General features: G+C 46.5%; 2 long non-coding RNA genes across 3 annotated transcripts; both read left to right on the top strand.

Moving 5' to 3' along the window:
- The first annotated feature begins 20,051 nt into the window (after positions 1 to 20,051).
- LOC129050802 (uncharacterized) lies at positions 20,052 to 29,504 on the top strand. The gene is made up of 4 exons (XR_008514605.1): positions 20,052 to 20,876; positions 21,744 to 21,906; positions 23,211 to 24,388; positions 28,061 to 29,504. It is a non-coding gene; the product is annotated as an uncharacterized LOC129050802 (long non-coding RNA).
- A 2,080-nt stretch (positions 29,505 to 31,584) lies between these two features.
- LOC129050803 (uncharacterized) lies at positions 31,585 to 45,920 on the top strand. 2 transcript variants are annotated; one of them, XR_008514607.1, is made up of 4 exons: positions 31,585 to 31,653; positions 35,828 to 36,026; positions 43,134 to 43,223; positions 44,403 to 45,920. It is a non-coding gene; the product is annotated as an uncharacterized LOC129050803 (long non-coding RNA). The 2 variants fall into 2 exon arrangements; XR_008514606.1 differs by having other exon boundaries at positions 43,134 to 43,377.
- Positions 45,921 to 72,089: the final 26,169 nt, after the last annotated feature.

The following is a 72,089-nucleotide window of genomic DNA, read 5'->3' as shown; positions in this document are numbered from 1 at the left end:
CCCAGCTGACAACTTGACTGCAACTTCACAAGAGACCTTGAGCCACAACCACCCAACTAAGCTGCTCCTGCATTCCTGATCCACAAAATGATGCAAAATAATAAATGCTCAAGATTATTTTAAGCTGCTAAGTTTTGGGTTAATTTGTTATTCAGCAATACATAACTAACACATTTGTTGAATGGCATCAATTTTACAAATATTTGTTGCAGACCTACCATGAGTCAGGTGCTGCTATTATAACGCTGACCAAGGCAGATATAGGTAAATGCTAATGTAATTACAGCTGTACTATGTGTTGTGAAGAAGAGGAATCTGGTGCTCTGGAGAGTGCAGTGAAAGGAACTGGCCTTGTCCAGCAGGTTAGGGAAGGCTTTCCCAAGGAAGTAACTGTGACCCTAAGAACTGTAGAATGAGTAGGGGTTGATCAGGTGACAAGGGGTGAGGGAGCTGTAAGAACGTTGTGTGTATTCCCCCTTGGCACTTTTGCTCAGACTAGTTTTTCCTACCTGGAATTCCTTTTTCCCAATGTCTACTTAACTCCATTCTACCTGTACTCAAGTTTCAACTCTTATTCAGCCTTCTCTGGAAAAACTTTCCTATTTCCCATAGTGCAATTAGTTCCTCACCTGGTGCACAGAGGTGTACCAGGTGTGCACCCCTATGCGTGCACATAGCACGTGACAAACCTCTCAACATATTTTTCTCACTCTCTTTTAGTGTCATGGTTTGTAGAAGGGGCTCTAAAATCAGATTACATAAATTCAAATCTCTACTTAACAATTATTCACTATCTCACCTCCCTGGGTTTATTTATAAAATAAGAGTAACTACCTCATAAAGGTTTTGCAAGGATTAAATGGTTAACATATGTATCAATAACATATGGATATCACTACCATAATGTTACATAAAAAACCACCCCAAAACTCAGTGGCTGAAACAATAATGTCTTCTCGTTTGTGTATATGATGGTTGGCTCGGAATTGGCTGATCTTGGCTGGACTCTGCTGAGCTTGGCTCCAAGCTGCAGCACACATGAGTTTGTTCCATGGTTCTGTCTTCTTCCTTGAACCATTGCGTTGTTCAGGACACACTCTTCTCATGATGATAACAGCAACATGAGGGAACAAGCCCAATTATACAAGCACTTTCAAGCCCTTGCTTGTGTCACATCTGTGAGCATCCCTTTAGCTAAAGCTAGTAACATGGCTGAGCTCAAAATCAAGGCAGGGGAGTACATTTCACCTGTGATGGAAAGACAGCCAAGTCACGTAACAAGAGACCTGGATACAGGAAGTGTAAAGAATTGGGACAAGCAATTCAACCTATCATAAGACAGGCAGAACATTTTGAACATGCCAGGCACATTGCAGGTGCTCAAATAATTTGTGAGCTATGATATTATTTTCATATGTGTCTTATGTGTCCATCCTATAACTGCAACCCCCAACTAGACTTTGAATTCCTTGGAGAGGGAAGGAGATTAACTGAAATGTGCAGGCCCTTTGTGCTGGGCATTGCGCTGCACTTTACCAGCTTTCTCCCACTGAAACTTAACAACTGTCCAGTAAGGAGGATTCTAATTCAATCTATTTAATGAAGAAACTGAGGTTCAGAGAGGTTAAGTGACTTGCTCAAGAACACACAGCTAATGAGTAATGCAGGTATCCATATGGTTGATTTTCTTACTCTATTCAGGTCTCTGTTCAAAAGGCACCTCTCAAGGAGGCTTTCACTGACAACTCTATTTAAAAGGGTACCCCATTTCTCTCTACATACTGTTATTCCACTTTATCTTTCATTTTTCTGCATACCATATACCAACACCTGACATATTATACACTTGATTGCTGAATCCCCTGGTCTCCTCTGAGATCAGGGATCTTGTCTGTCTTGTTCACTGCTATAACACTGGCATCCAGAGCAGTGTCTGGCCTGAAAGAGCTCAATACATTTATTGAATAAAGGATTGTGTTGTGAGCTGCAATCTGTCTGACAACCCAACAAAAAGTAAGATAGACTTTTCATTTTATTGTTAATAAAACTGAGGTTCAGAGAGGTAAAGTGACTTGCCCAGGGCAGCACAGTTAATAAGCATTCCTGTTGGGTTTTGAAAGTGTGTCTCTGCATGATCCCAAAGATGTTGTCATTTCCCCTAGACCATGTTGTCTCACTGGCAACTCTCAACATGGAATAGCCCTGAGGCTGACAGCATCCTTGCACTCAACTCAGTCCTCGACCCAGCCCCAGGCAGGTCCCTGGGACATGGCTTGAGAACACTCCTTTTCTCCCCTCCAGTGGTGACATGGTGCTCAGGAAAGGACAAGTCACTGGTATCAGACAGAGGGCTGGGCCTTGCCCACTGTTCCCTCTTGTTGAGCTGTGTGACCTTGGGCAATGCTCCTCCCCTCCCTGGCCTTAGTTCTGGGTTCCAAAGAGATACTCAGGAACTGCCACTGTAGTAAGGGAGGGTCTCAGTGTACAGGGCTCAGAACCCCTACTCTGGCTCCTGGCTCTACCCAGGGTAGCTTAACATACCTGTTCTGTAGATTTGCGTTTCTAGTAAATTGTCCCTTGATACACACCTATTACAATAGTGGGAAAAGGTAACAGTATCAATTGCCAGTGAAGAGATAGAACAGCCAGAACTCTCATTCATTGCTGATGGGAATGCAACATGGTGCAATCACTTTGGAAAACAATTTGGTGGTTTCTTAGAAAGTTGAACATATACTTATAACATGACCCAGAACCCACTTGTATTTTCCAAAAAGATATAATATATATGTTGTGTGTGTTTATACAAAAGCCTATACTCAAATGTTCATAGAGTCTTCGTAATAGCCGAAAAGTAGAAATAAACTCAATATCCCTCCTGTGGGGAATGGCTAAACAAACTGTGGTTTATCCATACAGTGAATTCCACGCAGCAACCAAGAGCAATGAGCTACCGACACACAGAGCAACCGAATGGGTCTCCAGGGCATTGTGTTAAATGAAATGGCCGCATTATGTGTGATTCCATTTACAGAACATTCTGAAAAAGGCAACACTCCAGGGACAGAAAATAGATCCATGGTTGCCAGGGGTGGGGGAAGGGGCTGACCACAAGGGACATGGGGATTTTAGGGGGACGATGGAACTCTTCTATATCTTGATTGTGGTAGTAGTTACACAACTGTATGTTTTTGTTAAAGCAGCAGAATTGTACGCTATGAGGGTGAATTTTGCTGAATGCAAATTATACCCTAATTTAATACTTAAAAAAAATCATCTGAAGAAAAGATTCTGTGGCTGCAAAACAAAAGCTGGAAAATCCCCAAACTGGAGCAGACTAGAGGTCTTTCCCATTACACCAGTGTGGGTTCCTGGGAAGACCCAGCTTCTGCCCTTGGCTGCTCTGAGCTGAGGCCAGGGGTTCGGTTTGTGGGTCTGACACCATGTGTCTGAATATCTGCTGGGTGCCCTGCCTAGAAGACGTTTGGTCCTCTCATGCCTGCTCCTGTGTGGCCTCCACTGAACAAACACTGACCCCTGCTGTCTTCATCTATTCCTTCTTCACTCCAGCTTGATCTCAGGACCAGAAAACCATGGTCCATCCCTAGGTCTGGGGAAGTCACAGGGGTAGCAGAGATGGGGAGCTGATCTGAGGCTAGGAAAAGACCTGGCAGCCAATGCTTCAGGGGTTGGACGCGATGATGAACTGGGCTTTTTTCCTGGATCCTTAAGCTGCCTCCTGGCCCTGGGGCAGGGTAGGACAGACGGGTCAAGGGCCAGGCAGACACCAGGTGGATAGCCCAGAGGCTCCCAGGACACATTACTATCTCTTTTCCTTGTCCAGGTTTTACTGTCCTGGCCCTAGCATCAGAAGCCGACACCAGGGCTTCCACAGATGGGGGCAGCACTGGGGTGGGGTAGGAGGCAGACAGATAGGACTTTGGTGAAGTCCTGCTCAGCCTCTCTGGACCTCAGTCTTTTTAGCTGTTAAGTAGGGATGCCAATCAGTGCTCTTCTATTTCGTTTATTCATGTACTGAGACCAGTTACTGTAGAGGTCTTTGGGAGTAAGGGGATGATCGTCACTGCCGGGATCCCCGGCTCCACAGAGCTCAGAGATTCACAGTGATAGCAGTACCATCAAGCTGTGGCTATGCCCAGGCCCAGTCTACCGGGAGGCCTTGGAATTGGTCTACTGTTTACAACTGCCTGGAGACCACTCAGGAGAAATGAGGGGAAGAGAGACTGGCTAGAAGCAGATGGTGGGATAGATCCTTGGCTCTCTTGGCAGCTTCTCCTTGACCCTCCTGTCCCAGAGCCCCCTTAAACCTATTCTCAGATGCTTGTTCAGATGAGAGAACACCAACCTCTGGGGTGAACATGCCCAGGGTGAGGGAGGCCCAGGGGGCCAGGAACAACATGCCTGGGCCCATATGCTGATGTGCATGCACTCACATGTGTGGATATTTGCATGTGTAGTGACATATATATAAGTGTGTGTGCATATGACTGCTTATGGATACATGCTAGGGCTTGCATGTATCTGTGCTTGCATGTGGATACATGCTAGGGCTTGCGTGTATCTGTGCTTGCATGTGTGTACATCTCTAAGGATAAGAACACACAGTCATGTGGATCTCTGCATATGTGCACTGCCACATGTGTGTGGGGGTGTGAGTACGGTGTGCATCTGCGTGCATGAGCAATGTGGCCAGTGTGTGCCTCTGTGTTCTCATGTGGGTACATGTGTCTGAAGCAGTGTACATTGATACATGAGCTTACATATGTATTTCTGGCTCTGCAGGTACACAATGTACATAATGTGTGTGTTGGTGAGTCTGAGTGTGTGTGTGCATTTTTCTGTGTGCATTTGTGTGTGTGTGTGTGTGCAGAGCTACCAGGATTCATGTCCCATCTCAAGTCCCAAGAACCCTTGTCTAAGAAAGGGGCTGCTGCCCCAGCTGCCCAAGGTTGAGGGTCCAGGCAAACACACAGCTGCCTTCCTCCTGGGGCAAAGCTGGAGCCTCCCCAGGTGTCAGCAGCTACCCCAGCAGGGCAGGGCCAGGCCAAGCACAGCCAGCCAAGCACCGATGCGCTCCCTTCATGTGGTGGCGTGGGCCTATTTCTGTCCTGTTTGGTTCATCCTGGCCGGGTGTTCCCGTCCAATAATGCCCTGTTTCTCCACCCGGCTATTTCAGCTGAGGAATGTGCTGTTTGTGTCTCAAGCAGAAAACCAAAAACCCCCATTATGGTTAGCTGTCCTGTGGCTTCGAGCAGCCACTCATTTATTTAGGTTTCTCCTGGTCTATATTTGTCGATGGATGACAAGATGAACTCAGAAGGCAGGGGTTGGAGGGGACCAGGGCCTCTTTGGGGAGGCTGGGACATCATCTCAGGCCTCCCTTCTGCCCAGGGCAGTATTTGACTTCTCCTCCAGGAGGAGTCGGCCTTTCTGCTCTCCTCACCCCACCCTGGGCCCCAGCACCCCCAGGACATACTTCCCTTCAGACCATCAGTGGCTGGTTGTCCCGGCCAGGCCTCTCCTCTCCCTGCTTGCCTTAGTTCCACCGCACATTTTCCCCATGTAGGATTTTTCTAGAGTCTGGCTCCACACAGCCAGAGCAGCATTGGTACAGTTAGGATGCAGAATCCAGAACAAAGCTGTCTGGTTCAAATCTTGGCTCGGCCAACTGCTGTCTGGGTAGCCTCAAAGGAGTTACTCAACTTCTTTGTATAGCCATCCCCTCATCTATGAAATAGAAGCAATAATTTCTTTCCAATTGTAAGGCACACATTTTCACACTCAAATGTTGGTCTTACAATCAGTGGTCTAACATTAAATGACTACATTTATTCTCCCTTTCAATGGTACATCGAATAATGGAGTGGTATCTGATCAATGATCTTAAGGATTCTATGAAATACACCAGCACAACAGTAACAGATGGCACTCTCAAATGAAGATCATTTGAGGAGGTTGTAATAAAGGAGCACACAGGTGTGGACCGGGTGTAGGGAAATCGCAGGTGATAGTAAAGGACCTGGGACTGGGAAGAGAGGCTGCTATGACTCCGGCCTCAGGAGGAGGTGGTTGGCGTGGTTACTAGAACCTTTTTTTTTTTTTTTTAATTCTTTTCAGTCCTGCTCCTTCTGTAACTAGAACCTTGAAGGAGAGAGTTGAGAGAGAGAGGAGCTGCTTGAGAGCAATGTCCTTCAGTGGAAAGACAGAGCCCGTCCAAGGTAGGCTCCACCATCTATCAGCAGCATGGCCTTAGGCAAGTTATTTAACTTACCCGTACCTCAGTTTACTCATCTGCAACGTGGGAATGATAATGATCCCTACCTCATAGGATTGTTGGAGGCTTAAATAGTAAAGACACATCAAGTATTTAGGACACCTCAGCAAACACTGCCCATCATCATCATCATCATCATCATCATCGTAGTACTGATACCTGGAATAGAATTCTCTGCCTGGTGTTCTAAGCCACCTTTGTTCTCATCCTAACTCCAAGAAAAACTGTCCACCCTCCTGTCTGTTCTGTAAACTACTCAGTATCCCTTTAACAAACTGATTTTTTTGCTTGAGTCAACCCAGCTTGATTTCTGTTGCTTGCTACCAGGATGCCCTAAACTTGGGGTGCCACAGTAATGATACAGAATCAGGTTACCTTCCCAGCAGACATCAGTGATGATACATTTGTGGCTTGCTGCCAAATGCCAGCCCTGATTCCACGCTGTCCCACTCAGCCTCACAAGACTAGGTCACAGACGGCAACCTACCATGAAGATTCTCTGATGGAAGTGGGAGTGGAGGGTTGAGAACCCTGTTTCTTCCAGCCTTCCCTCCTTAACCCTCCAGGACCTCAGTCCTAGCCCTGGATCTTCTAGAGAGCACTAATTTCCAACCATTGCATCCACAGCCCACATGGGCCAAACCAAAGTCATCAGACCATCAGTCTCACCCTATCCCCAAGCCAGAAGGAAGGGGTCACATTGAAAAGCCTCGCAGAAGCACTTGGGGAATCTTCATGTACACCTCTGCTATAGAAATAAAGGCATGGATGATTCACAACCAGACTGCAACACCTACATGTTTCAGAGTCTAGTAGTTATTGGAAAATGATAGGCCCCACACTCTGTTGGTGCAAATATGTATCTCTACATGTTGTGGGGTTAACCAACAACCCACCACAAGCTGAGCTGATGAAGAGGGCACCAAACCAACAGCGATTCATAATTAAAATGTAAGAATAGCAGCAACCGAAAACCAAGACCAGCCCAAGGCAGCCCCAATGGTGCCCTGGTCTGAAACGATCCTGCCTGAGCATCTCGCCTCTGACGTCTCTGCCTGTGGGAACATGTGGCAGCACTTTGTGATGTTGCCAGGGGTTGCATGGCCTTCTGACTTCTTAGCCAGATGCTGAATCGGGCCTTCAGGAAACTCTCTTAGCGTGCTGATTTTCGTTTATAAATACCAAGTCTTAGTAGCCCTCGGTGACTCACTGGTTTTACCCATGAGTGGCTTTTTGTCTATAGAGTTGTGTGTTTTTGCTGAAGAAAGGCCCGTCCCTTGGAAAAATCACTTTCTAGAGACTTGTATTGCAGGGAGAATAGCCATAAAGTGGGAGTGAAAAGACTGGGGCTGAACCATGATAATATACAGTATGAGCCTCAAAGTCTCACGAAAGATTGCAATGGTATACTGTATCAGCTGTAACAGGCTGATTTCGCTTCCATGGACAGAGAACTAACTCTTCCTGGTTCATAGGAGCTTCTCATGCCACCACTGTGGGGATTTCGTAGGAAGGGCTGTGGGGCCAGTTGATTCAACAGTGCAGTGATATTTTCAAGCACCCGATTCTCTCTCTGTCTTTTTGGCCTTCCTTGGCCTGCTTCCTCTTCACTGTGTTGGTCTGAGAAGCAAATGCACAGGGAAGTTTTTAGAAAACCATCTTGGAGAGGAGATGGGAGAGAGCTAGAGAAGAGTGCAACGCAAGTCCAACATCCATGGAGGGAGAGAGGGAAGGGAGGTTGGATAAGGACAGCCTGGACTGCAGTGCAGTTCAACAGAAGGCTCAGAAAGGCTATCAGATAGTCTTCTAGCCAAAGTCACCGCCGTTTGATGCATCCTGGGTCTCTCCGGAACCAGCCTTCCTCAGTATCCCTGCCACACTCATTCACTGATGGGAAGAGTGGCCTGAGTACAAAGGTGGCCATGGATTTCCAGGCACAGCAGCTGCAATCTTGGTCAGTCCCTGTCTCATGGTTAAAGGTCTGCAGGGGAGAACCTCTGCTGAGCTTAGGAAGGCTGCTTGTCCTCGCATTGGTGCCTTCCTCATGGCCTTGGTTGAGGGTGTACCTGCTGAGCCCTGTCATGGAGCTAAATCCCCTGGTGGGTCTTCAGACCTGCCATAATATATCCACGTCAGCAAGCCCACTTCCCTCTGCCTCCCCACTTCCCTTTCTCATCTGCCAGGGCAACTGGGGCATTACCACATTGCTGAGCATCAGACTTGCCTTTCCCTAGGCTTCTAACAACCTAGAATGCTCCCTCGGTAGCATTTGCCCTATCCTTTGAGGTCCTTGCCAGGGTGTTACATTCCTGTGCCCCAAGAAAGTGCCCTCAATTCAATGAATTCTTGTTGATCTAGTTTCATACTCCAGCTCCCTTGAAAAGGAACCCTTAAAGCCAGTCTCGGGAGCACCGCCAGGCTGCGGCCTGTGCCATGACACACAGCTAATTTTTGCATCTGTTTAGGTGCCCAGTCCCTTCCCTTCCATTCCAGGCTTAGTGGTGATGCTGGAGTTTGCCTCCAGTTATTGGCCTGGCAGCCGGGGTGAGGAGGTAGGGGCAGCTCCCCAGGGAAGCCCTTGTTCCAGTGTTGGGGAGAAGCTTCTGTAGCATGCCAGCTCTTATTAGGGAAGCATAGCCATTCCTGCAAGCCCCCCAGAGCCCATGGGGGTTGCAGAATCCATGTTCTCAGAGGCATCTATTCAGATGTCCTCATTCCGTATTTCAGGACCTAGGTTTTCCCACCAGGGCTTCCTTGGCCTTTGCATAACAGAACCACCTTGTGTAACAGAACCAACATCTCTGCGGTTGTACAGTTCTAACCACAGAGTCCTCCACCTTTCACTCAGCTGTCTGCCCTTTCTGGGTAGGTGATAAGGGTCTCCTGGTGATCTACCTCCAAAGCACTTGGGTTCTTACTCCACGCCATTAACTGCCTGTGAATCGCCCTCTTATTCTCCATCTGCAAGGCTGTAGGGGTGAAACTACTTAGCACTAACCAGCCAACTCCACGTCCTCATAGGCACTGTTTGCCCCACGTTTCTCAAATGTCTGAACCACTCCACGTGGCACACCATTTCCCTCCACCAGGATGTTTCCCCAGGTCGTCCCTGGTGAATTCTTCAGCAATCGAGACACCACTTTGTGTCAGGGGCTATCCATGTCCTCCCACCCACCAACCCAAATGGCGTCCTTTTCTGCCACCAGCTGGGTGAACCAGTCTCAAATCCTCATCTTTCCACTTCTGTTCTCAGACCACTCCTGGCACCACTGGAGATAGCCTCCAAAAAGTGAATGCCAAGGGAACCAGGGGAAGGGTGGGGGAGAAAGGATAGTTGGGTGGAAGTGTCCTAGATGGCTGTGCAGCCTTGGTGGGTTGGAAAACACCATCATACAGTCCTCAGTGGAATGGGCCTGATGGGATATCACTGCCACATGCTGGCCAGGAGCAGCCAGTGGGTAGCGCGACTTTGGCACAAATGTGGCAAAGGATTACTGAGCAGCCAGGGCTCTTGGTCATTAAGCTGACTTTAGTTGGAGGTCTATGAGGCCCATTCTCATGGCCACCACGCTGAGGCTGCATCCCCTTGGCTTCTCAGAATGATAGTAGCATTGGTTGAAGTTCCTCATTTCCTTGCCCAAATTTTCCAGGATACAGAGTAGGTATTTTCCTCTTAGTACAAGGTGTTCCTTGACCTCGGTGGACCAAGTTAGGACATATGTCCACCTCTAGAGCGACACGAATCCCACAGAATGCCACATGCTGATCAGCTCAGATAAGCAGGAGTCCACTTCTGGAGCCGGCAATGGGATGGGTGGATTTCTGAACAAGACGTGAACTGTAGGGAGGAAAACAAGGGCAATGGGATCTGGGAAGACAATCAATGGTGTCTCCTACAGAAGGGAGCTTAGAAAGAATAAAACTCTTTTTTTTCTCAGAGATGGGGGTGCCGAGGCTTAGAGAGAAGATGGAAATGGATGTGGCCGGGACTTTGTTGTGAATTCGGGGAGAGACAGAACTGGGACTCACGTCAGACCCTTCCCAGAGTGGGTTACACACCCATCCAGTCCTGAGAGCCTTGCAGTGCCCAGGGCTGAGCCCAGCCAGGGGATCTCGGCCTTGGCCCTCACTGCGCTGGCCTGGCATGAGCCATCCCTTCTCAGACTTCTCAGCTTGGTTTGTCATTTTGGTTTTCTATGTCCCACCTGAGGTCTGGCCATTTCTCCCTGGAACACTGGATCAGCACCTAGGAGTGAACTCACAGCCAACCCCAGTGAGATATTTTTGGAGCCATTAAATGCAGCAATAATTCCTCACTTTCTCTTCAGGCTCATTTCCTATTTCTCTATTAAAAGAAGTAAAGATTCATCCTGGAAGGCTGCCCGACACCCTTTCTGGGGAAAGAGGTGGGACCAGACACCAGGCAGCCCTGGCCAAGGTCAGATGGAGTTTGCCTGTAATCCTGCATGCGGCTTGTCTGACAGGGCAGCTGCCTGGCCTCAGCCTGCTCAGCAGAAGCCATGCCTGAGACCCTTCCCCAGTGGCCTGAGCAGGAGTTGCTCAGGAAATGGGTGTCATAGGGCCTACCTTCCTGGTGTGGCACAGCAGGCAGCAGCATCTCCATCTTATTGACACTCACAGAGTTACCTCCAAATCACTTCCTATAGCCCTGCCAGAAATTCTCACTTTAAGCTTTTTGTCTTGTTGGTAAGCACAGGGTTAATTCTAGCCTTGTACATAGGTTTTGTATCTGCAACGACCTCCTTTAAAACAGAAATACCCAGCTGGGCATGGTGGTTCATGCCTGTAATCTCAACACTTTTGGATTACAAGGTGGAAGGATTCCTTGAGGCCAGGAGTTTAAGACCAGGCTGGGCAACATAGTGAGACCCTGTCTCCACTAAAAAGTAAAAAATCCCTACCCTCACCTCCTCCATGAAAAAAAAAAAAAAAAACCAGAAAAATCCCTAGGAAAGAAGATCCAATGACTGCCTCTTCACATATCAATGTGCCTTAGCTAGGAATTAGTGTTGAATCTGAGCTGGGAGGCCTAGGTTTGAATCCCACATCTGCCGTTTATAACCGGAGTGATTAAATTTTTTTTTTACTTTTTATTTGAAACCAATTTTATACTTACAGAAAAGTTGCAAGAATGATGCAAAGTACATACTCTTTACCCAGGTTCATTCCTTGTTAATACATTTTTTAAAAAATAAATTGTATTATACATATAAGGCATGCAGCATGATGTTGTAAGATACCTATAGATAGAAAATGATAACTATAGTGAAGCAAATTAACTTGTCCATCTCCTAACATAGCTACTCACTTTTTTTGTGGCCAGCGCAGCTACCATCTACTTATTTAGCAAAAATCTTGAATACAATACACTATTAATTATACTACTCATCTCCTACATTAGATCTCTAGACTTCCTCATCGTAAGTGTCTGCTACTTTATATCCCTTTACCTACATCTTCTACTTCCTCTCCTCACCCTGCCCCTGGTAACCACTGTTTCATTCTCTGTCTTATATATTTAACTTTTTTCTTAGATTCCACATATAAGTGAGATGGCAGTATATGTCTCTCGGTGTCTGGCTTATTTCACTTAACGTAATGTCCTCCAGGTTCGTTTGTGTTGTGGCAAATGTCAGGAACTCTTCTTCTTTTTTTTTTTTTTTTGAGACAGAGTCACTCTGTCGCCCAAGCTGGAGTGCAGTGGCGTGATCTCAGCTCACTGCAACCTCTCTGTCCCAGATTCAAGCGATTCTTCTGCCTCAGCCTCCTGAGTAGGTGGGACTACAGGTGTGCGCCACCAAGTCCAGCTAATTTTTGTATTTTTAGTAGAGACGGGGTTTTGCCGTGTTAGTCAGGCTGGTCTCGAATTCCTGACCTCAGGTGATCCTCCACGTCAGCCTCCCAAAGTGCTGGGATTACAGGCGTGAGTCACTGCACCCGGCCAGGATGTCCTCTCTTTTAAAGGCCGAATTTATATATATATATATAAATATATATCTCACACATATATAATAATGTACATACCACAGTTTCTGTATCCATTCACCCATCGACAGACACCTAGGTAATTTCCCCTGTCTTGGCTATTGTGAACAGTCCTGCAATGAACACAGGAGTGCAGATATCTTTACGAAGTGGTGATTTCATTTCCTTTGGATATATACACAAAAGAGGGATTGCTGGATTTTACAGTAGCTCTGTTTTTAATTTCTTTAGAAACTTCCATACTGTTTCCCATAATGGCTGTACTTATCTACATCCGCACCAATAGCATACAAGAGTACCCTTTTCTGTACACCCTTGCTGACACTGGTTACTGCTTGTCCTAAACACAAGATCCCAAAATCATAAGACTCCTAGAAGAAAACATAGGGGAATGCTTCTTGATATTGGCCTTGGCAATAATTTCTTGGACATCACACCGAGAGCTCAGGCTACAAAAGCAGATATAAAGAAATGGGACTACATCAAACCACAAAGCTTCAACACAGCAAGGGAAATAAGCAACAAAATGAAAAAGCAGCCTATGGGTTGGGAAAAAAATATTTGCAAACCCTAGATCTGATAAGGGGTTATTATCCAAAACTCATAAGGAATACCTGCAACTCAATAGCAAGAAAAGATATAACCCAATTAAAAACTGGGCAAAGGACCTAAGTAGACATTTCTCCAAGAAAGACATAAAAACTGCCAAGAGGTTTATTAAAAGATGCCCACAACATCACTAGTCATCAGGGAAATGCAAAGCAAAACCACTAGGAGATATTTGCCTGTTAGGACAGCCCTGGCGAAAAACACAGACAATAATAAGCTGAGTGATTCTGAGCAAATCATTTGTCTTCTGTGAATCTCAGTTTTCTTACATATCCATTGGGAACACTAGTCTTTGTAGGACCTCCTTCCTGGGGCTCTTGTGAAGATCAGATTAATGGTTTTTTTTTTTAATTTTTATTTTTGAGACAGGGTCTTGCTCTGTTGCCCAGGCTGGAGTGCAGTGGTGTAATCACAGCTCACTGCAGCCTTGACCTCCCAGGCTGATGATCCTCCTGCCTCAGCCTCTCAAGTAGCTGGGACTAAGGCATGCACCACCATGCCTTGATAATTTTTGTATTTTTTTGTAGAGATGGGGGTTTTGCCATGTAGTCCAGGCTAGTCTTGGACTCCTGGGCTCAAACAATCCACCCTCTTCAGCCTCCCACAGTGCTGGGATTACAGGCATGAGCCACTGTGCCCGGCAGGATTAATGATTTTAAAAAGTGTTTTGGAAGCTGTGAAATTGTGTTAATCAGGTTAGGTTGAGCTGAAATACTCTAGAAAGTAGCCTAGTGCATATAAAATAATTTTTAAGATATTCTAAAAAATAATAAAATCTGAAGTAATAATCTGGAAAATAATCCAGAGACTATAAAATGAAATCATTTTTCATGAACTTTGCCAAATAGAATTTTTAAAAAGCATTGGTAGGAAAATGAAATGAAGAACATCCAAGCTTGTCTGAATCCTGTTCAGTGAGAGGAGACCGTTGCTCAGACCCTCGGATACCATGGCAATACCAAATAACTATGGGTTATTGCTAAGTGTTACTCACAGTTTCTGTACTTTATCTTGTGGTGGGCCAGTTACAAAGGTCTGTGGCTCAGCACGGGGTCAGGAATACACTTGAGGGGTGCTGCTCCAGATATAAGCTCTTGGAGGGCAGATCCTGAGTTCCCCTAACAGGGGATAGATACCTGGAAATACCCAGCTCAGCAACCCTCTGTAAGGGAGATACCAGACCCTGGAGAACGCTGGCTAATAAATAATGGAGCCTTCCAGCCTTGGCCAGAAAACATGCAAAGGCGGCAAATCTCTCCAAGCCATTAGTGAAATGTTTACCCCCCAAGTCAGAGACTTGCCCCTAGAGACTTATGTTTTGGGTTTTCTCTTTTTCCAGATTCCATGTGTCTCCCTCTGCCATCCCATTCTCACACGCCACAGCCACTCACTCATGTTTATGGCTTTTGCCTACTCAAGTCTATATTAATTAAAAAGCAGGCTCGAGATAGGAGAGCCAAGTGTCTTATTTCATAAAGCAGATAATGTTCAAGATTTTAATTTACAAGGAGAGGGGAGAGCAGGGCCTGTCTGCTGCAGAAACAGCCACAGAAAGCACCTTTAGTTTCTGAATCTGATATCTCAAGACTCTCTGAGTTGCCATAAATTCTGATAAAATGTCTTCCCAGCGGCAAAAGATAATTTTTATAAGCTTTTGGAAGGGACTAATAAAGCAGTAATCTACCGTCTTCCATTATTTAAAGACCTGGCTCGAGGGATGTGATTTGTAAAGGTTTTTATATATAAATATATAGACATATATTAATTATATGTCTCAATCCATCAGCCTCTGTGGAAAAGAATTGTGGCAGAGCTTTGGTCTGCTCAAGACTGGCCTCTCGCCTTGGCTGGAGCTAGAAAGGTCTATCTCTGAGATTTACCTCTGCAGATGTCCATGCCACTACACAAGCCTTTTCTCCATGCCCTTCCCTTGACACAATTGCAGCTAACCCAAGCGGCCAATGAAGTGATCAAAGGTGTTAGTGCAAACACCGTTCATCTATCCCCTGGCCCTCTGTGATAACCTTAGGGTTACAATCCATGTCTGACAAACATCATTCCACCGTGACAAGGCCTGGTGGCGATGAGGGCGGCTTAGTCATCATCTGACAACAGACACATGTTGGGGATTTTCCCCTCTCCCTCTGGCCTGAGTATTCTAGCTCTTGGGTTATCGTGTAGATACCAGTCTGAGCAGACAATAATAACAAGCTTAAGCTCAGAACCAGAGAAGTCAGCTCTTGCATCTTACTCCTAGAGCCTGGGTTCACCGCCTGGCTGCAGGATTTGTGGAGCTTACTCTGCAAGCGCATTGAAGGCCCACATAAAGCAATTGCAATGCTCCTGGGCAAGCATGTTGTCTAAATCCCAGCCCATGGGCTTCTCTACGTCACTCAAGCCAAGAGGGAAGGAGCTCAAAGATGTTCCCCAAACTAGGGGTCCCGAATCCCCTGGCCATGGACTAGTACCGGTCCCTGGCTTGTTAGGACCAGAAACAGCAGGAGGTGAGCGCAGGTGAGCGAGGGAAACTTCATCTTTACTTTCAGCCACTCCCCATTGCTCTCATTAACTCCTGAGCTCTGCCTCCTTTCAGATCAGGGTAGCACTAGAGTCTCATAGGAGCGTGAACCCTATTGTGAACTGTGCATGCGAGGCACCTGGGTCTCATGCTCCCTGTGAGAATCTAATGCTGAACGTCACTGTCTCCCATCACCCCCAGATGGGACCGTCTAGTTGCAGGAAAGCAAGCTCAGGGCTTCCACTGGTTCTACGTTATGGTGAGTTGTATAATTATTTCAGTATATGTTACAATGTAATAGTAACAGAAATAAAGTGCACAATAAATGTAATGTATTTAAATTATCCCAAAGCCATTTCCCCCCGTCCTGGCCTATGGAAAAACTGTCTTCCATGAAACCCATTCCTGGTGCCAAAAAGGTTAGGGTCTGCTGTCAGAGTCGTCTCTGCATTTGCCACATTTTCCAGTGTCCTGAACCTGGCCTAGGGGACCCAATCCCAGGAAGAGACCAGCGCAAGTGATGGCATTTCATCCATGAGCTCTTCTCCCTCCGATCTCGTGGCTCAGGAACCCAGTGTATAGGTGAAGAAACTGAAGCTTGGATTAGTGAAGTCCAAAGTACACAGCTCCAAAGTTACAGCCAGGATTCCAATCCAGGTCTGGCCAATCCCACAGCTTTCCATGGCTTCTACTATGAATATTGCCTCCTAGATAGAAAAAAATAAAGAAAAGAAAAGAAAGGAGGGGGAAAGGATTGCATCACTTTAGTTAGCCACTTGGTTTAGCTGCAATTGTGTCAAGGGAGGGGCATGGGGAAAAGGCTTGTGTAGGAAAATAACCCATACAAGTAAACAGCAGGGGCAGAAGACCCCTCCCCCTAGAGGCTCTGCAAAGACCCTATGAGAGACCTCGAGTAGTAGGTAGCTGGGGATCCCAGGGCTGAAACCTGAAAAGCAAAATAGGAGAGACTATCTGGCTGCAAATTGCAAAGCAAGAGGGATCCTCAGCTCAGTAGGAGACGATCAACCTCCAGAGACTGCCTGCTGGCTTTGTCCAAGCCCAGATTGAACCAAAAAAGAGTTCAGGTTCAGGGACAGGCAATCTGGCTGGACCTGGAGCCTGAACCACATCTCAGGGCCTGGCACTTTATCTCTGCAGCCGCTGCAGGAGAACACATTTTATAGCTCCAGGACTCAGGTATAAAAAAAGCCCTTGAGGGGCATTATGATCCCCTGAGGAGGGAGGGGAGGGGAAGGAGGAATTACACAGTCGTGAACACCAGCAGGCTGGCTTTCCATGATACCCAAATTCCTCCTCAAGAAGCCCAGGCACTGGGGGCACAGGCAGCTGAGGTCATGGGCAGAGGCTTCCTCACAATTCCTGAATTTCCAGATTTCTTAAAAGTCATCAGTAACCTTCCCGATCTTGGCTTCCATCACTACCCCTACCCACTGGCTTTTAAGAATTGCACATTTTCCCATTTCCTGAGTTAAAATCATGTTTACTGGAAATACCCACAGCAGCTCCTGTTCCCCTGGCTGAACCTTGAGTGAGATGGGGGCAAAATCCAAATACCCTGAGGATAAGTTTCTGCCACTGAAAAGGATGGAAACTTCATTTAGTTTTGAAAGAACAAGATTACCCCCGTTGCACATCTGAGTACATAGATGGATCGTCATACCTGCTGCATGCTATCAGATAGCTGAGGTCCTCACGAGTTGCCCGCTTCTCTTACGTGGTCATGGGTCTCCATACTGACAAGGAACATTCACAACCACCGATCCCATCAGCAAGCCCTGAGAGGTGGCTATGACCCCCAGAAGGCAGATTGGAAATGTGAGTCCCTGGGACATGAGCAACCGGAACCAAGTGCTTGGACCCTGTCTTAGTCAGCTCGAGCTGCCATCCTTAAATACCATGGGTGTGTGGGTGTAAACAACAAAAACGTATTTGTTCCTGGTTCTGGAGGCTGGAAGTTCTAGATCACAGTCCAGCATGGCAGTTTCTGGGGAGGAATCTCTTCACGGCTTGTAGGTGGCCACCTTCTCACTGTGTCTCCACGTGGCCCTTCCTCAGCTTGTGCTTGAGAAGAGAGAGAGAGAGAAAGAGAGCGCTCTCTGTCTGGTGTCTCTTCTTCTAAGGATGCTAATCCTATAAGATCAGGGCCCACCCTTAAGACCTCATTTAACCTTAACTACTTCTTCAGAGGCCCCATCTCCAAATACACAGCTCTAGCCCAGTGCTGGTTTTATCACACTCAGAAACTGGGTGCAGTGGGGAGAGGCATCTGGTAAGGGTAAAAAGAAAGAGAAAGACAGAGGTGAAGGTTGTAGTCTAATTTCAGGCCAAGTCAAAAATGCTGCTACTTTCCCAAGCCTCAAAGTAGAACCCCTCTGACACAGCGAATCAGCAGAGGTCACACATGAGCAACCCGCAGCAGCTTTTGCTGGTTTGCATAATATCTCCTAGAAATCAAAATTTGTCGCCAACATATAAAGATTGGAAGAATTCTCATAAAAACCTGGGCTCCTGGCTGGGCACGGTGGCTCACACCTGTAATACTAACACTTTGGGAGGCTGAGGCGGGCAGATTACCTGCGGTCAGGAGTTCAAGACCAGCCTGGCCAACATGGTGAAACCCCATCTCTACTAAAATACAAAAATTAGCCGGGTATGATGGCGGGTGCCTGTAATCCCAGCTACTCCGGAGGCTGAGACAGGAGAATCGCTTGAACCCAGGAGACAGTGGTTGCAGTGAGCCGAGACCACGCCACTGCACTTCAGCCTGGGCGGCTGAGCGAGACTCCCTGTCAAAAAACAAAACAAAACAAAAGAACCCCGTGCTCCTGGCTTGTCTTGAAAACTCAGAAGGTCTTGTTTCACTGGGGCTACAATGTCAACCTAGCAACCATTGACCTGAATTCTGGAGCAGCCCCTTCTGAAGAGGCATCTAACTTACTCTCTAGCTCACCCCATCCTCACCACTGGCCCTGGACCTCCCTGGCTCCTTCTGGGCACGTTTGCCCCATGGGTGGGAGGAAGACAGGGCGCCACAGGGCAGCCCAACCTCCGTGAGCTTCTTTGCAGAGGCTACAGCACAGCATGGGTCCTCTTTGATTTGAGGGCTGCCCATCCAACATCCAGCTGCTCCTTTCTTCCATGACAATATTGCATAATTCACATGAAAGCGGATTAATATACAGTCAGGAAATTCAGACACTTGATACAACTTCTAAGAGCCTCTTTATTTGTATGAAAGAAGGGATCATCCTAAAATATTCTCTTCCCCTCCCCTTTGGGGTTTGAAGATCATCCCTCAAGACTCTGTCCCACTGACCATTTGGACAATGACCAGAGAATCCGTAGGCTGAGAGTGGGCGGCTTCCTGAGCACCCCATGCTGGCTGCAGGCTCCCCAAGCCTTCCATGTGTAGGCCCAATTTTGGCGTTTATTTATTATTAAAAACCCCATCTCTAGCTCTGAATCCTTTGCTTTTTGCTCTCGCCCGAAGTCTCTCCCACAACCCAGCTCCTCTGATCATCTGTGTCAGAAAGTTTCCTCTCTTGACCCAGGGGGAAATGAGCCCATTACCCCACGGAGCTGCTCAGTCCGGAGAAAATGGAGCGGAGGAAGTGGTAATGGCTTTTGCATCTGCCCACTGGGCTCCCTGCTCCTGAGCTGTATGACCTTGGGAAAGGTTCTCGACCTCTCTGGGTTTTTGATTGTTCTATTGTCAAGTGGGAGTTTGAAGAAACTTGGAGAAAACTTATTGTGATTGTGAGTGGGGAAAAATGCTTGAAAAATATAAAATGCTATAAAGAAGTAAACAATGCTGAATTGGTCGGGGCCCTGAAGGAAACAGACAGCGCAACCAAACTGAGTAATGGGAAGTGAGGTTAAAAAAGGGACTATTTTCAAAGGCATGGACAGGTTTGAGGACCCTGAAAAAGCAAGGGGCGGCACCTAGGGGCTGGAATCCATGGAGGTAGAATTGAAGGAGCAGCTGTTATAGAAGGCAGGATGTGGCTGTACAGAGAAGGCTGCCTTCAATACAGGGTACAGCCAGTGCATGGCGACCCAAGTATGGGGAGCTGGAGGGTTAAATATTCCAACCTGTTTTTCCTTGTACCCTCCACAAGCCCTTTGGGGCCTTGTATTGGCTAAACCCAACCAGAAGCTAGAAGGCGAGGGAGCCGTTGCTGCTGTCCATAGACTCCATTCTCTCAAGCCAGAAAGCAGGTGTAGAGGGTGGAGACTGGGTCTGGTGGGGGCAAATGGAACACAGCTGGGAACATCTGGAGCAAATGCCTGACAGTCACCGTGTTTTTTGAAAGTGCACCAGACACCATGGCAGTGCTTTGTATCATTGTCTCTCTGACTCTTCTTATCAGCCCTATGAGGTAGGAATATCTTATCCCCACTTTACAGATGAGCAGGCTTTGGCTTAGGTACGCTAATTGATATGCCCAGGATCACTCAGTCACTAGGTGGTAGAGGCAGTGGGTGAACTCAGAATCCCAGACTCCTTGAGCACGTTGCCGCATGGCCTCTCAAGGAGAGAGAAAGGGATATATGTTGGATCATCATTCTGGGTCACAGCAGCAGATTGACACTTTCTGCATTGTTCAGTATTCAAGTATCAGTGCCCACACTCAGCACCATGGATGCGTGCTGTGTTGGCCTCAAGATGCTCATAATGCAATTGTGGTCTCCATGGAGGCAGGAAGTACAGCCAGGTTTACAGGCACAGGAGATAGATGAGATGAACAATGCAGTAGAATATCACGCTTGGAGGCTAAGGAGCTCTGGGAAGTGAGGAGACAGCCAGCCCCAGATGACCCAAGGGCTTGGAGACTGGGGCTGACAAAAGCCGACCACCCGGGACTGCCTATGTGGAGTGAGAGAAGTGGGTTGGAGGTGGATGGAGATGAAAATGTCCTTCGAGGTACCTGTGGAACATGCAACTGGGCATGTCTAGCTGTGGGACTCTACAGAGCTTCAAGCAAGTTATTTAACTTCTATTTCCCAGACAACTCAAGAAACAGGCCTGCCTTACCTTATTTTTGCTCATCTGTGGATTAATATAGAGGAGCTAGGGAGGACGAAGCCTAAATATAGAAGGAGCCCTTGTCCCCATCACCATGTGGAAGTCATCTATCGACCAGGATCTCTTGCCTTAGACTAAATAATGGAAGTGAGAAAATAAGTTTTTATCATACGAAGACACTGACATTTTAGTGTGTGTTTTATACAACAGCCAGAATTAACTCACTCATACACAGAGTTTTCACATGTGAATCCTATATATAAAAAGGCTCTGCAAGATGGGAAGCTCAGAGCTTGCTTCAAGAGGAAACTTCTGTCTTCTAAGAGCAACTCGTCTAAGCAATGCAGAAAGAATCCCATCTTCCTCTAAATGAGACTCGGCCGTAGCCAAGCTGAGGCCAGGTGAGGCTAGGCTGGAAAGCCATTTAGACACCAGAGCTGGGGCACCCAGGAGATCAGCTTCTCTGAGCTGTTGGTGCAGCTGGGTTCCCTGTTCTCCAGAGGTGCAGAAGTGGCTGAGGCTTGGGCACTCTATAATTTCATCTGGTTTTAATATCAGGCCTCACGGTGAAATGACAGTCAGCTGGCAGGAAATTTATGTCCAATGCCGTCACTTTCTTACTGCATATTGATTGAAGTAGCTCTTATACAGCTAAGTCTCCAATGGGGAGGGTTTTTTTCCCCTCAAAATGAAGCCATTTTTTGTTAATTAATTGAGACCATCCGGCTTCCTCACCCTCCACTGTTGGCCCTACCACTGCACTCCCAGGATGAAGCCCCAGAAGAACTAGTGGGGCAGCAGCCAGGGTTTCCCAAACCATGGCCTAATTCAGTGCTATTTGATATTCCTGCAAACCCAGGACCCACACGATGTGCTGGGACAATGTTTGTTTGAAAAAGACATTTCCTCCCACTTTGTAATGCAAGCCTGGGACCAAATGAAATGCATGGATTTTCTGCAAATCTGGAGTTTGAAAGGATCCAAGGGAGGATAGCTTGGAAATGCATAGACTCACTAATTTCTCTATCCATGAAATGGGCATGCTGGTATGTTATCTGGCTACCTCAAAGCATAGTTAAGAAATAGGGTGGAAAATGTCTTTGTCAGTAAGGAATGCTCCCAACTTCAAGGAACAGAAAAGCCTACTACTCGTGATCTAAATTAATAGGGAGTTTTCTTCCACAACATATTTAAAGAATGGGATGTTGGGGCATTGGTTCAGCTACTCAATTATGTGATCAAGGTCTAAGATCTGTTTCATCTTCCAGTTCCAGCATCCTTAGCAGGTTGACTTTGGACCACATGTTTTTGCCTCCTGGTCCCAAAATGGCTGCTGGCTCCCCAGTCTTCACATCTGAATCCAATGCAGAAAAAACGAGGATCAAGGCAAAAGCTTTGTCCTAAGGAGATGTCATCTTTGTACTGGTTAAGGTAAGCCTTCCTTAGCAGATTGCGCCTCACATCTCAGGGATTGGGACTGGATCAGCAGGAGGGAAGAGGGCATGAGTGGTGACTTTGAATAGGCAATGGGTAGTTTTTGCCACAAAACCACAGACTAGCAGGCAAGATGAGCTCAATTCTAGCCTTGGTTCTGCATTTTGGGCGACTATGTGTCTTTGGGTCCTATCCCTGCCTTCTCTGGGCCTCAGGTTACTTTTTATACTAGGACTGAATTGAGCTCAGTGATCGTTAAGGGTATTCCCTTGAAGTCGGTGGCTCTGTGCTTATGGTCTGAGTGCAGTGGCTCAATAGTGGCATCCTCAGCAGAGGAAGCACATCAAGCCTCAGTGCAGAAAGCTGGGTGCCCCCCACCTGCCTTCTGTGTATGCCTCCTACTACCCTACAGTGCCAAATTCATCTGCCCCTGGGTCCTCCTTCCAGGATCAAATTCATTGGGGTTGATCTCAAAGAGTTAAACCTGAGAGAGTGCAGAGGCTGCCTGAGACAGAGGAGGCAGCACATGCTTAGGCCCAGCAGTGCTGGATTCTAGTCCTGGGGACGCTTTTGGCTTGCTTGGTCATCTTGGATCATTCTCTGGCCTTCCCTGTGCTGCTGGGTCATCTTGGATCATTCTGTGGCCTTCCCTGTGCCTCAGTTTCCCCATTTGTTCAGGGAGAGGGCTACACAAGATGACCTGTGCTGGGCTTTATAGCTCTAAACTGCATCTAAGAGGGTCAAGGAGGAAAACGAAAAGGAAAGCTGAGGTCTGGATTTTCGGGTCTGTAGAAGCCCTGGAGGTGGGGTGGGGCAGCCAGAGCTGCCATAGACAAACAAGAAGCCCTCCTGAATGAAGAAGCCAGAGTTTCTCTGAGCTAACAGTACCTAGTTCCAGCGAGGATGATACACTGATGGTTCTCAGAGCCCCAGGGAACCAGGGGCAGATCCTCTGGTTATTTTTAATTCTGGCTCAGTTCATGTTTTGCAGACATCGCTAAGCATGGCCTGGAGACAACCCTATTCTCCCAAAGTCAGGGTTTAAGCATTCCTTCTAAGAATACTTGGCAATGACCCATCTCCCTATATTTTTCACATTCCTCCCTTACCCCTCCCCTCCTCCCTTTTTTCCTTTCTCTCTCCCTCCCTTCCCCCCTTTCCTTTTCCCTTCCTTTCTCCCTCCCTCTCTTCTTTCTTTCTTTTTTCTCCTTCTTTCCCCCATTTCTCTCTTCCTTCTTCCCTCCATTCCTTCCTCCATTCATTCATTCCTTCCTTCCTCCCTCCCTCTCTTCCTTCCACAGAAATGTGCTGCTCAACTACTGTGTGCTGGATGCTGAAGATATACTGAAGGACAAAGATACACTGATGGCATTAAAGTTGAAACCTGAGGGGAGTTAGCCAGGAGTACTTGGCCCTGGTGCACCCCCTGCCACTGAGGCGGGGTTGCTAATGGCTCACCACTGCCCCTCTCCAGGAAAGCATCTGCCCAGGCAGGGAGCCACTTCACCCAGATTTCCTGAGAAATTCCGTGTTCCTCCCACTACCACCCTGAAGGGCAGAATTTAGTCAATAACTGATGTGAGGGTTCAAAAGCCCAGCCTCCCTGCCTGAAGGTGGGAAAACTGGTGCCATCCACTCTCCAGAGCTCCCCATGGGGTCAGGCTGAGGCTGGACTCTTCCTGAATGCACAGCAATGCTCAGCCTCTTCTCTCACTCTCTACCAGCTTGCTCCTGGGAACCATTCCTCAGAAAGCCACTTGTACAAGTATCTCCATGTCCATCTATTTTGGGGAACTTAAGACGCCAGGTGACCAAATGCTCCAGCACAAAGAACCGCATACACAAAGCCCCCGAGAGAGAATACAGGAAGTTCAGGAGAGCTGCAAGCAATTCAGGGTGGCTGGATTGAGCAATGAAGGTGCTTCTAGGGTGCTGAGCCTAGAAGCTGCCAACCCATGCTGCAAGGCCCAGAGTTTCCACCCGTGCTGCTCTCCTGACCCAAGCCTGGTGAGCTATCAGTTGGAACCTGCCTCATCCCTCTGTACTGCCTTGGTTTCCACAGATACAAGCAAGCCCAGCCACAAGAGAGGGAGATTTTGAAAAAGAGGGGGCCTCCAAAGGAAGTCAGAGGTGTGCCTTGCTGACAAGATTGCACCAAGCATTTTGCAGGCCCTGTGGATCAATAGCAATGCATGACTGAGAGGCTCAGCCCTGACTGGTTACTTACTTGTGTGCCCAAGGGAAGCAGCCATTGTCAACCTGAGTCCTAAGGCTTGCTCCCTGGCTCTGAGACATATTCCTCGGCTTCTAGCCCTCTCCTCACTCAGGAAGAACAGCATCCATCTAGTGGAGGGCAGGAACACATACAACACGGGCAGATGGAGCAATAGTTAAGAGCCTTTGCTGTGGAATCAGATTGTATCAGTCAGCTATTGCCATAATAATGCTGTGTAACAAATGACCACAAAATCTCATAACAGTAAGTATTATTGATATGGCCCATAACAATATGTATTAATTTAGCTAATGCCTCTGTGGATTGGCTGGAACAGCTCCACTGACCTTTAGCTGAGATTGTTTGTATATTAGTGGCTCAGCTAGGAATCAGCTGATCCAGGCAGTGGAGCTGGGTCTGTCCTACCTGAAGATCTGTACATCTGCTCCTCTTGTCTGTTAACCTCCTTGGTCCAGTGAGCTAATCAGGGTACATTCTCATAGCAATGGCCCATGAACTTGCCAGGGAATATTCTCACAAGCAAAGAAAATAGAAACATGAAACCTCTTAAGGCCTACACTCAAAACTGGCACACTGTCACTTCTGTTTCATGATCTTGGTCAAAGGAAGTCACATACTTGAGCATAAAGTCAAAGATGGGAAATACACTCCACCCCTTTACTGAGTGGTACTGTAGTCACCCAACAAAGGGTAAAAAATCAGGGTGAATAATGCTATCTGTTTCAGACTATGTCTTTGGAATTGTTATTTTATGAGTTGCAAGCTGTGTGACTCTGAGTAAGTTACTTAACTTCTCTGAGCCTTCCTTTCCTTTTTTCTGGGGGGGAGGGGGTGGGGAATACAGGGATTCATTTATTACTTTTGGTTTATGAACAAAGGAACCCAATAAACCTTCTATTTATTTATTTATTTTATTTATTTATTTTTAATTTTTGATTTTTTTTTGAGACAAAGTCTCACTCTATTGCCAGGCTGGAGTGCAGTGGCACGATCTCGGCTCAGTGCAATCTCTGACTCCCTGGTTCAAGCGATTCTATTTATTTCTTATAAAAGATTATCCGTTTACATTTAAAACGAAAACACAAAACAAAAAATCCCAAATCAATTCCCACAGACAACACAAAAAAGGGGAAAAGCAGATTATTTTCCCTGCTTTCAGGCTTTATTACACAGGTTCAAAAATGATTATTTAATGCCATCCTTACATCAAAGAACGTACTGCCGTGCTTCTCTGCACTGAGTCTTAGGATATGTTAATGTGGCCAAGTCAAACTTAAATATAGTCCGAATGACATCACAATTTACAAATGCATATGCCAGGATTCAGAGTGAATAGGAGGAAAAACCTCAAATGCTTTAGAATACAGTTTAATCAAATGAGTTAAATGAAATAAGAAACATTTAATTTGGTAGGCTATCCTGTTAAATAATGAGTTTTCCTTTTCTATAAAAGAGAGATAATGATGGTAGCTTCCTTTGGGGTGGTTGTGAGAACCCAAATAATGCAGAGAAAGTAGGTAAGTCATGGCTCTGTAAAGTTAGTTATCTTAGCACCAAGAAATGCTATAGCCACGAGGAACCATCCTTAGGACACAGCCAGCTCTAGGGTAGCAGAGAGAAACAGAACTCTGATCCTCGATGAAATTATTGAACTGGCTGATGGAATGGAATAACTAGAAACCGCCAAACACTAGACTTCTGTAAACGCAAATATGCCCTTACTGTTTAAGCCAGTGTGGTCACTTTTCCATTACTTACAGCCAAAAATGCCCCTTCTGATAGAGACTCAGACTTTTAATGTTTTCACAATCTTTTTTCTTAAACTCCAATTCTTTTCGGAATGAATATCTCTTGAAATTAAATACTCAGCCATCTTTTTTTTTACTAATAGTTTCACAACAATTTACTTTTCTTTCATTAAATTCAAGCTAAATATATTCAATAGCTTTTATTCAAAGTAACATAAATACATAACAGGAGCCCATTTTTATAACTCACTTCTGTTTGGATCCATCTGCCTGGTTTCCTATTTGTCTGCCCTCCTTTCCATCAGTGCATATGTGGAGAGGAACAGCTGCGGCAACATGCACTAATGTGAACAACGGCTATTTAGAATGATTTTTGTTTTGATTTTTATTTTTTACATGTTAAAGTTTCTTGTGTTGCGTAAATGAACACATAACTTTTTTTTACCAAAAAATAATTTTTGGTAAATTTTTTGGTACAATGTTCTTTCACAAAACCTAAGCCGCTGTCATAATAAAGACAAAAGCTGCCCACTATTTACAATAGCGGAGACTTGGAACCAACCCAAATGTCCATCAATGACAGACTGGATAAAGAAAATGTGGCACATACACACCATGGAATACTATGAAGCCATAAAAAAGAATGAGTTCATGTCCTTTGCAGGGACATAGATAAAGCTGGATGCCATCATTCCCAGCAGACTAACACAGGAACACAAAACCAAACATCGCTTATAAGTGGGATTTGAACTTATAAGTGGGAGTTGAACAATGAGAACATGTTCTCACTTATAAGTGGGAGTTGAACAATGAGAACACATGGACACAGGGAGGGGAACATCACACACCAGGGCCTTTTGGGGGGTGGGGGGTGAGGGGAGGGAAAGCATTAGGACAAATACCTAATGCATGCAGGGCTTAAAGCCTAGATGATGGGTTGATAGGTGCAGCAAACCACCATGGCTCACTTATACCTATGTAACAAACCTGCGTGTTCTGCACATGTATCCCAGAACTTAAAGTAAAATTTAAAAAAAGACAAAAGTTGCCATTAATTGAGTGCCCTCTACATTCTAGATCATTCCATCCTGAAGCATATTAAAGATTGCATAGGCAGAATCCAGACTCCTTCTTCCTCTTTCCTCACTTTGCACCAAGTTTATCTCTTTATCCTCGTTATCTTACAGTCTCAAGAGACACCTGTGACATATTAGGTTGGTGCAAAGGTAATGTGGTTTTTGACATTAAAGTAATAACGAAAGCTGCACATACTTTTGCACCAACCTAATAGCAAGTCAAAATTGTAATTGCTGCCCTATTTGAAAAAGAGTGAGCTGAATCTGTAGAAACTAAAGGGCTTGGCCAAAGTCCGTCAACTGAAACTCAGGTCTCCAGATTCCCACTCTGGAGCCTCTAGGGTTAGGACTATTGGGAGGTTTCAGATTAGATGCCATGAATTGCATCTTCTCAGTCCAAGACTTAGTGTATCCACTCTCCATCTTCTGCTAGCAGCCCATTTGAGGTTAGCCAGATCTCTAAGACAGTCTAATGAGACTCCCATTCTAATGCTCAAAGAGCTTTTTATGAATAACAATTAGCATTGGAGACTTTTTTTAAGTTGCTAATATTAATTTTACAGAAATAAAATCTAATTGAATTCCTTCTGGCTCTCCCCCATTAAGTTAATGTTATCGACCTTTAACGGATGTCTTAATTAGACTTTCCTATTAATGGGAATATGGCTCAATTTTCAAATAAGGGCCTAAGCTGCCAATATTCCCATTTGGTCTTTTAATTAAGGTGAGAAAATATTAACCAATTACACTAGGTTATTGCCTGGGCTCTTTGTAAGATGAGGAGGTCACAATAAACCAGGCATTCAAGGAGAGTAAATGAGGGTAGGAGTCGGGTTTGGGACAGTGGGGAAAGGCAAGTTGGGCCCCCAGCCACCTGGAGGAGGGGATCCAGGGCCCAGGATAGTTATTGCTCCATGTAGAGATGTGGATGTGGAAGCAGGTTTTTAATACTTACCTGTATTCCTCCCTGACATTGCTGGGATTTGTGGAAAACTCAGTTGGCAAGTGTATCACTTTGATGTGCTGTGTAACAAAACCCCCCAAAACTTAGTAGCTTTAAAAACAACCTTTGTTATTTCACAATTCTGCAGGACAGCAATTTGGGCTGAGCTTGGGTGAAACTTCTTCTGGACTAAGCCAGATTTGACGCATCTTGACTGGGTATGTTCACGAGTCTGCAGTCGACAAGTGGATCACTTGGGCCTGGAAGGATAATGTTGGCCTCACCTTGGACTGCTTTGGCTTCTCTCCATGAGTTTGTTCATCCTCTAGCAGTCTAGCCGAGGTTATATGGTTTCAAGAGCTGCAAGAAGGCAAGTGCTTTTTAAGTCTCTGCTTGTGTTACCACAAGTGCTTTTTAAGTCTCTGCTTGTGTTCTATTGGCCAAAGCAAGTCACATAGAGGGCACGGCCCCACTACCAAAGGATGAAGATACAGGAGGCATGAACAAATTGGGCCATTTCTGTAATTAACCCACTGAAGCAGGTTGGGTGAAAAGCAGATGGATATAAGCTGGATGCAGTGGTTTACACCTGTAATCCCAACACTTTGGAAGGCTGAGGTGGGAGGATTGCTTGAGTCTGGGTGGTAGATGATGCAGTAGCTGTGATTGCACCACTGCACTCCAGCCTAAGCAACAGAGCAAGACCCTCTCTTGAAAGAAGAAAAAAAAAGCAGGTGGATATAGAGATAGAGGTGTCTGACACAGCTCAGAGACAATAAATCATAGGTCTAAAATCTAAATGCCTAGACAGCATGGCACATGAATGAATGCAACATCCCTCATTGTAGGCACCCTGGGACCCTGGTGACCCACACCCTAAGGGAATCTCCACTATTCACTCCCATCCAATCACTGCCTTGCAGAGACACCAGCCTGGGGTGGTCAAAGAGTCCCTTTTCTCTATTGAAACCAGACATCTGTATTTTAGTATAGAGTTTCTCACTGTTTAAAGGTTGGAGACAAATTAAAATTTTTAAATCCTAGATAGTCAGTTGAGAAATAGGGAGACAATTTAAACAGGCTTTTCACAAAAGAGAAAAATTCAAATGGCTAATAAATATATAAAGTAATGCCTGACCTCATTAGTCATCAGAGAGATGCAAATTAAACCAGTGATGAGGTACAGTTCACATGACAATCTCAGACACCACTGGTGGCACTGCAAGTTGAGGCAAGACGTTATCTAGAAGAGTTGAAGATATGCAAAGACCATACCCAGAAATTCCACTTCTTGGCACATATTAAGACATGTGAGTCTATATTCTACAGAGTCAAGAACGAGCATAGCAGCATTGTACCAAACAGGCTGACATTGGAAACAACATCAATAATAGAACCAATAAATATGTTGTTGTGTACCCATACAATGGAGTGCTATACAGCAATGAAAATGACCAAAATATTGATATAGGCAACAACATGAATGACTCACACAAACCTGATGCTGAGTAAAAGAAGCAAGACATAAATGAATGCATATTGTATGATTCCATTTATATGAAGTTCAAAAAAGAATAAAACTAACCTACATATTTACGTATCTGTATGTGGATGATAAAATCAACTTTTAGAAGGGAGGAAAACCTTACATAACAGCCTAGATGATGGTTACTTCTGGGGGCAGAGAAGGGGTGGTGATTGTCTAGGGCACTACAGGGGCTTGGGATTTCTGGCAATATTTTCTCCCTTGACTGGGTGGTCGTTACATGAGTTGGGTATTTGAGCAGGCCTTGGCAGGACAATTTGTTTGCTCTGAGTGGAGATGACCGGCATTGCTTGGTGGTATCAGCTGGTGACAGGGCTAGTATGGAGGACCCAAGATGCCTTCACTCACATTATTAGTGCCTTGTCCGGACAAGGTGGAAGACAGGGCTTATCTGGGCCCTTTTTCCTCTCCATGTGGTCTCTCCAGCAGGGTAGTTGAAATTCTTACAAGATGGTGGCTCAGGGCTCCAAGAGGCAGGAAGTGGAAGCTGCTGGTCTCTTAAGGCCTGAGCCTGGAAACTAGCACAATTTACTTCCACCAAATTCTATTCATCAAAGCAGTCACAGAGCATCCAGGTCCAAGAATAGGAAGCATGGAACCCACCTCTCCATGGAAGGATGTCAAAGAATCTCTGGCCATCTTTAATCTGTCACACTACTGTTTTTATTATGACTATGTATGTATTTATTTAGGTTGACTCTTGAACAACACAGGGGGGCTAAAGGTGCCAACCCCTGCACAGTTGAAAATCCGTGTATAACTTTTGATTCCCCCAAAACTTAACTACTGATAACCCGCTGTTGACCAGAAGCCTTACTAATAACATAAACAGTCAGTTAACACATATTTTGTATGTTAGATGTATTATGTGCTGTATTCTTACAACAAAGTCAGCTAGAGAAAAGAAAATGTTACTAAAAATATAAGGAAGAGAAAATGTACTTAATAATCATTAGATGGAAGTGGATCATCATAAACGTCTTCATCCTCCTAATCTTCACGTTGAGTAGGCTGAGAAGGGGGAAGAGGAGGCGTTGGTCTTGCTGTCTCAGGAATGGCAGAGGTGGGAGAAAATCCATATATAAGTGGGCCCACATGGTTCAAACCTGGGTTGTTCAAGGATCAACTGTGTTTATTTATTCTTATCCAATGGTTAGAAATTTGAAGAAGCAGCACTGGACCCAAGATCCTCCCACTGCACCTGCTGAAGAAGCAGGTCCTGAAAATCAGCTTCTTCCTTAGTGTAGGGTGGGGTCCTGGCTCCTGCCCACCCCTCTGTGGCTGGTCAGCTGGTGGGTGATGAAGAGGTTTTCATTAGACCTTAACCTGGAGGACATGCCTTCCCCACCCTCCAAGAGCCCACCATTCCAGAGGCACCTCCTCCTGCTATGCCACGTGCATGGGCAGGTCTCTCTCTGGCCCCACTCCCTGCTCCCAAAGCAACTCTAGCAGGCCCGATATACTCTCATTGCTGAAGGCTTTGGAGCTGAAAGGAAGCTTCTGTGACCATTTGCACATCTGTTCCCTGTTCCTTCCCAGGGCACACCTTTTCATGTGTCAATCTATTTGCCAAGCAGTTTTTATGAAGCAGCAGATGAATACAGAGGTTACATGTCTGCACTTGGGAGCTGGGCTATCAGGGTTCAAATTTCAGTTCTGCTATCTACTGGCTTGTGTGGCCTTAAGCAAGTTACTTAATATCTCAATGGCTCAGTCTTCTTGTCTGTGAAATGGGGACAATAATAATACGCTCCTGGCAGGGCTATTACGAGAATAAAATGAGTTAATATAAAACACCAAGAACAAGATCTACTCATAGTAAGGGCTGATGAATGTCTGCCTTTATTTTTATTATTGCAAAGTAAAAATTCACCTAGTGAAAATTATACAGAAGAGCATACAATGAAAAGTCAGTCTTCCTACGATTGTGTATCTTCTGCCTTTCTCCCCAGAGGCAACCTCTGCTAGTAGTTTCTTGGATCCACTGCCAGAAATGTTCTCCGTGTGTAAGGGGGTGTGTGTGTGTGAGTGTATGATTTTTAAAATTATATGTATTACATATATATTGTAGAATACTGAATACTTTTAGATATTTATATATACTTTGCTTTCTTTCCTTAACTCAGTGTCAAGGAGATTTCTCCAGCTAGGCTCAGTGGCTCACCCCTGTAATCCCAGCACTTTGGGAGGCCAAGGTGGGTGGATCCCCTGAGGTCAGGAGCTCAAGACCAGCCTGGTCAACATGGTGAAACCCCATCTCTACTAAAACTACAAAAATTAGCTGGGTGTGGTGGTGCAGGCCTGTAATCCCAGCTACTTGGGAGGCTGAGGCAGGAGAATCACTTGAACCTGGGAGGTGGAGGTTGCAGTGAGCCAAGATCACACCATTGCACTCCAGCCTGGGTGACAGAGCAAGACTCCATCTCAAAAAAAAAAAAAAAAAAAGAAAAGAAAAAAAAATCTTAATGCATCTAGACTCAAGGAATAGTGCTCTAATGGTGGAATTTTAGACTATTCATGAACTTAGGGAAGAGACTCATGGAGAAAAAAAAATCCTCCAGGAGTTGTTCCTCAAATCCTTCCATTTAGTTCCCGACTCTGGTTATAACTTTTAAAGGTTTTGTCCAAAATTCACTGATTAACCCTGGAAGGTCCCTCCTTTCTGGCTTCAGTTTTCCCATCTGTTAAATGGGTATTGGACAAAGTTATCCCTAAGTCCTTCTGAAGCAAGACATTGTAGGGCTTCCGGGTACAAGTCGGCTTCAGCCTTGCTCGGGACTGAGGACATCAGGGTTCCAGGCTTCTTTTGCAGCCTAGGCGCTGCCCAGCCGTGTTCCACACAGCCTCTCAGGAGGCGTGGAGGGTCTGGTGACAAGGTCAGAGCAGGAACGAGGCAAATGTCCTGGGACTGCCTGAACCGAACCCGGGGCATTTGGAGACGCCAGGCGGGCGGCCTCGGTTTGTGTTGGACGCCTCACAGCCCGCCCGTGGTAATCGAACCGGCTTTTGTTTGTTTTTCTAAATAGGAAGACAGAAGCTCGGGGCTGCCTGGGATGGCTCCACAAACAGCCCCGTGGCCAGAGTAGGCGTCCGGGGACCGAGCTGGGCAGCCAGGGGCCGCAGGGATTGAGGCGGGGCATCTGGAGGCCAGACTAACTGAGCCTGTGAGGGGACCGGCACGGTGGGCAGGCAGGGCCGGGGAGAGTGGGTCCGTCATGTCAGGCGTCCCTTGCAGAAGTGGGAGGGCAGCAAGGCAGAGACTGGACCGGCCCAGGGCAGGGCCAAGAGTGGACCTCCCTCCCTCAGCCCTGGCTCTGCCCTGCAGCCTCCCACCTCACCCCAGGATGTGCAAGACTGGGCCCATCCCCTGTGAGCTGCCTCTTTCTTGCCTATCAATAGCAAATCAGTGTCAAATGGTCCATTGATGTCTCCCTTCTGCTGCAGAGGGGGCCGTGGCCAGTGAATTGGGGCCTTCCCTGGTCAGCCAAGAGAGTGGAGCAGGGCTGCTTCCTCAGAGGCCAGGGGAGCCACAGATGCTGAGCAGGTATCCACGGGCCTTCTTGGCCCTGGGGTTCTCAAGGTCTGGTTTCCTCTTCATCTCAGGGCATCCCGGAAGAGAGGGGAGGCAGTGGTGGTATCCTCAGACTTAGAGGAACCTTTAGTGAAAAAAAGAGATATAGACAGACATATATATAGCTATAGATGATATAGGTAAAGGGTTAAACTATTTGAAAGAACCACTGTAATAGATCAAAAACGGTCTAATATCAATTTTATGGGGTTCAATCCAACAGCAGTAGTTACAAAGGTATAAAAGTAATGATGACATAGATAAAAACATACACACATATGCACAGAAACACAAATATGTCTGCCTATGTTTAAATGATACAATAGTCATTACATTTACCTGTTTTCCTGAACTGGCCCAGACAAATCTCACTGATCTTTTTTCTGCCCTCTGTGCCTGACCCCGCAAACACTAAACACTTCGATGTGGTCTAAGGGCCTCTATAGTCTCAGGGCTCACTTCAATAGTGATCAGCCCTCCAGGGATTGCTGGCTAGGATTGAACCTCATTCACCTGTTGCCAGGCTAGACAGCAAAAAGAGAGCTTTGGTATCAGGAAAATCTGAAGCTGAATCCCCCTCCTTGAAACTTACTACTGGTGTGACCTTGGTTAAGATGTCAACTCCTGGAGCCTCGTCTGTGAATAGGGGGTTAAAAACAAGACCTCCTTGGTTTTGCCTCTGTGGAGATGCAATAAGATAATATACGCCAAGACCTGACACACTGATACACAAAACAGCCTTAACAGGTTGGTGTTCCTCACCTCTGTTTTTCTTACTGGGCCTTTCTGGGTTACCAGGAGGAAAAAAAAAAACTGCTTTGGCCCTGGTGCATGGCGAAGACAGAAAGCATTTTTTATGTAACTTTTTTTAATTACAAAAGTAATCCAAGTTTATGATATACAATTCAGAGAAGTAAAATAAAAGAAGAAAGTAAAAGCTCTCTAAGCCTACAACCTGAGACTACCAGTGTTAATATTTTACGTTAAGAAGAAGTCTTTCGTTTACAATTTGCAAGTAGAGAAAACCTGGCTCAAACCAGTTTAAGACAAAAAGGAATTTTTGAGGCCCTGTGACTAAAATGTTCAGAAGAAGCTTGTCAGACATCAGGCACAGAGGACCCAGGCATTACATGATGTCATCAGGGGATCTACTGTTTTCCATCTTTACATCTGCTTTCCTCTGTGTGGCTTCAACCTTTGGCAGGAATGATGGCCACCAGCAAGTCTAGGCACAGACTTATGTACAGCAATAGAAAGAGAGTATCTCTGTATCCATTGCTCTTGCAGAAGTCCCAGAATTCCATTTGGTTGGCCCAGACCAGGTCATGTGCCCACTCCTGAACCAATCACTGTGATTCTGATGGGTCAAGCCTGCGTCACATGTTCCTGCTGGGGTTTGGGGATAAAGTCAGTCCCACCTGAATACATGGCCTAAAAGATTAGGTGGATCAGTTCCCCAAAGGAAATTGGGATGCTCTTTTCAACACAAGGGTGCACAGATGATGGATAGGCAAAACAACTCATGTTCACCACACATTTTGAATATAATCATATACAAATATATTTTTCCCAAAAGACGTGCATAAAAGTATTGGGTAGCTTGGAGAGGCATAGATACCAGTCACCTATCCAAATGCCAGTTCTATGGTCCTTATTCAAGGCTGCACCCTGCGATTCTCCTACAGATGCTCTTTGCCTTTATGCCTTCTTATATAAGTCTGAAAATCAGACTTCCTAACAGACACATCTCCTCTAGAGAGAACCAAGGTGACTGCCGACCCTGACAAGGCAGAATTATCAGAAAAGAGACATTGGGCCTTACAGGCTTTGAAAAGAAACATGGCATCAAATTCCATATGCCACTCAAACAAAATGCAATTACTGCAACCATCAAGAGATCGGGGCTCCAGTTCTGCCTCTTCCCTGACTTCTCCTCTCCTGTGCCCAGTGGATCCACCTGTAAAGGAAGCATTTTAATCAGTAGCAGACACTTTTTGGATCCCATCACCCAGTCTCCTGAAATCAGCACCCTTATTTCCTTTTGGAGAATTATCTCTCTCCCTCAAAGGGGTAGTTGGGTGGAATGATGAATTCAGGTGTTTGCTATGCTATGTGGAAGCCAACAGGACAAGATTAGTCCTCTCCCCTCTACTCGGCAATCAGAGAACAGGTGTGTGATCTAGGCACACCTAAAGTCATGAGGACTTTGTTCATGGAACCAATGATTCATGGATGAAGACGTGGGTGGACTTTCCTTGCCCCAGGTGGTCTAACTCATAACCAGGCCACTCATACTGTGACACCATGCTTGTAGTTGCTGTTTCCTGGGTGTCCAGAATATCCCTGCCATATCTATGCTTGAGATTCCTTGATATTCTGCCAGTGAATGTCTCAATGCTTATCTGTTTCTGTTGCTTACAACCAAAGACCTAAACCAATTAGTGCTCTAAGTGCCCTTTCAATTCTGCAATTGTCTGAGAGGATAGTTGTGAATGAGACCACTTCTGAACACTCACGTCCATGTCCTCCCCTTCCTCCCTGGGCACACCACAAGATTGTATTTCCCAGGCTCACTTACAGCTAGGCAAGAACATATGACTAAATTCTGGCCATTGGAATGTGGGCATTAAGTGATGTGTGTCACTTTCAAGGTTGGCCCATAGAACCTCAATGCAATTCTCCCTGGAGTGGACTCAGGTCCTGGAGGAAGGCAGGGCCACGTGCTGGGGGGAGCTTGCAATGAATGCTTGCACTGAGCACAGGACCATCCTCATCTCCAACCCCTGTCACCATTTCAGATCACATGGATGAGAAACAGAGCTGCATTGTCTTAAGGTACAGAGACTTTGAGGTTTACTTCTTATAGCAGCTGACATGGTGTGCCCAACTCATACAATAATTCTCCAGAAAGAGATCTATGCCTTCAAACTGGCAAAGAAGACATCATCAAAGCCAAGAAGTGAACATCAGCTATTGTTTCTCTTGTCAGCCAGAGCAGTAAGTTTCCCCAGACCATGGGCCAGGCCATGTCTCCTGTAATGCGGAAGGGGTTTGATCAGCAAAGAGCCTCAGCCTGAGGCAGGCCACTCTGTGATGACTGCTCCTTTATTGCTCCTTCGAGTAGAACCTCCAATTACATGAAGGGTGAAGTTTCATCAGGGACCCTGGGATTTTGAAGTGACTTTCGGATGTTCTGGAGTCTTCCCTTCAGAGTTCACTGGGCTGGGCTCCTTTTCCCAGAGCACTTTGGGAAGATCCTTCCCTGAGTAGATGAGCAGATGTTGATTTGCATATATGCATGTTTCTGGCCTCTGATGAGATTAGGAGGTGCATTTTTAATCAAAGCCTCCAGCGAGGCTGGGCCCTGGGAGGCAGACTCAAGGTGGGAAGAGGAAATGTCACAGCAAAGAGGGTGTGGGCCTGGGAGAAAGAAACTCTCAGAGCTGAGCTTTGTTTATAAAATTAGAGATGGCTTGGTGTACCTCTGTGGCTGGGAAACAGGGATGAAAATGGAGGGAGACACTCATCCAATGCCCTGCACTCACTGTCTATAAAACCTTGGACAAGTCTTGTCTTTCTCTGTGGCTCAGTTTCCTGTATGAAATGGAGGGTTGGGGTGATGCCCCTGGACCTGTTAACTTTCCCAGGTTATTGTGAGATTTTTAAAAGTGTCATGGGCATGATATTCTTTGCGAATATCCTGCCCTGATTATCCAGGTGGGAGAAATTATCTCCTGACAGCTGCAAGCAGGAGAGCCCACCCACCCTCCCTACCCCAGTGCCCCTGTTGCTAAAGAAGGGTCAAGGGGTTTGTCTCAGAAGAATGTAGCCTTTTTGCACCAAGATGCCTGCTTGGAGCCAGTTGTAGGGTAGAAACTCTCCAGCAATCCTTCTGGTGAACGAAAGGTAATCTCCTTTTATTGGAAGACAATGTTGAGAAATTATTCCAAGGTGAAATCTGGATTCCCTGAGTTATCTAATTCACAGAGTGAAATGCCCTAAAGTCTTTAGAAAGGATAACCTGAGTCTGCAAGTATTCCTTAAACACATCAAGAACCTTTGCCCTGGCTGTCGTCTCTGTTTGGAAAGCTCTTCTCCCAGAGTTGACTACCTGCTTTTATTCATGTCTCTGCTGAAATGTCACCCCCTCAGAATGGCCCTCCCTGATCATCCTGGCTGCAATACCTCTTTTGCCTCATTCTTTTATCTCTAACACAGAGCATTTAATCTCAGCACTATTGATATTTTCTGCCAGATAATTTTTTGTTGCAGGATCCTATCCTGTGCATTATAGGATGTTCAACAGCAGCTCTGATCTCTATCCACAAGATGCCAGTAGCACCCACCCATGAAAAGCTATGACAATCAAAAATCTCCCCAGACATTGTCAAATGTGCCCCTAGGGAATGGAATCCATAATCCTCCCAGTTGAGAACCTCTGGTCCAACGCATTTCTTTTTGCTTTTTTGGAGACAGGGTCTTGCTCTGCAGCCCAGGCTGGAGTGCAGTGGTGTGATCTCAGCTCACTGCAACCTCCACCTCCTGGGCTCAAGTGATCCTCCTACCTCAGCCTTCCAAGTAGCTGGGACTACAGGCACACATCACCACACCTGACTAATTTTTGTATTTTTAGTAAAGAAGAGGTTTTGCCATGTTGCCCAGTCTGTTCTCAAACTCCTGGGCTAAAGTGATCTGTCCGCCTTGGCCCCCCAGAGTGCTGGGATTACGGGCCCAACCCACCACATCTGGCCCTGTTTTTTGTTTTTTGTTTTTTTTCTTCTATATAGGACTTGGTGCCAGCTGAAATACATTTTCCACGTTTTTCTGATCATTTGTTTCTCAGCCCTCTCCCCGACTGGAACGTGGGGTCTGTTCAGGCAGGGATTCTGTTTGCCTTGCTTACCAGGTTGCCCCCAGGCCCAGAATAGCACCTGACAGGCCTAGGGGCCCAACAAATGCTTGTTGAATAAATAAGCAAGTAAGGAGAAGAAGGAGCAGCTTCAGCAATCATATATGGCATGATCCTGTTAGTGCTGGTGTGCATCTGTGTGTAAAAGATGCAGAGGGGCATATTCTTGTGGCAGCTGGTGCAAAAAGCCTCTTAGGAAGAGGCCAATGCTCTTCTGCCTGAAGAGCATCGTTCTTCACAAGTCCACTCTGAGCAGGGTATCCTGTGGCCTATTGAGGTCAGCTCCCTGTTGGCCTTCTTAACGGGGCTGAAACTGCTCTGCAGGAGATAAAGATCAGAACCCTCTGCTGGTTCCCACCATACTCAGAATAAAAGCCAGTATATGCGCAGTGGTCTGTACAGGCCCTATCAGACCTACACCACATGCCTCCCTGGGCTTCATCTCCTTTATTCTGCCCCCTTTAAACTCATTCTGACCCACTGGCCTTCTTAATGTTCTTTGAACACTCCGCGTATCTCCTGCCTCAGGGCCTTTGCACTTGCCGTTGTCTCTTGCTGGATGCTCTTTTTTTTTTTTATTTTACTTTAAGTTCTGGGATACATGTGCAGAACATGCAGGTTTGTTACATAGGTATACGTGTGCCATGGTGGTTTGCTGCACCTATCAACCCATCTTCTAGGTTTTAAGCCCAGCATGCATTAGATATTTGTCCTAATGCCCTCTCTCCCCTTGACCCCCACCCCCCAACAGGCCCTGGTGTGTGATGTTCCCCTCCCTGTGTCCATGTGTTCTCATTGTTTAACTCCCACTATGAGTGAGAACGTGTGGTGTTTGGTTTTCTATTCTTGTGTTAGTTTGCTGAGAATGATGGTTTCCAGCTTCATCCGTGTCCCTGTAAAGGACATGAACTCATTCTTTTATATGGCTGCATAGTATTCCATGGTGTACATGTGCCACATTTTCTTTATCCAGTCTATCATTGATGGGCATTTGGGTTGGTTCCCACTCTGCTTGGAACACTTTTTTTTTTTTTTTTTTTTTATTTGAGACAGAGTTTCACTCTTGTTGCCCAGGTTGGAGTGCAATGGCGCGATCTTGGCTCACCACAACCTCCACCTCCTGGGTTCAAACAATTCTCCTGCCTCAGCCTCCCGAGTAGGTGGGATTATAGGCATGCACCACCATGCCCACCCAATTTTTTTTTGTATTTTTAGTAGAGGCGGGGTTTCTCCTTGTTGGTCAGGCTGGTCTCGAACTCCCGACTTCAGATGATCCGCCCACCTCAGCCTCCTGAAGTGCTGGGATTACAGGCGTGAGCTACTGCGCCCGGCCAGAACACTTAATACCAGCTATTTTCATGGCTTCAACCCTCCCCATCTCCTCTAGGTGTCTATTCAAAAGTCACCTCTTCAGGGAGGCCTTTCCCGTCCACCCTGTTTATTTAGTGTTTGAGTATGTCTGTCTCCCCCATGATAATGGCAGCTCCTTGAGGGCAGGGGTTTTTGTTCTCTCGCTGTTCCTCCAGCACCTAGATAATTGTTTGGCACGTTCTTGGTTTGTGTGTATGGAGATGGCATGTGTGTGACTTATTTAACACAGTGATGCCAGGCCTAAAACCACGCCTGAAACATAATGGATATTTTGAGTGGATTCCCCAATGTCCACCCTGAAACAGAGTTGGGTGAAAGTGATTTAGTAGACAGCATTTTCAGAAACAACCCACAGGGGATGGCAGAGTGGAACAAGGAAGGGAAGAAGGCCAAGAGACGGTGAATATCATGCAAAGTCCTGTGGAAGGTTCCTTGGGCTGGAGACAGCGTAGGTCACACATCAGAGCTGTCCCAGTCAGGGGCAGGGGAGGTGAAGTTTTTTGTTTGTTTGTTTGTTTTCTTTTTTTTTTTTTTTGAGATGGAGCCTCGCTGCGTTGCCGAGGCTGGAGTGCAGTGGCACAATCTCAGCTCACTGCAACCTCCGCCTCCTGGGTGCAAGCGATTCCCCTGCATCAGCCTCCTGAGTACCTGGGATTACAGGCATCCGCCACCACACCCAGCTAATTTTTGTATTTTTGGTAGAGACAGGGTTTCACCATGTTGGTCAGGTTGGTCTCAAACTCCCGACCTCAGGTGATCCGCCCGACTTGGCCTACCAAAGTACTGGGATTACAGGCATGAGCCACCGCACCCGGCCGGCAGGTGAAGTTTTCACACCGCATCCACATCAGGCTGCTCTAGAAGGCCGTAGGTGCCCAGGAACTTCCTGCTCTCCGTGCATTCAGATGAAGCACCGCAACCCAAGGGCAGCACGCCAATAAAAGGATGCAGATGCCGGCTGCTGGGAGAGATAGTGCATCCAGAGCCAGCATGTGATGAGCCTCAAGATGGAAAAAGGATCTGGGGGTTTGTTCATGGAGCCCCGACAGTGTCTGCCACAACATGTGGGCTCCATATTTGTTGAATGAATACTCTGGCTTTGCTCAATTGCAACTGGAACATTCTTGTAGCTAAAGAAGTGACCTCATTCCATGCTTCCACTACTCATACTTCTCACTGAAATGAGGACACCGGGACCCACTCCCAGGGTTTGGGCAGGGTTACATGGGTGGCCATATGCACTCACATCCCACTCCGTGAAGTTCAGGCAAAGGTGCCCCAGCCCGAGGTTGAGTGTGTTCCCTGGTTCATGTGCTGTGGACCCTGAGGTTGAGCCCACAAAGACGCTGTCCCCAGAGCATTGTCCCTGGGGCAGGCCTCATGTTCATCTGCTTCCTCTGCTGCAACTCAAGTCAGTTTCTGACTTGCCCTCTCACATCTCCATGCCTTCACAGAGGCCATGCACTATGCCCGGAATGCCCTCCTTTCTCTTCTTTGTCTTGAAATCTGAGTTTTTCCTTCATGAGCAGTTCAAATGTCACTTCTCAAGTGAGTAAAACTTCCTCAACTGCCTTTTCCCTGGGCTCTTCCAACAAACACCCAGGAGAGAACCCCCATTCCACCTCAACACCAGCACCCCAGCCTGTGCACACAGTCCTGCTCTGGTTGGTTTCCCTGTTAGGCAGCAGCTGTAGCTCTGTCTCTCTGCTAGCCCAGCGCCTGCTGGATGCCTGGCTTCCAGATGTGTCACATGTGCTTAATCAATGAACTGATCAACTGACCCACCAAAGAGGAAGAGGAAGGACAGAAGTTACTTAAACCTGAATCCTTCTTCGTGGCATCTTCCCCCACCCCACATGGACCTGGGACTGAGCATTCAGAGATGGCTCTGACTTTTGAGGTTACCAATGGAGACCTTCCTTCTGAGATTTCCTTTCCTTGCAGTGGTCTGCCATGGACTTGGGGACTTCTCTCCATGTTACTTCCTGCCCCAGAAACTTCTGGAGCCTGGTCAGACTCTGGTACCCCAAGAGTTAACCGCCTCAACCTCAGCTCAAACTGCTTATTGTCAAATGGATTTCTTGAGCCAGCCAGGATGCTGGGGAGCCCAGGCTGAGCTGGGTCGAGCGGAGGTTTATTTTTCTGCTGACTACCATCTCCCAGTTGAGTATCTTTCCCAGGACAGATCTCCAGCCCCGTTTTCCCTGGCTCTCTCTCCCCATATAAAAACAACTTTATCTCTAAAGAGCAAATAACACCCAGGGCTCATAACAGATGCCAAGAACTGTTTCTGTTTTGATTTTTGAAAATAAAAATTCAACTGTGTTCAATAAAATTCAGAAGCCGCTTCCCTCTGTGGAAATTAAAGGAATCCAAGGCGCCCGAGAAGCCACCGACCTTCCTAATTAAAGCTGCAGCAACGGCGGGAATCCGCTTTCTACAACCAGCCTGCTCTTGCTGAGCCAAGAACAAAGCCGGCCCCCATCAATATTTCATTCTCTCTTTTCTTCCACGATAACAATGCCGTGTGTTCTGAGTGCACCCCCCAAAAAGACATGCAGAGCTATGTTAATTAGAGTTTAAATAATTGACGCCCCAGATCTCACTGTGTTTCCGGAAGTGTGCAGGGTGTGTTGTTGGCATGGCTCATAATTGCATCTGTTCATGGTCACAGCCCTTCTGTCTCTCTCTCTCTGTCTGTCTATCCAATTTGGCAGGTATGGGCTCAGGGTTCTCCTAAATTGCTCCCATCCTGAGGTTTTAGGTGTTTTTTTTTTTTTTGCTTTCAATAGTAGGCCTGAGTTTGATAAGATGTGTTAACTTGGGGCCTACTCACAGGAGGTGAGCTCTGTACTTTGTCCTGCCTGGGCCAGGGGCCAGGCCACCCCCAGGCCTCTGACTATGTTCTGGGCACACTCCCTAGATACCTGATGTGATGTGCAGGGAAGGCAAGTAAACAGTTTTTGAACAGAGGGAAGGGAAGGGAAGGGAAGGGAAGGGAAGGGAAGGGAAGGGAAGGGAAGGGAAGGGAAATGAATTTGTCCTGTGGGCCCATGGTGACTTTTCTTCTCCTAGGTAAGATAATAAAAACAAGGTGGACAATCCAGTGCAGGTCCTCCTGTGGAGATAGTACCTGATATGGTTTGGATGTTTGTCCCCTCCAAATCTCACGTTGAAATGTGATTCCCAATGTTGGCGGTGGGGCTTGGTGGGAGGTATTGAATCATGGGAGCAGATCCCTCATGAATGGTTTAATGCCATCCCTTTGGTGGGGAGTAAGTTCTCGCTCAGTTAGTTCACATGAGATCTGGTTGTTTAAAAGAGTCCGGGACCTCCCCTTTCTCTTGCTCCTGCTCCTGCTCTCCCTTTGCATTATGCCATGAATAGAAGCTTTCTGAGGCCCTCACCAGAAGTCGAGCAGATGTTGGCATTATGCTTCCTGTACAGCCTGCAGAACAGTGAGCCAGTTAAACCCCCTTTCTTTATAAATTAGCCAGCCTCAGGTATTCCTTTATAGCAATGCAGGGATGGCCTAACATAGTACCTTAGTACCTTGTTCTCTAGACAGCAATGAGAGAGCTGTGAGGTTGTGGTTAAGAGCACAAACTCTGAACAAGACAACAAAAGTTTTGATCCCAGCTCTGCCACTTACTAGTTGTATGACCTTGGACAAGGTACTTGGCCTCTCTGTTCTTCAGTTTCTTCGTCTGTGAAATAAGGATAACAATAGTACCTACTTCACAGGGTGGATGTGACCTTTAGGCTGTGGACATTCGATGTGTTACATCAAGTAGAATCCACTCTCACTATTCTTGTTGTTCCAGGTCACTGCCATCCCTGTCACCCCTGCCACCCCATGCATCTGAGAAGTACCTACTCCAGTGTCCAGAGAGGCCTCCCAGCTGGCAGAAGAAGTATGAACTAGGATCCCAGTACTCTGCCCTCCAGTTCTCACCTTGGTCATTGCCTATCAAGCTGCTGCCCTGATATGCGAGGTCACTGTCACATCTGCAGGGCTCTCTACTATGCTGATTGTCCCCTAACCTCCAGGACTTATGGCTCTGTCAGGTGGTTTTAAATCTCGGGATCTGTCCTCTGAACTCCCCAGCCCCCTATCCTGCATATCACACAAGTGGTCAGTGTCCCTGCAGCCCTATCATTGGCCCCTGCACCCAGAAACCTGGGAAGTTGGAGTCCAGTTCAGAGTCTCACTTTGGCCACCAAGTCTGCCCAACCCCATTCAAACCCAAGAGGAATCTTAACGCCCTCTCTGTAGATGAAAAAGTAGAAGTTTCTTTCCTAGTGGAAGACCATGGAGGGAATGGGTCCTTCTTTGCAGAAACCAAGCTTTCTGCCTACACTGTCTTGCCCTCTGGCCCTTCTTCCACCCTCACCCCTCAACCCTCATCCCTGCAGAGTCGTAAAACACAGGAGTCTTTACTTGACTTTGACTCAGGTACTCAGAGGTCATCCCAAGGGCCTGGGGTTCAGGACCTGCCTATCTATGCACAGTCATTTTCTACCTCTTTTCTCCACCTACTCAACAAACAAACTACCATTCTCATTCAGACCTCCCAGCATTTACCCATGCCATTTCCTCTACCAGGAAGGTCCTTCCTCTTCTTTCCTGGCAAGTCTTACACATCAGCCAACACTCAGCTACAGTGTCATTGTGATAATTAGATGTTCCTTGGGGCTCCCACTATTGGTCACAGACTGATGCAGTGAGTGGTGCCTATAGCTGGCTTCTCAGTTGTATTGGGAAGGCCGCATGGATGGGGGTTGGAGATGAGATATGACTTATGTCCAGTGTCTGACCCAGCATCTGGCTCATAGCAGTTCTCAGTTATGTGAGTGGATGGATAGATCGGTGGATGGATGGATGGATGGATGGATGGATGGATGGATGGATGGATGGATTAATACAGGTGGATAAAATAGTTACATGGCTAGGAGGTGAGTAGGTAGGTGCTTGGTGGATGTATGGGAAGATGAGTGGATGACAGAGGAGAACATCAGTAGACAATGGCTAGGGGCATGTGCGAAGGTTGGATGACTTTTCCCAATGATCTCCCTATCCTGTCTGTTTCCAGTGTCCATTCCTCTGACCCTTCTGACATAGACGCATCTTCTCTGGCCCGGACACATAGACCTGCCTTTGTTTTATGAACACCTACCTATACTGCAGCTCTGAAGCAGAGAGAGCTGAACTAATTGGGTGAAAGGTGGATGGATGGACCCCTCCAATAAGGAGGGACTGAAGAACCAGAGTCCTGGAGTTCCTGGAAGAGCCACCGTCCTCCAATGGGGACATGAGCTGGGGAAGAGAGTCTCTCTCCCCTTGGCTGTCTTTTGCCCTTATGTGTTGGAGTTCCTGGAGGTCCCACACACTCTGCTGCACTGCCTTAAATTCTATCCTTTGCAATGAGGACTTGCCTTTTCCAGGAAGCCCCAGCTGAAAACAGAGTTCTTACTTCTGGGAGTCACTGTTGCCTTCATATGATTAGCTTGTAATCCTGCTGAAAGAATCATGGAAAGGTCTCTGGTTGTCAAGAGAAAGGATAGCTTTAAGAACACATGACCACCAAATGGTGGGGTCCCTTAAGACACAAAATTCTGCTGGTTATCCTGCTGATGTCATGTTTAGCAAGCCTCTCTTAGATGACGGAAGGATTTAGCAGTGGCCTAGTGTATGGACAGCTGCTCTTGGTGGGGCCCTCCAACCACTCCCTCTTCTTTTGGGAACTCCACCCTCATTTTCTTTTGAAGACATGCTCTGCCCTATCCCATCTCCGTGTAGTTCTTGCTGAATTGACACATGTCTCAAGCCAGGCCACATGACACCTAACGGGCACTGAAGCGGCAAATGCTCTCTTTATCCACTGGGCTTCCGACGCTCTCAGGGAGTCGGCATGCAGACTCCCAGCATACAGCCCCCTTGGCTGATGAGGGGGACGGAAGAACCAGAGTGCTAGGTTTCCTGGGAGAGCCACAGCGCAAGGCTGCTGAGAGTGAGGCCGGCACAGAGGAAAGCCAGGTTGAGCGATGGAGCCAGTCGCCCTTCTGAAACTGTCCACAGCCAAGCCTCAGCTTTCTCTCCCTTACAATGAAAGAGCCCTGAAAGGCCCACCTGCCTTCCCTCCTTCCATCTGCACAGGCCCTGAGCCTGGGTGAGCCTCCTTGGGATGACCCCAACAACCTCTGCTGAGACCCAACCTACCCCATGCCATCTCTCAACAGTTCCCTTCCTAGGCTTCCCCAGCCCCGTTTCCAGCTCGCCATGGACCCCTAGAAGGCAGATGTGGGGACTCCTCTCCCTCGCACATCTCTGGAGTTGTTTCCTGAAGTGGAACAGCATTGACCAACCTGCAGCAACCCAGGCAGAGAAGCCATGGCCTTCTTGACTCCTTGCAGTGTTCTATCCCTCAAGCATTCATCTGCTGGGCCCAGCACAGCACATGGAGAAGAATGTGGCATCTGTGTCTGAGACATGCACTGGCCTCGTGGAGGAGATTAACACACTCAGGGTCCCCCCCTCCAGGCCTTTGTCTATGCTGAACTCCTGGCCAGGAAGGCTGGCTCTCTTCTGCATAATGAAAGCCTCTCCATTGCTTAAGGTCCTGCTGAAATGCCTCCTCCTCCAGGAGTCCTTCCTGGATGCCCCCTTATGGAGTTCTCCCTCCTTGTCTGTTCCCTTTCCTGGGACTCTTTTTATTTTTTTAAACAGAGTTTCACTTTTGTTGCCCAGGCTGGAGTGTGATGGCGTGATCTCAGCTCATTACAACCTCAGCCACCTGGGTTCAAGCGATTCTCCTGCCTCAGCCTCCTGGGTAGTTGGGATTACAGGCGTGCACCACCATGGCTGGGTAATTTTTGTATTTTTAGTAGAGATGGGTTTTCTCCATGTTGGCCAGGCTGGTCTCAAACTCCTGACCTCAGGTGATCCACCAACCATAGCCTCCCCACGTGCTGGGATTACAGGCATGAGCCACCACACCCAGCCCTTTTCTGGGACTCTCTTAGCTGGGCTCCCTTGAGGCTGCCCATCTACATCTGACTTGGTCTCCTCTGCAAACCAGGGAGTCAGGGAAGGGCATGGACTTTTCCCTGTTCCCTGAGAGTCCCCTGATGTCCCACAACACCACCTATCCTGAGACACCACTCCTCTGTTTGAGGCTCCTTCATCCTCCTTGTCCCATTTTGGTTGGCCTGGCCTTTGGGGACACATAAGATAAGATTGTTCTTCCATTTCTGCATATTGTTCCAGGACTTCCAATCAGACCTGATTCTGACACAACCACAAGGCTGGAAGGGTCAGTTATATTGCATGAATGGGGTTGGGGGTGAGATAGGACTCACTTCCAGGGTCTGACCCAGCATCTGGCTCACAGTAGTTCTCAGTTATGTGAGGTGGTGGATATGCAAGCTCTAGAGAGGATCTGCATAGAAATCTCACCCTCATTCGCTTGGCAGCTGTGCTCCCCACCAATGCTGCCCTTGAACTCGCTGGGAGACTTGCTTCTCAGAGCCTCGCTTCACTCATGGTGTGAAAGGAAATGTGTTCCTCTTCCTGGCTACCCAGAACAGGCCTAGGGGAGGCCTCTGAGCTCTACAAGCCCATCTGCTTCTTTGGGGCTCACAAGATGGTAACGAGTACCACCTGCAACGGGCTCATTGTACAGATGGGAAACTGAGACCTGGGGCATTCTCTGCCTGCAGCAGTCACCTGGCTGGTAGGAACTGGGCACCAGGAAGACTGAGCCAGGCAGATCCACACCAACCAATGAATCCTTCTTGTCCAGGAACAGAGCAGCTGGGGGCTGTAAGCCAACATGAGGAAGGGGCCCCAGGTAATTCTGGACCTCTCACTATAGGCATTTCTGTATAGCTAGACAGCCCTAATGACCATAAGCTGACACAATTGAACACTCACCAAGATACCAGGCTACTGAAGTGCTTTGTAGTCATTATCTCACTTGATATTCACAACACTCCATGAAGCGGAACACTTATTATCCCGATTGTATTGATAAGAAAACTGAGGCTTGGAAAAGTGAAACGACCTGTCCAAGATCACACAGCAAGCAGCTGAGCTAGGATCTAAATCCAGATATCTTACCCAGAGGCCCCAACTCTTACATTTGAGCTTGACTCTTTCATCTTCACCTACATCTGATTGCCTCTGACCTTCACAATGGCCCTGTGAGTAGTTCAGTGGACATCACACTCCCATTTTATAGATGAGGAAAGTGAGACCCAGCGAGAGAGGGACAGTGATTTGCCCAAGGAACCACAGCAAGTCAAGAGCAGAGACTGGGCTTGAACACAGGGCTCCTGACTCCCAGATGCAAGCATTTCATCTGCCACCAGGCAACTGTGGAAGCCATGGGTTCTGGCTTCAGTCCTCACAGCTGCTGATCTCCTCAGTCACTCAGCAGTGATCTCTTTGTTTCTAAATCTAATGAGTTTGTCAGTCTTCGTTGATATGGGCCCTTGACAGTATGTGACATGTTAATCACTAGGTCCTCCCTGAGGCATGCCCTTCCCAGACTCCTCACTGTGTGGTTTTCTGACTTCTCTGATTCATCCTTCTCCACATCCTCCAAGCCACCTCTTTCTCAGCCCACGCCTTAAATATCAAAGTCAGTGGGGGTGAGCACTCTCCCCTCCCTTGTCTTTCTCTCCCTTCTCCTCCTCTTATTTAAGTCTCTCTTCCTGGACACCCTCATAAACTTCCATGGACCCCTTGCCATGCCTAAGCCTTCAGATATCAGCTGAGATACTGACTCACTGTCAGTGCTGACAGACTGTCTGTTCTGACAGACTGTCTGTTCTGTTGTCTACTTGATAGCACAACTCAAGTGTCCTACAGACAGTTCAAACTCAGCATCTCACATGGCAAGGTGCTTCAGAGCCCACACTCTGATGCCAGATCACCCGTGTTCAAATCCTGGCCTTTATTCTTGCCATCTGTGTGGTCTTAACCACTTGGTGCCTCATCTTTCCTATCTATAAAATGGGAGCAATGATAGTACTCTCCCCATCTCACTGGGTTGCAAAGAGGATTTAAAGTGTTCATACAGCTAAAGTACCTTGGAACAGTCCTGCCTCACAGTCATTGTTTTTGTTTGTTTTGAGATGGAGTCTTGCTCTGTCAACCAGGCTGAAGCGTAGTGATGTGATCTCAGCTCACTGCAACCTCCACCTCCAGGGTTCAAGCGATTCTTCTGCCTCAGCCTCTGGAATAGCTGGGATTACATGTGCCTGCCACTATGCCAGGATAATTTTTGTATTTTTAGTAGAGATGGGGTTTCCCCATGTTGGCCAGGCTGGTCTCAAACTCCTGACCTCAGGTGATCCGCCCTCCTCAGCTTCCCAAAGTGCTGGGATTACAGGCGTACCACCTCACCTGGCCGCTCACAGTCATTGTTATATGGATGTTTCCTGTTGTTGCTAACATTGCCTCCTCCCGCCCTCTAACCCTGTCCCTTCATCAGCAGTTCCATCTCAGCAAGTAGCACCATCATCTGCCCCAGTGCCCAAATGGAAACTGAACCTCACCCTGCTGCCCTGCTCTTTGCTTCCTGATATGGTTTGGATCTGTGTCCTTGCCCAGATCACATGTCAAATTGTAATCCCTCATGTTGGAGGTGGGGTCTGGTGGTAGGTAGTTTGATCAGGAAGGCAGATTTCCTACTTTGGAGCTGTTCTCATCATGCAGTCTCATGAGATCTGGTCGTTCAAAAGTGTGTAGCACTTGCCGCCCAACCCCTTGCTCCTTCACCAGCCATGGGGAGTGCTACTCCCCTTTTACCTTCCGCCATGATTCTAAGTTTCCTGAGGTCTCTCCAGAAGCCAAGCACATGGCCAGCATTACACTTCCTGTTCAGCCTGTGGAATCGTGAGCCAATCAAACCTCTTTTCTTTATAAATTACCCAGCCTCTTTTTTTTTTTTTTTTTTTTTTGAGATGGAGTTTCACTCTTGTTGCCCAGGATGGAATGCAATGGTGCTATCTTGGCTCACCATAACCACTGCCTCCCGGGTTCAAGTGATTCTCCTGTCTTAACCTCCCCAGTAGCTGGGATTACAGGGATGCACCACCATGCCCGGCTAATTTTGTATCTTTAGTTGAGACCGTGTTTCACCATGCTGGTCAGGCTGGTCTCGAACTCCTGACCTCAGGTGATTCGCCCACCTTGGCCTCCCAAAGTGTTGGGATTACAGGCGTGAGCCACTGCACCCAGCCTCGTGTATTTCTTTATAGCAATATGAGAACAGACTAACACACTTCCTTACCACTGCCTGCACCATTATGCAGTATTATGCATTCTCCCAGCTTAATACTTTCCACGAGCATCCACATCTCACCTTCCCACTGCCACCCTCCTGGCCCTTGTCCTCTCATCTCTCTCTTGGGCCCTACAGCAGCTCCCTCCTGGTCTCACAGCTTCCAGTATTTCCCCCTTCAATCTGCCCTCCATCCTGAGAGCAAACGATCTTCCTAGGGCTCCTTCTGAACATGTCTCCACTCTCTCGGCCCCCGGGAAGAAGTCCCAAGGCTCAGCAGCCTCCAGAGACCCTCAGGATCTGGCTTCTGCAGCCTCTCCTCCTCACCCCATTCCTGGTCTAGCTGCCCATGGGCCTGAACTGCTTAACTCTTGGACTTTGGACATGCTTTTGTTTTTCATTTTGTTTTGTTTTTTAGAAATAGGGTCTTGCGTAATCACCCAGGCTGGAGTGCAGTGATATGATCATAGCTCACGGCAGCCTCAAACTGGGTTCAAGTGAGCCTCCTGCCTCAGCCTCCTGAGTAGCAGGACTGCAGGTGCATACCACCATGCCCGACTAACTTCCTTATCTTTTATAGAGACAGGGTCTTGCTATGTTGCCCAGGCTGGTCTCAAATTCCTGACCTCAAGTGATCTCCTCATCTGGGCCTCCTAAAGCACTGGGATTATAGGAGTGAGCACCTGGTTGGACATCTTTTTGCATCCTCCTGGGATATGCTTCCTCCTCCTTCTCTTTCTCCTCCTCCTCTTCCTCTCTCTCCTCCTTCCCCTGGAGCCTTCCTTCCCCGCCCTCCCCCCCCCAACCCACTGAATCCTGCTCCTGCCCCAGGTCTCACTTAGAAGTGCCACAGCCTCTTGGCTTTACTCCAGTGGCTGTTGCAGTCTCACCAGGCTGGAGCTATCTGTGTCCCCCATCAACTCTGAGACCCCTAAAAGTGGTATGTTCATTTTCTACTGCTACCTTAAAAATGACCACAAACCTGATGTCTTGAAAAAATGCAGACTTATTATCTCTCAGTATCCCTGGGTCAGGAGGCTGGACATGGCCAAACAGGGTCCTGGGCTCAGGGTCTCATGAGGCTGTAGTCAAGGCATCAGCTGGGCTCCACAGTGCTTAGGTTGTTGGCGGAATTCAGTTTCCTATAGCTGTGGGCCTGAGTTATTGCTTTGTTGCTGGCTATCAGCAGTGGGGACAATGCTCTCAGTCTGTTTTGAGAGTCCACCTGCGGTCCCTTCCATGTGGCCTTTTGCAGACTCTCACATATGGCAAGTGACTTCTTCAAAGCCAGCAGGAGAAATTCTCTTTCTTTAAGAAGGGCCCAGACTCTCTTTTAAATACATTTTACCTGATTAGGCCAGGCTCACCCAGGATAATCTCCCTTTGATTAACTCAAAATCAACTGCTTTGAGACTTAATTACATCCAAAAAACCTCTTCGTCTCTGCTTACAGAGTGAAATCCCATCATAGTCCCACCTGTACTTAAGGGGAGAGGATTATACAGGACTTGTACTCTTAAGGGTGGAAACTTTGGGGGCTGATGTGGTTTGGCTGTGTCCCCACCCAAATCTCATCTTGAATTGTAGCTCCCACAATTCCCACATATCATGAAAGGGACCCAGTGGGAAGTAATTGAATCATGAGGGTGGGTCTTTCCCATGCTTTTCTCATAACAGTGAGTAAGTCTCCTGAGATCTGATGGTTTTATAAAGAGGAGTTCCCCTGCATAAGCTCTCTCTCTTTGCCTGCCGCCATCCATGTGACTTGCTCCTCCTTGCCTTCTGCCATGATTGTGAAGCCTCACCAGCCATGTGGAACTGTGAGTCCATTAAACCTCTTTTCTTTTGCCCAGTCTCAGGTATGTCTTCATCAGCAGCATGAAAACAAACTAATACAGTGAATTGGTACCAGTAGCATGGAGCACTGCTGAAACGATACCTGAAAATGTGGAAGCGACTTTGGAACTGGGTAACAGGCAGGTGTTAGAACAGTTTGGAAGGCCAGAAGAATACGGGAAAATATGGGAATGTTTGGAACTTCCTAGAGACTTGTTGAATTTCTTTGTCCAAAATGTCAATAGTGATATGGAAAATAAAATCCAGACTGAGGTCATCTCAGATGGAGATGAGGAAGTTGTTGGGAACTGGAGCAAAGGTGACTTTTGTTATGTTTTAGAAAAAAGACTAGTGGCATTTTGTCGCTGCCCTAGAGATTTGTGGAAGTTTGAACTTGAGAGAGATGATTTAGGGTATCTAGCAGAAGAAATTTCTAAGCAGCAAAGCATTCAAGAGGTGACTTGGGTGCTATTAAAGGCATTCAGTTTTATGTGGGAAGTAAAGCATAAAAGTTTGGAAAATTTGCAACCTGACAATGCAAAGAAAATCCCATTTCCTGGGGAGAAATTCAAGCTGGCTGCAGAAATTTGCATAAGTAATGAGGAGCCGAATGTTAATCCCCAAGACACTGGGGAAAATGTCTCCAGGGCATGTCACAGGTCTTCATGGCAGCCCCTCCCATCACAGGCCCAGAGGCCTAGGAGGAAAATATAGTTTTGTGGGCCAGGCCCAGTGTCCTTGTGCTGCGTGCAGCCTAGGAACTTGGTGCCCCAAGTCACAGAAGCTCCAGCCATGGCTGAAAGGGGCAAACATACAGCATGCACCATGGCTTCAGAGGGTGCAAGTCCTGAGCCTTGGCAGCTTCCATGAGGCATTGAGCCTGCAGGTGCACAGAAGTCGAGAATTGAGGTTTGGGAACCTCTGTCTAGGTTTCAGAGGATGTATGGAAATGCCTGGTTGTCCAGGCAGAAGTTTGCTGTGGGGGTGGGGCCCTCATGGAGAACCTCTGCCAAGGCAGTGCAAAGGGGAAATGTGGGGTCAGAGCCCCCACACAGAGTCCTGACTGGGGCACTGCCTAGTGGAGCTGTGAGAAGAGGGCCACTGTCCTCTAGACCCAAGAATGGTAGATCCACTGACAGCTTGCACCATGCCCCTGGAAAAACTGCAGACACTCAATGCCAATCCATGAAAGCAACCAGAATGGGGGCAGTAACCTGCAAAGCCATAGGGGCAGAGCTTCCCAAGCCGTGGGAGCCCACATTTTGCATCAGCATGACCTGGATGTGAGACATGGAGCCAAAGGAGATCATTTTGGAGCTTTAAGATTTGACTGCCCTGCTGGATTTTGGATTTGCATGGGGCCTGCAGCCCTTTGTTTTGGCTAATTTCTCCCATCTGGAATGGCTGTATTTACCCAATGCTTGTGCCCCATTGTATCTAGGAAGTAACTAACTTGCTTTTGATTTTACAGGCTCATAGGTGGAAGGTACTTGCCTTGTCTCAGATGAGACTTTGGACTGTGGACTTTCAAGTTAATGCTGAAATGAGTTAAGATTTCGGGGTACTATTGGGAAGGCATGATTGGTTTTGAAATATGAGGACATAATATTTGGAAGGGGCTGGGATGGAATGATATGGTTTAGCTGTTTCCCCACCCAAATCTCATCTTGAATTGTAGCTCAACAATTCCCACTTGGGAGGGACCCAGTGAGAGGTAATTGAATCGTGGGAACAGGTCTTTCTCATGCTGTTCTCATGATAGTGAGTAAGTCTCACGAGGTTTTATAAAGAGGAGTTTCTCTGCACAAGCTCTCTCTGTTTGCCTGCTGCCATCCTTGTGACTTGCTCCTCCTTGCCTTCAGCCATGATTGTGAGGTCTCCCCAGCCCTGTGGAACTGTGAGTCCATTAAACTTCTTTTTCTTCCCACTGTCGGATATGTCTTTATCAGTAGCGTGAAAAGGGACTAATACAGGGGCTGTCTTAGGATTTTGCCTAACACAAAGGGGGACTTGCCTGCCTTATCACCATTATGTTCCAAGCTCCTGGCACATGGAAAGCACATGGAAGTAACCCTTTATTGAATATGTGAATATGTGAATGAATTAATGACTGAATGAATGAGTCAAATGGCCACCAATCTCACACCTTTCTACTTGGAGGGGAATGATGAGATGGAGATAGATTAGTCTAGAAGATGACCCCTGGATTCACCTTCTAAACAATTCCTTTGAAGATACCTTCAGATGCCACTGAACTGGGAGAACATATCTCTGTCATTCCTTGGGGGTCATTGGTATGATGAGGTGGGTGGCTGTCACTTGAGTATAGGCCCCATGAAACATAAGCTCGAGCTTCCCAATGTCCCCAAGGCCACCCCAAAGTGAGAAGTTTCTCCTGTTTTCAAGGAGTCAGCTGAATGGTTTTTTTCTAGCCCCACATTGGCATACATTGTGTCCCGCTAGAGCCAGTGAGGCATCCCAGGGGACATCTGACTTTGGGCAGGAATCAGGGATAGATGTTGTGTGTAGTGAGCTGTGAAGAGTCACTCACTGAGAGGCTCATGGCATCCTTTATTTATTTGCATTGAAATATTTATTGGGATGTGAGGCATCTATAATAGATATGTCAGCCATGCAGGCAGGCCTGCTAGGGGGAGAAACCTGGGTGGCGTCTCTCCTAGGCATCACTATGTTTGCTCAGTGAATAACTCACCTGGAAAACATTTCCTGGGCACCTATCACAGACCAGGCTCTGTGCTATAGAATCAGATTTGGTCCCTGCCCTTCAGGAGGGGTGGAGAATAGGAGATGGCAGGGGAGAAACCAGTGTTTATTGAGTACCTACTGTTTGCGGAATATTTCTAACACATTATCTCACTTAAGTATCAAAACAACCCGGTGATTTCAGTGGCATCATCATGCACACTGTACAGATGAAGAAATTGAGGCTCAGAGAAGTTCAGTAACTTGCCAAAAGTCACACAGTCTCTTTTAATCTTAAGTCCAAGGTCTTTCTACCATGGCTTGCTTCTTGAGACCTGAATTCGGAGATCTTTATAAATTTCAGCACTGAAATAAGAGTGGGTATGTACAAATAGGCAGTAGACTTGGGGTGAATTTAGTTCTAGTTAAAGTTATAGTTAGATGTCAAAGTTATATCTAGAGAATCGGGACAGGGAGGAGATGAGGTGTCTAATCCCAGCCAAGAGGCCGATGATGAGAAAATCACTGTAGTTCTCATTTTGGGGGGCTTCCCTCTGTGCCAGGCCCTATTCAAAGCACTTTAGCCTGTTGAACTCCTCCAGCCACCCTATAGGGCAGCTCAAGCAGAGACAGCAACTTGCCCAAGCTCACCAGATACAAAGAGGCTGAGCTGGGATTTGAACTCAGGCCTGCTGTTCCCATGTACATCTCAGAAATTGTTCAATGACAGTAGATGTTTCTTGGGTCCTAGCTCTGACCAGGCAGTTATTCAGGGGGCTCCATGTATATTAGTTCATCATATTCTCAGAAGCACCCCTGTGAGCCCTGTACTGTTAGTAGCCCCATTTTGTGAAGGGAGAGACTAAACCACAGAGAGTCCATCCCAGGACCTGGGAGGAACAAAGCTGGGATTTAAGCCCAAGCAGCTTGGGACCCAAAGCCAATGTGTGCACTCCTTGTGACCTACTGCCTTTCTGCTAAGCTCCCAGCATTAGCTGGGGTCCCAGCATTGACCTGTAGACAGACACAAGCACCTCTAGAAAAGAGAGAAGGAGCTCCCGTGGGCCAGGGCCAGAGTGCACAGGCCCAGCCACACAACACGCTTCCTGGCATCCCTCTGTCTTCACTCCACTGGCTTCCTGTGATCCTGCAATCTTTGCTCTGCTGCTACCTGGGACCCCATCATTTATGCTTTGCCCTTTCTAAGCTTTCCTTGCTCAGCCTCTAATGCAGAGCTCTGCAGGACTCCAGAAAGATCCTTCCAGGTTGCTGTTCACCATCCAACACTAAATCTCTGACCCTTAGCCCTGGTTTCCTGACCAGAGACTGGTAGGCAGCACCTGGATGTATAATGTTCCATTCAGAGACAAACACACACAGACACAACTGTAAAAAGCCCAGAGGAGAAATGCCTTAAGTTTAACTTCTTATTTGGGCTGGCCTACTTCAGAAAGGAAGGTATCTGTGTGGGGGAGGGCAGGGGGGGTTGACTTTATGTTTTTAATTTTAAAAAAGTAATAAATGCAGTGGTTTTTTTTGGTTCTTTTTTTTTGTTTTTGTTTTGTTTTGTTTTTAGATGGAGTCTCGCTCTGTTACCAGGATGGAGTGCAGTGGCGCTATCTCGGATCACTGCAACCTCCATCTCCGGGTTCAAGTGATTCTCCCACCTCAGCCTCCCAAGTAGCTGGGACTACAGGTGCACGCCATCATGCCCAGCTAATTTTTGTATTTTTAGTAGAGACGGGGTTTCACCGTTTTGGCCAGGATGGTCTCGATCTCTTGACCTTTTGATCTGCCTGCCTTGGCTTACCAAAGTGCTGGGATTACAGGCATGCGCCACTGTGCCCAAACATGCAGGTGGTTTTAAAAGTCAGATTAGTTTACAAGACTTCACGGAGAATAGCAGTCTTCTCACTGGTCCTCACCTGCCATTCCCACTCCCTAACAGCAACCACTTTCAACTCTTAAAGCTCTTTCTTCTACTATTTACCACATTTTTATATAATATCCAGCTATGTTTAAACAGTTTTATTGAGGTAAAATTGATATACAATAAACTGTACATGTTAAAGTATATACAGTAGGTCATCACTTAACAATGTCTGTAGGTTCTTGGAAACTGTGATTTTAGGTGAAACGATGTAATGAGTGCAATTTGACCATAGGCCAGTTGATATTAACAAGAGTGAAGTTTCTAGGCATATTTCTGGTTATAAAAACATCATTGAACTTCTAAATGAAGACCCCAAACACCTCTAATATTAAACAATGAAATAAATGGGAACTATACATAGGTTTGAGAAAGATTAATAAAAACAAATAAGGTAAGTTTTTACCCCAATTATTTTAGTTCAGAGTAGAAGGTGGCCAAAGCCCATCCTGGCCAGAGCCCATCTCCACAGCAGGTGGGAACCTACCCTCGACAGGACTCCATCCCATCGCAGGACGCACTCACCCCCCTCACTCAACCATCCTGGGACCGTGTAGACACACCGATGAACCTCACATGCCCAGCTTTAAGATGTCAGAGGAAAGCTGAGGACCCAGAGAAAATTCACATAGACATGACGAGAATATGCAAATTCAACACATACAGGGGTCTCAGCAGGGATTGATGTGTTTTTCTCAACAACATTCTAATAAAATGACCTTGATGGAAACGTTATTTGAGGACCTGCTGTAATTTGACACATTTTAATATATACATGTCCCCATGAAACCACATCACTACAGTCAAGATGATGAACATAGCTAGCTCCTTCATAATCCCTCCCTCCTGTTCCTTTTGTGACTCCCATCTATACCCCAAGAAACCAGTGACCTTCTTTCCATCACTGTCAAGTTGTCTGCATTTTCTAAAATTTTATACAAATACAATCACACAACATGTACTCTCCTTTTTTGGCTCCTTTCACTTAGCATAATTAGAGACTTGTTTGTGTTATTACATTAACAAGCTCAGTTGGTTTTATTGCTGAGGGATATACCATTCTAAGGATATACCACCATTTGTGTATCTATTAACTCAATGGACATCTAAACTCTTTCCGGTTTTCAGCTACTAGAAATAAAGTCGCTGTGAAAATTCACGTACAATCTTTGTATAGACAGATGCTTTCATTCTTCTTGGGTAAATACATAGAAGTAAAGCAATTCAGTCATATGATAGGTGTATGTATAACTTTTTAAAGAAACAACCAAATGGTTTTCCAAGTGATTATACCATTTTACTTTCCAACCAGCACTGTATTAGAGTTCAAGCTGTTCCACACCTCCGTCAACATTTGGCGTGGTCAGTCTTTTTACTTTTAGCCCTTCTACTTAAATGTGTAGTGGTGTCTTGCTGTGGTTTTAATTTGCATTTACCTAATGACTAATGATGTTGAGCATGTTTTCGTGTGTTTATTTGCAACTGTATATCTTCTATGCTGAAGTGTCTGTTCAAATCCTTGACTCATTTTTTAATTGGGTTGTTTGTTTTCTTAAGTTTCCAGAGTTCTTCATATATTCTATATATAGATGCTTTATCATATATGTTATTTGCAAATATTTTCTCACAGTTTATGTCTTGTATTTTCATTTTCTAAATGGTTGTCTTTTAAAGAGAAGTCTTTAATTTTGATGATGTTCAATTTATCAGTTTTTATCGTTTCTGAAGTATGCTTTTGATTTTTCTAACTATGGCTAGCCCAAGGTCATACAAATTTTTTTCGCCTTTATTTTCTCTTAGAATTTTAGTTTCAGGTGTTGTGTTTTGGGTCTGTGATCCATTTTGAGGTCTATGATTAATTGTTATTTATGGGGAGAGGTATAGATCAAAGGTTATTTGTTTGCATATGGATATCTAATCATGCTGTCATCATTTATCCAAAAAAAAGTCCTTTCTTCATTGAATTCTCTTTGCATCTTTGTTGAAAATTGGTTGTCCATGTATGTATGGTTCTATTTATAGACTGTCTTCTGTTTCATTGATCTATTTGTCTGTCTTAATATCAATACCACTCTGTATTGATTACTATATTGAATACTGTATTCATTAGTCAATATAAGCTACTTTAGTCTTCCAACTTTGATCTTCATTTTCAAAAGAGTTTTTGGATATTGCAGCTCCTTTGTGTTTCTGTATGAATTTTAATATCGGCTTGTCAATTTCTACAAGGAAACCTGCTTTTTGATTGGGATTTGCAATGAATTGATCAGTTTGGGATAAATGACATTTTAACAATATTGACTTATAACTATGATATATTTCTGCATTTATTTAGGTGTTATTTAACACCTTTAATTGATATTTTGTGATGGGCACAGATCTTGCAGACTTATTCCTAAGTATTTTATATTTTCTGGTGCATGGCATATCTTATTTCAATAAGATCTTTTTTCAGACTTATTCCTAAGTATTTTATATTTTCTGGTGCATGGCATATCTTATTTCAATTTTCAATTACTCACTGATAGTGTATAAAATACAATTGATTTTGGTATATTGATCTTGAATGCTACAACCTTATTACACTCATTTATTAATTGTGGTAGTGATTTCGTAGAGGTCATCAATTTTCTATACAGACAATCATGTCATCTGTGAATAAATATTGTTTTATTTCTTCCTTTCCAATCTGGATGCTTTTTAGTTACTTTACTTGCCTTATCACACTGGCTAGGCCCTCTAGAACAATATCAAATAGAAATGGGGAGAATTGACATCCCTTATTCTTCATCTTAGGGACCAACAATCAGTATGTCATTTTAAAGTATGATGCTAGCTATAGGTTTTCATATAGGCCATTGTGAAGAAATTTGCTCATAATATGCTGCAAGTTTTTTTTAATCAGAAATCAATGTTTAATTTTTTTAAAATGTTTTCAATGTATCCATTTAAATACTCATTTTCTTTGGTTAATGTAACGAATTACATTGATCGATTCTCAAATGTTAAACTAACCTTGAATTCCTGGGATAAGCCCCACTTAGTCATTGTGTACCATTCTTTTTATGCATTGCTGGATTCAAATTGCTAAAACTTTGTTAAGATGTTTTGCCTCTATATTCATGAGCAATAATGGTCTATAGCTTTCTTTTCAAGTAATGTCTCAGTCTGGTTTCAGTATCAGCATAATCCTGGCCTACAAGAGCTGGAGAATATTCCCTCCTCTTCAATTTTCTGGAAAAGGTTTTGAAGAAGCTGTATTATTTCTTTATCAAATATTTGGCAGAATTCATCAGTGAATATTTATTGGCCAGAAGTTTGCTGTATGAGAGTATTTCTTAACTGCAAAATCTATTTACTTAATAATGACGCTATTCAGAATATCCATTTCCTTTTGAGTGAGCTTTGGTAGTTTGTGTTTTTCAAGGGATTTGTCTACTCGTGAACATTATTAAATTTGGTGGCCTAAAGTTGTTCATAATATTTCACTATTATTATTTTAATATAGGATTATATACAGTGATTTCACCTCTCTCAGTTCTCTGAGATTGGTAATTTATATCTTTTTTTTCTGATTAGACTGGCTAAAGGTTTATTAATTTTATTGATCTCAAAGTATCAACTTTTTCTCTATTGTTTTTCTACTTTGTATTTTATTCATTTTCACTTTGATCTTTATTGTCCTGTTTTTTTCTGCTAACTTTGAGTTTAATCTGTTCTTTTAATGTTTTTCTAGATTCTGACAATGGAAGCTGAGGCATTGATTTGAGACCATTGATTCTTTCATACTAGAAATTTCCCTGTATACTATTTTAGCTGTATCACACACATTTTTATATTTGGTCTTTTCATTTACATTCATTTCAAAAAATTTTTCTAATTCTCCTTTGATACATGCTTTATTGAGCAGTGTATTATTTAGTTTAGTTTTCAAATATTTGAGGGGTTTCCAGATATTTTTCTGCTATTGAATTTTAATGCAATTCCATGTGATCAGAAAACATACTTTGATTCTTTTTAAATATACTGAGACTTGTTTGACGGCCAGAAGATGATCTATCTTGGTAAATGCTCTGTGTGCACCTGTAAAAAATGGGTGTTCTGCTGTTGTTGGGTGGAGTGTTCTATAAATGTCCATCATGTCAAGTTGATTGATATGGCTGTAGAGATCTTACATAGCTTACTGATTTCCTGTCTGCTTCTTCTATCAATTATTGAAAGAGGAATTGAAATTTCTAACTATAATTGTGGATTTGTCTATTTCTCCTTGCAGTTCAATCAGTTTTTGCTTCATATATTTTGAAGCTCGGTTGTTAAGTGCATAAATGTTTAGGATTACTGTATTATCTTGATAAACTGACCTTGTTATCATTATGAAATGAACTTATTTGTCTCTGGCTGGACGACTGCTGCATTTCGTCTAGGGCTAATTATTCCCTGACATAAAGGCAAGACCCTTCTGAATATTTCACTCAATGCTCCACGAATTCTCAGGGTTTTCCACTCTGCCTGGTGGAAACAGCAATCATTCTGGACCCTGTGTGAGCTCCAGATACTATTGCTTTTAATCCTTTTGGGTGGTTCCTTCTCCACCTCGGGAAGTTTCTTCACATGCCTCTGCTGATTGGGACCCTGCTGAATAATTAAGGGAACCTTCTGCAGATCTAAGTGCAGCTCTCTCTACTCTCTGACACTGTTCCTACCTGGTCTCCCTGGACTCTTCCTGCCATCTCCCCAACTTGGGTAATTTGCCAGGTTCTGCCTGGGTTCCCTCTCCCTGTGCCACAGCCTGGAAACTCTCTCAAGACACTAAGCAGAGCGATCATAGGGCTGAGCACATTTAATTCCCATCTCTCAGTGATCAGTGCCCTTCATCATCTCATATACAGCATCTAAACCACTGCTTCATCTATTTTGTCCAGTTTTATTGTCTCCGGTGGAACATAAATCTAGTTCCTATTAGAACTGGGAGTCTTTATTTTTGTGCTTTGTTCAGTTTTAGGTATCTGTGTTGACCTGGGGCTACGAAAGTTAATGATTTAGGCCAGGCACAGTGGCTCATGCCCGTAATCCCAGCACTTTGGGAGACCGAGGTGGGCAGATCACTTGAGGTCAGGAGTTCAAGACCAGCCTGGCCAACATGGCGGAAACCCCGTCTCTACTGAAAACATACAAAAATTAGCTGAGTGTGGTGGCACATGCCTGTAACCCAGCTACTCAGGAGGCCGATGAAGGAGAATCACTGGAACCCAGGAGGTGGAGGCTGCAGTGAGCCGAGATCGTGCCACTGCACTCCTGCCTGGACAACAGAGTGAGACCTTGTCTCAAATAAAAAAGAAAGTTAATGGCTAAGACTTCTTACAAATGATCCTTTCCCCTTCCACCTCCACATCCTTTCCCTCCCCCCCCCCATCGTCTCAAAATAGATTTGGTTATAATAACATTAAATTTTCATATGACTTTGAAACTATTGCTCACAGCTGAGTCATATGGTATACTGGGAATGGTTTACTTTCTTTTACATCTTTTAGTTTTCCGTAGAGTTAATATTTGCCTTTTTTAAAAGGTTTGCTTTCTTGTCTGATGGTTAGTTCTTTTAATTTGAAGTTTCATACTCAAATAACATGAAAGTCAACAGTGTCTGGAGGAAGGAGGTTACTGCAGCAATTGCCCTATGTGGGCTGAGACCCTTTTTGTTTCCCTAACATAGCAGAGGTGTGGGGCAGGGGCTCTGGCTTTGACACACAGCCCTTGGCCTTCTGTACACACCTCACACGTCTCTGACCTATTCTGAGAAATAAGAAAAACGTGTGAATTGAAGTAGATAGAGAAGGTAAGAAGCAAGAACGCAAAACAGGACCCTGGATTCTAGTTCTGCCTGCGTTGCTAATGTTCTGTGTGACCTCGAGCAAGTCCCTTCTCTTCTAAGGCCACCATTTATTATCTGTGGCATGGGCACGAGGCCGGTGAGGGCAAATGTCTCCTCTAGATTGCCTTAAGGTCATCCAGGAATGGGGTGGCCATGAAGACACTGGGGACCTAAGAAATGTCCCCATTTCCTGCCTTAATCCAGCTAAGACCCAAGTGGTCCTTTGTATCCAAGAGGGGACAGACAAGGTCATAATGGATGAGAACCTCAAGGAGCAGATTTCAGACCAAGATGGTGATAGATTGATAAAAGGCGCTTACACACCTCCAACAATGGAGAACTCACTACTTGTAGAGTCCTCTGTAAGGTTGGAGGCGTGTAAGCAGAGCTTAGACCAACCCTGGGTGAATTTTCACTTTCCCCAGTTACAATCATGACACTGTATTGTCATTGTCCATTATGTTCACTGGCTCCTGGACTGAACTGTAAGCCCCATGAGGGCTGGAACTTTGAGAGTCTAGCCCAACTAGACACTCAACTGGGACATTTTTCCCCCCAGGGGATAGGGGACATTTGGCAGTGACTGGAGACATTTTTGGTGGTCACAACTGGAAGGAGATGCTTCTAGCATCTAGTGGGTAGAGGCAAGGGATGCTGCTGAGCATCCTACAAAGTTCACCACAGACCCCCACCACAAGGAATTATTTGGGGCAAAATGTTAATAGTGCTGTGCTTTAGAAGCCCTGGTCTGGCCTATCACTCCAACCCAGCCCTCAGCACAGGGTCCAGCACCTGAGAGGGTATTTGTACATGGGGGGATAAACAGTGATGTTTGGCAGGGACTCTGATTGCCAGACTGTCCCCCAGGAGCTGGCATGGAGCCCACAGCAATCCACGCCTACCCAGGGCCAGCTGCCCAACATGACTTAGGGGAGGATTCCTTGCCCCAGAGCACAGTGAGTGGGCTCCTGGCCTGACCTGGCCCTCCCCTCCTTGGGCTTCTGACCCATCCTGGCTAGACAGGTGCTATGCTGGAACTTCAGTCCTGCCTTGATCTTTGGCACAAATGTTCCCTTATCAGTGGAATGATCCAAGATTCCAGTTTTCTCTCTGTACCATGGCACAGCTGTCAGACCTGCTTGTGCTGTGGGCCCAGTAGGAGCCAAAAGTGGTTAATGGATGGCCCATGGGTGGGCGGAGGGGAGAGTCACAGAGTTTCACCCCCAGCTGGACTCTCCAGAGGGCAGCTGACAGGATCTGACGGTGCAGGAGGGAGAAATTCATTCAACCATGTAGTCAACAAATATGTATTAAGCATCTACTATATGCAAGGCCTAGGTAGTAGGAATACAGCACTGAATCAGACAAACAAAATCTCTGCCTTCATTGGAGCTCACATTCTAGTTGTGGGAGGGCAGAGTAGGAATAGACAATAAACAAAAACCAGTAGGTAGCTTCTGGAAGGTGATGCACATTATGATACAAAGGAAAAACAGAAAAACAAAAAACAAAGCAGGCACAGGCATCAGGACTGAGTAGGGCAGGAAGGGGTTTAAGTGGTGTGGACAGGGGAAGGCTTGTTGAGATGGCGACATGTGATCAGTGGACATTATGGGGAAGAGTAGCCAGGCAGAGGGAACAGCTGGTACAAAGGCCCTAATGTGGAATGTGCCTGGTGTGCTTGAGGACAGCAAGGAGACCCATGTGGCTGGAGCAGAGTGGATGAGGCAGGCAGCAGGAGACAGGAGATGAGGCCAGGAGGGAACAGAAACTTCCCACACTGGGCCTTGGGGATGCCCCAGCTTTGACATTGTTGTTTGGGAGCCACGGAAGGGTTTTGAGCAGAGAAGTGGCATGATTAGAAAATTGCCCCTGTTGAGAACCACTGGGCTAGACACTCAAGGTTCCAGCCCTCATGGGGCTTACAGTTCAGCCTAGGAGCCACTGAAGATAATGGCCAGTCATAATACAGTGTCATGATTATAATTGGGGAAAGTGAAAATTCACCCAGAGCTGGTCTAAGCTCTGCTGCTGAAACAGCGTATCACATAGTTAACAGCCTAAATTTATACAGATGTGTTCTTCTACAGTTCTGAAGGCCAGAAGGCCAAAATCAGTTGAAAAGGCCAGGTATCACAGGGCTAGATCCCTCTGGAGGCGCTAAGACAAGTATTTTCTTTCTTTCTTTCTTTCTTTCTGTGTTTTCTCTCTCTCTCTCTCTCTCTCTCTCTCTCTCTCTCTCTCTTTCTTTTCCAGCTTTGGGAAGCCACCTGCATTCCTTGGCTTGTGCCTCCTTCCTCACATCCATGTCACCTTCTTCCTGTGCTGTAATTGTACCTCCTTCTGCCTCCCTCGTATGAGGAAACGTGATTCTACCATTGGGCCCTCCTGGATCATGTGGGGTACTTTCCCACTTCAAGGCCCCTAATTTAATCACATCTACAGTCTCTTCTGCTATATAAGGTAACATTCATAGGGTCTTGGGATTAAGATGCGCAGATCTTAGGGGGGGCCACTCTTGAGCCTACCACAGAGCCAAGAGGGGAACAGAGCACAGTCCTGAGTGTCTGAGCTGGGGAGGGACCCAGAGACCCAGCCCAGTGGCCAGGACAACTGCAAGACCCCTCAGAACACTACACGTGCTGGGGAGAGGGCCCGTGGGTGAATTCATGAGGCCAGTCCCTGTGTGACCTCAGCCCACCTTCTGTCTTTCCCCAAGCCTCAGTTTCTAGATCCAAAAAAGAAGAATAGTTAACCCCCGCCTTGCTTGCAGGGCTTTGTTTAAATTAGATGATGTGCATGCCCCTTCTCTTCCCCACCAACCACACTAGGCTTCTTGATGTTTCTTAAACATGCCAAGCATTTCTTATCTCAGGGACCTTGCACAGGCTGCTGTGCTACCCCAGGGCCCTTGCACTGGCTTCTCTGCTACCCCAGGGCCCTTGCACAGGCTGCTCTGCTACCCCAGGGCCCTTGCACTGGCTGTTCTGCTTTGGCTGCTGTTTCCTAGACACTGCCATGGCTAACCTCTCATTTTCTTCATGTCTTCATTCAAATGTTCCCTTCAGAGAAACTATCCCTGATTACCCTATCCAAAGCCACATCCCATCAATCTATCCCCTTACCTGGATTTGTATTTCATTTTACATATTTATTTGTTACCTGACAAGGTCTTGGGAGGAAACAGAAGGCACACTTGGCTGGGATTTTGAAGGGAATTTAATGAGGGGACTAGCAAGGGATGTTGAGATACAACAGACGGGCGACAGTGGGAAGCTGCTACCCTCCCTAGGCCTAAAAGAGGCAGGGCAGGGAGTAGTGGTGCCAGAGCCCAGAGAGAGCTGGGGTGGGGTAGAGGGCCCTGCTGCCAGGGGCCAGAACCACAGTGTCAAAGCAGGAACAAGCTGGGGAAGAAGCAGCTGGACATCCTCTCCCCTGTCTCCAGTCTCAAGCCAAAGCCTCCAACTGGCCAAACCCACCAGCAGCCAGAGCCCAGGTGAGCCTGAGAGTTGTGGTCCATGGAATTCAGCCTCCCTGGGCACAGAACAAGGTGCAGAAGGGCAGAGAATAGACACAGGGGCAGGGGCGGGGGTGGCCAATAACCCACACATTAGTTTAAGATTTTTAAATTATCTGTTTTCCCACTCAATGTGGAAGATCCATGAGGACAGAGATCATATCTCTTATGATTATTACCAAGTTCTCAAGCAGCTTGAACATTGCCTGGGTGCTGGTAGGAGCATAAATGATTGTAAGGGAAATGAAGCAAAGCCCAGTGATCTGACGGAAGTCTGCAAGCAGGAGGGTAGCACGCACATCTTTGAAGGACCATCCTGGTCATGGCTGCTGCACTCCACCTTTGCAAGGGATTTTAGAACTGCCCAAGTTAACCCAGGAATTCATCTTGCTACTAGCCAGCCCTGCTACTGTTCATTCCTTATCTCCACCCCACCCCAATTTCAAGGGAGACGTCTAGAAACTCATCTTTGCCACCATGTTGCAAAAAGCAGGTTAAGGGGAAGGAAGGAAAAGTGCAAGCATCATTTCCTTGTCTTGGCAAAGGAGGGAGTGCAGCCCAGTAAGTCTAATTTGCTCTGGATCCCAGTGGGGGCATTCTTCAGGGTCTCCTGCTCCACTCTCAGTGCCCTTCCCAGAGAACATTCTCAGTCAGACGGCCAGATACAAAATGCTTCTTTAAGGAGACTGAAGATCTGCTCTGAGCCCCCTACAGATCCACCCAAATGGGACATCCCAGGTTTTCCCTGCATGGAACCATAAGCCCTTTTAAAACCTTGACCGCTCGGTTCAGAAGGGTGGCTGTCATGGTGGGCTTCAGGCCTGGCAGCCAAGCGAACGGGGCTATGTCTGGGATGGCTCTCCCAACCACAGAGCGGCTTTGCTAGGCTTTAAGAAATGGATGCTCATTTTGGGGACCTGGGATGCTGGAGCCACCCTCAGCCCACACCAGTTTGCCCCTCATGTTACCCAGGGAGGTGCAGAGTGGCTTGGGAGAAAGCATATTTTGGGGGCGGAGGCCGTTGGGTGCAAATCCCAGAGCCTCCTCTTGCTAGCTCTGTGACCTCTCCTTGTATGTAAACTGAGTGTCAGGCCTTTTCTCCGGGATTGTTTTGAAGATTAAATAAACCTGAACCTCCCAGCAAGTGACCGGCACACAGTAGGCACTCCCAAGCCGCCCTTTCTTCTCTGGCTTCTCCTGTGAGTCCTAGGAGACCACGTCTTCCCTGAAGCAGGGAGAGTAGCCAGAAAAGCCAGCCCACCCTCTACCCAGATCAGCCTCTCCGCGTTTGAAAACTTCCAAGGCAGGAAAACTTTTTTCCCCAGGCCGGTTCTGTCGCAGCTGCCACCATGAAAGCCCCTACACCTTCCCCCCACGGGCCCGCTGCTGTCTTAAGAAAAAACCCTCATCTCCTCTGCTGAGATGAGCGTCGTCGCCAGGAAAGGAGGGAGCCGAGAGGGAGGCACTAATGGGAGACGCCTCGGCAGAGGAGAAGACACAATGGATAAAAGAAGAAAGCGCATCCAAACACGAGTTCTTGTTCTCGAGAAGAAGGGCCAAGTCTGACTTTATAGCAACAGCTTTGAGAGCAGCAGCGGTGGGATTTCATGGCAGAGGTTCCGCGGGAAAATCAATAAGCGGGGCCGCTGTTTGGAGATGCAGCAAGAAAGGCCACTAACGAGGCCAGATTGTAACAGTTCTGCGAGCAGCCACAATGCTCACCTTACACGGCGCGGCCGCGCGTTGGTAAATAATAAATCACAGCGGCCGGCGGGCGGCGGCGGCGGCGCCGGACAGAACGCAGCGCGTTTGACTGCAAAGCAGACCCGGGGCCATGAATTATTCACCGCCGCGCCGAGATAAAACACGGCAGCGGGAGGAGGCGCAGCCCTGCAAACAGGTGCCCGGCGCGGAAATCTGCCTTTTGATTACGAGCCCGGGCTGGGGATGGACCCGGCCGGCGGCAGTTCCGGGGCTTCGGCGCTTGGGGCGCGGGAAAAGATGGGATTAATCAGGGGCCGCAGCCGACGCCCCACAAGAGCGTTTTGCCAGACTCCGGGGCTGGGAGCAATTACAGCCAGGCCCGGCAGGGCTGGCAGCGAGAGCCTGAAAGCGCAGGCCTGTGTGTTGTGCACGCCTGCTGGCATGCATGCTCTAGGTGGCGAGGTGTGCATGTGTGAGTGCGTATGCAATGCATTCGTGTGTGTATGGGCATATATGGTGCATGCATGTGTGTGCTTTCACATGTGTATGGGGTCCGTTTGTATGTATACACATAGTGCATTTGTGTTCACATGCTGTGGTAGGTATGCTTGTGTGCACATGTGGCATGTGTGTATATGTGAACAAGTGTGGTTATGTGTGTATGATTGTGCAAAAGTGATTATGCTTGCTTAATCCCACACATGCCTGTGCTTTCATATGTGGTGCGTTTGTGTATGCTTACATGGTGCGTGTATGGGTATGTATGAGGTTACACATTCGTGTGGGCACGCCTGTGCAGTGCATGTATGTTTACATGTAGTGTATGTGGGGTGCAAAAGCAATTATGTGTGGTCAAATCTTTATATGCAGGCATGTATGAGGGTATATGCAGAATACGTGTTTGTGTGTGCTCATACCTGCATATGTGGGGTTATGCACACACACAGGCATGCATATGTGGTGTGTTTGTGCTTATATACATGGTATATGTGTGTGCATATGCAGTGTGTGTGGTGGGCATATGAAGTGCATGGTTGTACAAACATGATGCATGTAAATGTATGTGAATCTGTGTGGTTATGCATGTGTGTGTGTGTGCATAGTGCATTTCTGTGTGTACATGATGCATGTGTGTATGCATACATGCTTTGTGAAGTTTTAAAGGTTTGTGTTGTGCATATACAGTATATGTGTGCATGTATGCATGTGGATAGTTATGCATGCATGCATAGGTGTGTGGAAATAAATAAATTGAGGAGGTTGGGATTATTAAAATTTGCAAGCTTAGAGATGGAGCCCCATGGGCCAGGGATCCAGACCTCTGAGGAGAGCCACTAGTTGGCTGGTGCTGGTGTCTCTGGGATTGGTGGAGGGATCCCATCCCATAAGTCAGGAATGAAGACTCCTGGGAAGGGGGCACTGTTGGCTGATATTGATTTCTCTGAGGGAGCACAATGAGGCTTGTTCTACAAGAAATGGAAAAGTTAAAAACCAGGTTCAGCCATTGCCTCAGAAGAGAACTGCTGCTGCCGAGGTGAAGCATCACGGGGATGATGCTTGCAGGAACCGCAGCAGACAGGAAGTAAAGAGGAAGGGGCAAGTCCCTTCTTGCTCCTCCAGCCTCGAAGTCTCCCTCTAGTGACCCTATTGGCAGATCTTAACAAGGAGCCAGAAACAGGATTTGCAGAGTTGCAGGATCCCAGCCCTGGCATCCCAAAGCTGACCTAGAACAGGTTTGGAGTTGAGAGACAAAAACTTAATCGTCACAGTCCACCCCTGGCTAGTCAGCAATGGTCCTCAGCCTTTATACACAATTGAACTTTCACACCCTAACAAAACAACTCTGCATTTCTGCCTAACTCTGTGCTTTATTCATAGAAATAAAAACATGTTCACCTTCTCCCCAAATGAGGAGACACATTCTCAACTGATATTGTATCCATCTTAGGAAGATAGTGACAGGGTGGGGAAAAGGTGGTCATTGTGGGAACAATGAGAAGTCCAGACTGGCCTTCCTGACTTGAGTCCCACAGAAGGGCCTTGAAGAGGGGTCCACAGTGGCTTAGGGAGGCATCTGCCCACCCACTGGAACAGAAAGCTCCTGACCTCTGCCCCCTTAGAGCCAGTTCTGTGGACCCTCAGAGTGGCAAGTGTTCTGGGTCCCATAAGTTTTATCCAGCCATTTTCCTACCCTGACTCTAAGCTTTGCCATTGGTCAAAGGAACTGCAGACCTGCATTGAAAGCCAAGAGAAAGCCCTGAAAGAGCAGCCTGTGAATAGCGGGATGGTGGCTTTCAAAACCAGACTTCCTGTCCACTCCACTGCCTCTCACGGCTCATGCTCTGACTCCAACAGCTCTGATTTAGAATGGGCTTGAGAGATGTGTGTGTGGGTCCCACAGTCGGGGAGAGACTAAGCCTGGTGAGGCTGGGATCCTGATCCAGGAGGGGATACCTCAACATCCAGCTCAGCTCCACCCTGGCCTTGCAAGAGAAAGGCATAGAGAACTTTCCTATGAATGAAGGCCTCCTGGTTGCAACTTCACAGTTGGGGCACAGATGCAGAACAGGCCCACAGAAGGCAGAAGTGTTCTCTGAGGCAGGACATTGCCACGTCCTGCCTCAGCCCCTGCCTAGGCCCCACCTCATTATAATAAAGCCCCACATGGTGTAGAGTTCAGTCTATTTGGGTCAACCTTCCCACCAGGATGGCTGCTTTCTTATAGATACTCCAGGGGCCTGTCATGCTAACCCCAAAGAAGACTAAGCATAGAATATCAGGCATCTGCTGGGCTGCCATATGCAGTTGTGCAATGTGTGCACTGCCAAAAAGCTTCTGGCCAAGAAGGCAGGTGGGAGCTGAAATTTATCCTAAAATCCTACTTGAAGATAGGGAACCATTATCAAGTTCACACAAAGATACCATATGGACTGGTGTTGGTGCTGAATATTGAGGTACACTGAACAAAGTCACCAAGATGATTTAGTGCATGGCTCGGCTCCCAGGGGCTAAGCAGTCCTCTTCCACTAAATGGTGCTTGAACAGCACCTATTCATAGCTAGTATCTAGTCCAACACCCCATCCATCTACCTGCTCATTGCACCAATGAGGCCTCAGAGGCCCTGGAAGAAAAAGAGTGAACCCCAGGCTTTAGGGACCTAGAGGCCGGCTCAGACCAGCCCCCAGCTGGGAGTTCTGCCCAGCCCCTCGATCCCAAGATGCCTTAGGCTCTGTAGGAAGAAAGACTCTCCTATCTTCATAGACTCAGGCAACACTATTATCCAAGCCCGGCCACCTTTGTGTGATTTGGAGCAAATGATCAAACTTCTCCATCCCTCAGTTTCTGCCTCTGTGAAATGGGGACAATAATAGCTCTTCCCAGAATCACCTCGAAGATTTAAATAAAGTGACAATAAAATAGCTATAATCATGTGTGAACCATTCCAATTGCTTCATATGCATTAACTCCTTTAACAAGAACGCTTTGAAGCGAGAACTATTAGTAGCCCCATTTTAGGAATAAGAAATCTGAGGCTCAGAGAGGTTAAGTAACTGACTCAAAGTCACAATGACTAAGGTGCTGGAATCTGAACCCAAGCAGGTGCTAATCGCTGTGCAAACTGCCTCTCTTAGGTAAGAGGATATGTGGACAGCTCCTAGCACACTGCCTGGCACAGGTAGATACTCGGTAAGTGTAGCTGTAATTCTAGTTTGGGGATTAGATTGGGGCCTGGGATTATCTCTGGAAGCCACTCGTTGCTGCAGGCCCACAGTGAGAGCCCAGCCTTCCATTCTTTCTGACGCCAGCCCCTGGGTCTGCAAGAACTCCAGGCCCTGATGCCCGCAGCTCAGACCCTGTGGCGGGGCCCCACTGCTCTATCCTCAGACATAGCCGGAGGTCTGCAGTTGACATGCATTTAATTAGTTCAACCACTTGCCGAGCCCTGGTGAGGGCATTATCAACCCTTCTCTGTCTCAGGTGGTGATGAGCTCCCTGTAAGCAGCTTTGGAGAGAGACAGTGGAGAGGTCTGAAGGCCAGAAACACATTTTCTCCCGCCGTCTTACAGATAAAGTAGGGAGTGACCACACAGTCTTCTTTCTGGAGGAAGGCCTCCAGGCTGTGCCGCTATGCACAGAAATGACTCATTTCCAGCCAGGGAAGGCTCCTAATCCTTAGGCCTCTGGCCTCTATGTGCCATCCAGATGTGATGCTCTTCAGATGGGTGGCAGGGCCTGGGAGAAGAGTGAGGGCACCATAGCTCCAGCTGGATGCAGACAGGCCCAGTGGTTAGAGGGTACACTGTGTGGTCCTGACCCTCTGAGCTGTCCCCAACTCAGTCAAAGCATGTGCACTCTGTAGCCCAGGCCCTCCCAGGCTGTGCAGTGCTTCAACTGGCAGTATTATCTCATAATTTAGGATATGTTGAAATTCTCTATCACTTTGATGAATGGAGGTTAACTGTTGGAGGTGGTATTTAGTGACAACTTGGCTTTGAATCCAGGCTCCTCCATTGACATGCTGTGTGACCTTTGATAAGTGACTTGACCTTTCTGTGCCTCAGTTTTCCAACTTATCAAAAGATGATGAAAACATGTATTTCAAAGATGATCATAAGATTTAAATATATTATTCCATGTGAAGTACCTAGAACAGTGGCTGGTGCAGAGTAAATCCTCAATGCCTATGTGTCGTCATTATTACTTTATTTTTCCACACTATATACCTTAGATAAGGGGTCATTTATCATAAAATGTGGCTATGTGTTATATTTCCCTCAGCAGGTTGAGAGTCTGTTGTAGCACTGTTTCTGGACGGTGGTTGCCACTTACCCCATGAGAAAAGGTCTAGGGATGGAATTTTTATAGTAGAGTCCATTGTTTCATGGGATGATTAATCATGACTGCGCAGGTCATTGTGCAGGGAAGGATTC

Source organism: Pongo abelii, chromosome 18, assembly GCF_028885655.2.
Source record: "Pongo abelii isolate AG06213 chromosome 18, NHGRI_mPonAbe1-v2.0_pri, whole genome shotgun sequence".
NCBI lineage: Eukaryota > Metazoa > Chordata > Mammalia > Primates > Hominidae > Pongo > Pongo abelii.
This window is presented reverse-complemented; position numbering and strand designations above follow the sequence as displayed.